This window comes from Aythya fuligula, chromosome 16 (assembly GCF_009819795.1).
Source record: "Aythya fuligula isolate bAytFul2 chromosome 16, bAytFul2.pri, whole genome shotgun sequence".
Classification (NCBI taxonomy): Eukaryota; Metazoa; Chordata; class Aves; order Anseriformes; family Anatidae; genus Aythya; species Aythya fuligula.
The window spans coordinates 3,339,114-3,400,302 of record NC_045574.1 but is presented as its reverse complement, the minus strand read 5'-3'; the positions used below and the strand labels follow the sequence as shown (position 1 = coordinate 3,400,302).

The following is a 61,189-nucleotide window of genomic DNA, read 5'->3' as shown; positions in this document are numbered from 1 at the left end:
ACCAATTAACTAGACTATGGAAAAGGCATCCCTTAACTTAAAAGCCTTTTAATTTGAAGCATTTATTTTAAGTGTACATCTATTACAGTTAAGAAGAAGCAAAGATACACCAAAAACACAAATACCCAAGAACAAAAAAGTACAGATGAGAAAGAAATTAGCTGAGGGGAGGGAGGGGACCGGCTGGGATGACCTGATGAAGAGCAGGGAGCTGCAGCTGCCAGTGGAAGAAGTCCCTGACCCCAGGGGGGGGGGACAGGACTGGAGGGCCCTCACCAGAGCTGGGCAGAGCCTGCCCCAGGGACTCAGCCCCCAGGACACCGAAGGCTCCCCAGGGGCTCCAGGCTTATGCTCAAGCTCAGCAGCTCTGAGCACCCTGCAAGCAGTTGTGACTGCAGGTCCGCAGCAGGACACGAAGGGTGAGATAAGCAAGAGGAGAGGGGCAACTGCTGGAGAGCAAGTCCTGCACTGGGGGCTGGAAGCCTTGTCCGCTCATCCGGGCCCCAGCACAGGGACCCCTCAGAGGGGGGTTTCATTCCAGGGCATGGATTAGAGACAAAATGCTACAGCTCAGGGACACCCTGGAGGGAGCTGAAGCCAAATTGTCTCATCAAATAACAGATTTAAAAAAAAATCCAGATGCATGTTTGAAAAAGAAAACCGGTTTCCTTTTAGCTGGAGCTGCAAGATTCATACCTTTTGACTTAAATGCAGTGGCTCAGGACTTCAGGCTGTATTTCATTCCTGGGAATGTGACTGTCTTGGAGCAACACAATGGTGGTGAGCAGGCAGGGTGTGCACAGGTCTGGCACTCGTGACCGCCAATAACCTGCTTTCTCCCTTTCCCAACACATCCTGCAAAGTTACTTTCAACTAGGAGTGTTTATTCCCAGTACTTAACACATTCTCATTCAAACTGATCCAGGAAAAACTGACATTTCCAATAAATATTGCACTTCAAGATTAATGTGTGTGTATTGATATTAAGGGCTGAAAGCAGACTGACATAAGACTTCCACGCGTAGCAGGTTAGCATTAAGAGCAATGGTCCTGAAAAGTACTTTAAAACCCGATTAGTTATCCAAGAAGGGACAAGCCCCAAGTTTAAAAAAATTAGTATATTTTAATGCTAGTGCTCTGTGAAAAAGCCAACCCCTGTTGCAATTCCACCACTGCTGAAATGTCTCTGTTCTCTGCACCGTTGTGAAACACCTTCGGAGAGGAAGGATCTGCAGGAAAGACAGCAGGAGCAGAGGTTCTCTCCTAACATATAGACAGCGGCTGAACAGATTTAGTACCAAATGATCCAAAAGTAGATGAGAAAGACGTGACTGGAGCTAGGGCTCTCAGGAATTAAAAGCGCACACGCGCGCACACATGCACACACACACACACACTCTAACCAACCCTAAACCCGATTCCAAACCCCAACAGAAGAGGTGCACCTGGAGGGAGTCCTCGTGGTGGCTCTGCATGTGGCTGGTGTGTCAGGGTCCCAAGCAGACTGGCTCCTTGGACCTCACATTTGGAGGGCAATTTCTGTGCTTTGTGACTTGCTAGTTGGGGTAGCCATGAAAGGGAGCCATCACTAAGTTGGCACGTACAGAGAATCCTCGTCCGTCAGCACAAAGAGCTCTGACCAGCCACATTTAACGGGGTGGGGGTGGGAGGAGGGAAGAAAAAAGATCAGTTTTTGCAGGTGATTATTTTTTATCCCAGAACAACTGGAAGATACATCCCTGAATGTGTTGCCCAGAGAGCTCTCAAAGTCTCCTCCGTTAGAGATCAGAGATGGGGACCGGGGTTTTGACAATGCAGTAACAGTCAGCGGTTCCAAGCCGCGCACGCGCACACACACTACACAGCGAATCCCTGAAAATCCACGGGCTGCGAGGTACCCTCCAAGCGCTGTCCATCAGAAGCCAGAGCGAAGAATTACTCCTCAGAAAAGTCTCTGTCAATGTCCATATACGCCTCGTCGATGTAGCTAACTATGGCACAGGGGGACGTCCGGTCCGGACTGAGCAGTATAGATACAGTCTCTTTCCAGTAGGTAAAACTAATACATGAGCTCTGCGGGAAGAGATGAAGAGACCGGTTAGCGTGCTCAGCAGGTACTGCCACCCAGCAGAAGAGACATCTCACAGGCATTCAGCAGAGAAAACTGAGAATTGCTTCCTACTCAGCTTGACTGCCCCAGCCACGCAACTTTTAGCCCCCGTTCCCACCCAGCCTGCCCTCCCGGGGCAACCCAGGGCAAACACCGCCCGCACGGGTGGGCAAGCAATGCCGTCTGGGAGCAGTGCACACACACACACACATAAGCTCAAACTCCTCCTCTGTTGTCCAAACACAAACTGGGACACTGCAGTGCTGCAGCTGAAGCCAGTGCTGGCAGCAGCTCCTGCTCCTAGGCAGGACACAAAGACAAGACAGCCTCCCTGCTCGCATCCCCCTTATGTCATTCTTTTAAGGCCAAAAAGCGTCTCCTGCAACAACCAAGTGCTGGCAGTCTCCCTCTACACCATGGATTGCCCGAAGCCTTTACACCCAGAACAACTAGCCACTTCCAAGCACCAAGCAGCAGCTGAAAACAGCAAGTACTGCACTCTGAGACGCAGCAACGGCAGACAGCTTTGCTCTCAGCATCATCCCCTGTCTGCAGCCCAGGAAGCCACAGAAGGGTCGCTGCAAACCATGGCACAAACACTGCAACCCAGGGTCCAGGCGCTGCAGGACCCAGGGCACCCCGCCACCCCGTTTTTGCTAGGTGGCTAACAGACAGATACTGCTCTGGTGGATTCTGGCTACAGTAAGAGGTTCACGTACATTTTCTAAGCAGGTGCTGTCCTTATCCTTATTGAGGTAATGCTGTTGCCAGAATCGCAGAAGACTATGGAAGTTGTTCAGGATGAAACCTGGATATTTTTCTGTGTATTCCATCTGTTGCAAAGTGCGCAGATAAAAAGGTAGCTTTTCTTTCCTTCGGGCCAGCATTAGGATAACTAAACTTGTGTTCAAACAACTGACGTTTTCCTGAAAATAAAATGACAGCAGGTCAAACAACAACAACAACCCCTGAGGTATCAGTTGTATACATGTATCAAGAAAGAAGGGACACGGGGTCTCCTCAGAGAAGCCAGGTTCCTCCCTGTTCCCAGCCCAGTTCATCCCTACACAGTACCAACAAGATAACAACTAAGTTACTGTCAGCTCTTTACCTGTGTAAGTGTCTGTACATGAATAATATTAATGAGACGGAAAAGAAAGGACATTCTCATGGACATCTGGGACATATATGACAACAGGCGGCACTCTGACAGGACTTCCGCAACTGCAGCAAGAGAAAAAAGACAATCATCAGGTACTTAACAGTTCAGACACATTGATCCAAGCAACTCAGCAGTAAGAACTGGTGCTCAGGCTGTAAGAACAAACCCGCAAGGTGACCTTTTCTCTGTTTGATACCAAAACTTGCAAAGCCCAGGCTTAAAATTTGAGTTCAAGAAGCATTTGGACAATGCTCTCAGACACATGGTCTGATTTTTTTGATGGTCCTTTGGGGACCCAGGAATTGAACTCGATAATCATTGGGTCCCTTCCAACTCAGGATATTCTATGATTCTACGAAAATGAGCATTATCACAGCCACACACCCATGTCATTTCTTATTCTTTACCTTTAGCATCAGACTGATTCTCAAATCGGTCCAGGGACAGCGTAATGCAGCGAACCAGCATGTTGGAGTCAACCAATGAACTGTTGATCTGATTCAAAAATATCTGGAACTAGAGAGAAGAAATTCATAGCGTTGCATTAAAAAAATGCAAAGTCATTGTACACAAGCACTCAGAGATAAGGCCTCATGGAACAGCATTTAGTAACATTTTCAGAACGTGTATGGCCAAGAGGTGTACTAACCAATTACCTCGTTGGCACAAGGGGAACAGACCAATGAACCTGAGCTACAGACAGGATGCAGTGAGTAGGGCAGTCAGTGTGTTCCAGGTTCTCAACACTGGAAGAATACAGTTCTTGAAGGTTACAGGAGAAACCACACCTTGAATTTTGAGCACCAACACCTAAACCACACACACCAGCAACAAAAGCAAACACCAACGCACTCAACTTCCCCTTCCCTTCAAAACGGAGAGCAAGACCTAAGGTAGGTTCTGAATGCCAAAATGCATCTGGTCATTTCCTTACCACACCAATACATATGCTTGTTATTTTTTTATTAACCCTAACAAGAGTAACAGGAGATGCACACTCCTGATCTGCCTCGTCCAGCCGAAGCCAATACTGGCAGTGAAGGCCGTCCAGAGGATCCCTACAGTAAGTACCTTAAAAACGTTAAGGAACAGAAAAACCTCCAAGACAGTCCTGGCATCACTAATATCTATTACGAAGCTCTCCCTGTCACGTCAATGAGATCAGGATTTCACACACTATTTCTTCTAAAAGAGACGAATGACAGAAGGGCTGCTGGGCTCTGTGGTTCCTCTAGCTCCCTATTTCCCTACACTTGCTTTGCACATCAGATAGTGCTGAGAAGGAATACAGCGAGGGATTCTTACCAACCCAAAATTTTAAAAAGTTATAGACCAGAAAGGAAGAAATCACAAAGTATATAGGTAGATTCTCTAGAATGTGTGAGGACAGTTAACCACAGAACAACCTGATATTAAATACACCTCTCTTGGAAATGCATCTCTGCTATGATTCTCCAAGATCTGACAGACCTGACAGCAACCAGAGAAAAATTAACGTATCATAAGCAAGAGTGTGAGACCATTCAAAACCTTCCCAACAGCTGATGTTACATACACAGAAGTGCATAAAAACAAGAAACCGTTTTGCAGAGAGCTGCCCATTCTTGATCTACATGTACAACTCAGTTTTCTAGGTAATTACATCAACTATGACATCTTAAAACACCCACGACTTCAAATAATATCAAAAGGTATACAATTTTGCATTATCAAATATTAACGAGTGTTTTAACTCATGTACATCAAATCAGCCCCCCCACCTTTCTTTTTTAAAGAAGCTCCAGTGAAACGATTTTTGGAGCCTGTTTGAATGTCTGTAACTATCAGCTTAACCCAGAACTCAGTCATTTCACAGGAATTGTTCTACCATCTTTGAGCCCTGACCTTGGACCTGCGCGATCATGTAACAGGCAACATTTTCTGAACAGCTCAGCACTTGCTGACTCAGAGCAGCTGGGAACACTTCTAAGAACATGATTGTATGCAGCAACATACGCACTTGTGAAGAGACTTTGGCAGCTCACTGCTCTGTGTTTATTGTGCACCAGGCTCAACAGATGCACCAAAAGCAGCAAAGCAATCTGAGTTTCCTAGTGCTGTATTTGGCTATAAGAGGCTGTAATCTGACCCGCTGGGGACAACTTTTACAAATATTTACCTTCTCATCTGTGTTGATGTACTTGTTGAACCTCTTGAATGCATCAATATTGAATTTCATCAGTTCTCCCAGAAGGTCAAAGTAACTCTGAAGCACATCCCGTGATTTGCACTCACTATCAACAATGCAGTAGAGAATATGCTGTCATGGGAGGAAAACATGTTATTGCCATGGTTTAGCCCAAATACAGCAGAGACTTTGATTTAATCACTATTTCAAACACTTATCTGCAGGTTTAGTTCTTAAGTAACAGAACTAAATACAACAATTCAGACGAGTCTTTTATGAAATTAACTTCCCAATGATGCAGGCTATAGGGCTGGCCACCCCATGCCTGGTTGCCACATGTAGAATTCACAAATACCTTTCGAAAATTGCCTGATAAAAACTGCATTTTAAATTTGATTTCTTTACAGATAAATCCTTCTCAATTGCTACAGAGATGTGCTACAGAAGAAGCCGGACGTGCAATTCATTACCTCCAGAAGTCCTCTCTTTAGCAGAAACATCTGGTCTGCATAGGAGGTGGTGCCTCGCAAAAAACTTTCAACTGCCCTTGCCTGCCAAAACCTAAGAAATGGAAGAAGAGATTTTAACTCTGGAGCAAGGGTAGGAATTTATCACAACTATAATTTAAACTAAATTTCCTAATCAGTTTCATTCCAACCTGAAGCTGGAGAGAGATCTGTTAATCCTGCAGAAAATCACTGACCGTATTGGGTATGAGGTCCAATGCAAACTTTGGCTACAGTGGTAGTGCAGGTGAGGGAGAATGCCAAGTGCAACAAAGCCACATTCTCTTCACAGCCTATGGTTTTCAAGCATTTTCAACTGTTGTGAGCTGTATGAAAACAAATTCACCTTCCAGTCAACTCAGAACAGCACACAGCAATGTAAAATTAACTCACCTGAAGGAGGATTCAGCTGGTTCCTTCTTCATGACCTGAAGAAGTCTGGTCAACAAACCTCTTTTCCCATCACAGACAAGACTCCTAAAGGCACATGAAGAAATGACAGTATGAGCAGGAGAGCTCTTTCTATTGCACCTTGTAGGACAATGAATCCAATCTCTTCTCCAGAGGTTGGAGTGATAAATTAACTACCAGTATTGAATATGCAACATGAATATTCATTAACTTTCGTGACTTAGCTCTACCAGTGGTAGTGTTCTGCAGGGCAGCCAGAGATGCTGACACCCTTGTTCTGTTTCCTCTCTGTACACTTAGTGTACAGGGTGAATTTTTCCCCTTATGTACTTATTCAACTTATTCCAGACAAAGGCAGGCAGGTATCTGTGCTTAGAAGGAAATGGGCCAAGTAATACGGATGCCATTTCTTACCAGTTAGGCAAATTATTATGATAATAGTTATAATCTAGAAATCTCAGAGAATTCCCTTTCAAAGTGAGGTAAGTCTGCCCTGTGTAGTCCAAGTCCCTGCTGGCAATCTAGGAGTCTTCTGACAACTGAACTCAAAGTTTTTCACTTTGTGAGGTCTGTACATCAGAGATACGTATTAATGTGCTCATTAAATCAAAATAGTCAATTGAACAGATAATCAAATATAATACTAGTGATTCCATAAGGAGTTTTAACACATTAATCTAATTAACTTACTCTAGTTATTAGCTGTTCTTAAAATACGCAGACCTGTAATGGACATTGTGTGTGCACAAACTACTTCTCAATCAAAAAACTTAAGATTTATTCATAGCAGCAAGTCATGTACTGGAGGGATCACAGCTTACTTTCCAGCTGTGTCCGCAATGCTAGTAGTGAGAAAGGCCAGACAAACAGGCAGACTGAGCACATAATAATGAAGTCCAGGTCATGAAACCAAAATCCCCGTTTCAAGCTGCTTCTGTTTTTAAAAGGCCTTACTCAGAGAACACAACACGCTTTAAATTTGCTAATGACCACATTGTACAAAAACAGCTAGACACTTCCTGCTGAAGAACGTCACTGAAATTAACGTAAGCGTGGCAGACCATGGGATCTCAAACAAAATAGGTAACACCAAACCTCCAATGTAAGTGTTTGCACAATGCTGGAAGCTGCTGACCTTAAATTTTGTATTCCTACTCACCTGTCTGTGTTGACAACTGCATCAACTTCAGGGATGTTGGCTTTATGGGAGATTGCACTCAGCTCATTAAGTTCTTGACTGTTTAAAAGGAGATATTTGTTCCTAAAGCAAGACAGTTGGGGAGTAGGGGAGAAAAACACGATGAATCCATTCAAGAGGCAGACAAGTGTGCAGCGCTATGAAAAGAAATGCCACAGCCCTATAAGGGCTGCAGGTCTTAGGCAATAAGTTTTCACCTCTCCAGCTCTCACAGCCTTTCACACTCTACTTCCTCGACCACAGCACGCTCCCAAACTAGGCCAACTAGCTGCTGTTTTGTAAGCTGTCTTTGAAATTTGCCAAACACAAGTTTCAACACCAAACTGCTTTGAGATTCCTATTCTTTGCTGATCTGTTCAGGATCTTATGGTTTGTTTTGTAAATATTTGCTTCCAGATGGTACAAGTTTCTGAAAATCTCAGCAAGTTTGCTGAATTTCAGTAGACTTAAACAGCAAACTTCTCCACAGCTTCCAACGCTTTTTCTCTGCCATATAGTGATCTTGCTGTTCATCAGTAATTAGCCTCAATTAGAAAGAAGAAACTGCAAAGGAGTACTCAGTCTTCCTGGTATTTTTATTACTTTAAGCAAACTGTTTACTCTGGAAATATTTAAAGACTTTATAAAACAGACAATCGGAATGGATATTATAATAGGGAATTTGCATAAAATAATTTATCAAATACAGATAGATTTTTTTTCCTTTATGAAAACCAATGAGTTTATCTGTGGAAAAAATGAAGTTTCCAGAGTTTAGTAGGACAGGTCTGACAATGTAGAAATGTACTCCAGAGGCTCCCATTGCCTGACTCCTTCCCCAGTTCCAGCACGTTTCCTTAACGTCCTCCTACTGGAAATTGCTCAGAGCGTAAGGGTGTACAAAGTAGAACCTATTCATCGAAATACAGCAACTACAAAGAAGATAAGTTATTAGACCAGAGAAGCGACAGGATGCCCTCTTGCTTCAAACACTATCTTCCAGATAAGTGCCCAACAAGTGCCATGTGAAGTTCCTTTTGATCTGGATCAACAGGCCTCTGTAATGAAAACACAGCCTCTCTCTCTCCATGCATGAACAGTTCTGCAAGTTTAGCTTATTCACAATTTTACTGAAGTCAGTACCAGTATATAAGCACTTACTCCCATTGTGTTCTCAGCTAACTCCACTAGACTGTGATTTCATAGAGTTTATGCAACCACTTGTTTAAAAACCTTAACTGGATTCCAGACATTCCATCTGCTCAAATGCTACAGATGAAAGCTGTTTTCCATTTAAACAAGCCTGATGTCTCTGTAGTAGTCACTTCAGTAAGAACATCATCTAGAGAGATCTTACTGGAAAACCTGGAGTGATTCCTCAGCAAACAACATCTTTAAAGAAGGATCTATGACAGGTCAGCCATCCCCTTACGTGTAAAATATGTTCAGCAGCTCCCCACTCTTATAACATTCCCTAACCAAAAAGGCTGCCACTTCCAATATGCACGTCTAAGAAATTTAATGGGATTTGTTAAATCTTACAAAAAATATTACCACCCTGGGCTGTAAACAACACCAGCTAGGCAATAAGTGAATATGCACATCCGTATTTAGTGCAATATGCCTCAAATGCAGAGGTTTGCTAAGGAACATGAAACCACCTTGCAGGGCTGAATTAGAGCAGCAGGACACTTACAGAACGCAAGATGCGATTCTGCAAGTCAAACTACAGCAACAATTCTCTGCATCAGGGGAGGTACGTCTCTTGAGTAAAGGCATTTAAAGAAACCTCCATCACCCCTCAACTACTACGGCAGAATCAAGCTTTGCAAGTATGCCTTCTGAAGGCAAACAGAGCCCTTCTTCCTATTTCCAACCTAGCTTCCAGATAATTGTTCCCCTAACATTTTCCACTGCATAATCATGCTTAATCAGGTCTTCCTCCATTGCTGGCATTTAGACAGCAATTGCATCTTTCCAGCCTCTTCAGTTAACCTCTTTCAGAGATGTGCTGTCTTTCACCCTGATCTTTCAACAGACATTTTTGGCTTGTTCTACTCTGAATTAAACCCAAATGTGTACACACAGGGAAAAAGCCTCTTGTGAGCACACTGCTCACTACCGACTCAGGGAAAAGAGAGAAACAGCATCATGAAAGCTGCCACCTTCATCCTGCAGCCACAAAGTAGTAACTCATCACATAAATGTTTCAGTTCAACTCAACATTAAGCAAAACAGGCTCGTCTCAATCATCAATGGACACATTAAACTTGCCCACTGGAGAACACAGCCACAGTCTTTTCATAGAGGAGCTGGAAGGCACATAACATCTGAACAAATGTTTAAGGACAGTACAATGTTCCATTCACAGAGCAGGCACCGTGCCTAGGAGACCTGCTGTAACTGCAACCAGACAAACAATACTGCCGAGCCACAATTTACTGGAGCTTTTCATACTCACTCATGGTGATCACTAAAGCTCTGAAGAAGCCTCAAGAACTGTATCTTTAAAGTAATGTCCTGAAAAAGAGAGAATAAAGGTCAACAAAACTGCTTTGGTATTTTTGGCCATCATTAATTACCAAGCTGACATGAAACAGCTGAATTGAAAACCTATCCAAATCAAACCCATTTGGACAGTAGAGCAAATGACTTGCATAAAAGGAGAAGGGTGCACTTTGCAGGCTTCTCAAAAATAGAACAGAAGAGGCTACTTGCAATCCTATGCATGTAACAGTTAATTTCTTCTCACCACAAAGGCAAAAAAAAAAAAAAAAAAAAAAAAAAAAAAAAAAAAAAGTCCTCACTATACTTATTGGTTTAGGGCATCTAGGTTTGAGTAACAAAACCAAAACCAACTCGACTCTTTGCAATTCATTTTCTGCTCTGTGGCTGTCCTTGCTAGACCCATCAGCTATCATTTCAATAGTTTTGGTCTTCTCCCACTTTTGCCTCCAGAGACCAAAAGATTTACCCCTTTCACAACTCCCAAACTGGGAGATTGGAAAGAGGCTGAATTGTCCTCTGCTGAATTGTTAGAATGAACCATTCTAACTTGCATTAGAAAACCCAAAAAACCTGAGTCCTACTGTACCTCACTTAACTTATACAGGCATTTAGTTACTCAGTACAATTCCTCAGAGTTACTAGGTAATAACATCAAAATCCAACACAGTACTTAAAAAGTTACTCACTGGGCTACAGTCACAATTTTGATTGTGTCCATGCAGAACAAGAGCTGATGCTGAATGCTTCCTCCAGATGAGTTTGTCAAACAAATTATTGAGGCCAGGAATCAGTCTGAACTCTGCTATCATTTTATGAACCTGGAAAAGAAGAGAAGGAAGTACTCGCTGCAGCCTTAAATACAGATATAACAGTCTGGAAAACAGATGTGCACAACTACATCATCCTCTGACAACCGAAAGAGTCAATTCTTTATCTAATAGCATGGGTGCATGGTAGCGTGCATACTGACCACGATGCATCGTTAGCTTCAATCTGTTGGTCATGGATAGGAAACACATTCTGGAAGAAAACTCTGAGCTGCTTTTTGAATTAACCACTCTGACTCTAGGACAAGCTTTGGAAATTGGGTGATCACTTGTAACGCACTGAAAATACATCCATACCCAACTTCTGTGCATCACAAAACCAAGCTGCAAACATTCTGCTGCCAGTCACCCACTGAGCACCCTCTGCCTTTCTAGTTCACACAGCTAAAGCCAAGGCAGCCCTTTGAAGACAACATAAAATACTCATACACTTTTTGTGCATGTAACCTAGGCAGGAGTCCTTAGCAAACAGAGCCTAGCAGCACAACCACAACATGTTTGAAACAGACTACAGAGCTAATAATTCTGGTGCGAACAGCTTGCACCTACAGTCCAAGCTTTGATACTTCTGAAGTAAGCACTTAGGAGGATGAGCAGTATGAGCCATAGAAAGGGGAATCCTCATCAGTTGGAGGCCTTTGACAAGCAGCATCCCTTGAGAGGCAGTGTACGTGAAAATCATGCATGACTACATAGCCCAACAAGCCATAAAAATCAAGTCCCCAGTGCAGTAAAGGTTATGTTCCTTAAAATTAAGTCACCTAAACATTAAGCTAGGCTGTCCTTGAGATGTAGCATCCTGCCTAGCAGCACTTAAGCAGACCACTCAATTTTGCTCTATTTTCCTCAAGTACCTGAATGAATTAGAAGTATTAAAGCCAGTGCTATTTTACAGTTTTTCATTCTTATTCCTGTTAGCAGCATAGCTGAAGGGCTTTTGTGTTCCTTTTGGCTGTAGCCACCACCTTTCCCATCTACCTGGAAATCACATTCCTGCTTCTGGGCATCTGTGAGTATCGCATTGGAGGAAGCACCCAGCTCCTTCCCACCTCACTCATGCCACCCTGATGGACTGTGAAGCTTGGAGTCCATGCTTGGAGTTCCAGAGCACAAACCACTCAATCCAACTGACACCTCCCAGATTTGAAACATATTCAGTTTACTTTTAGTTTTCTGAACTCTTAAGCTCTGCTGACAGACTGCTGCGTGACAAAGCTTCTGAGTCACAGTCGCTGCCTTTGGATCGTGCTCCCCCCACGACCCCAAGCTCATTACAACTACTCCATCCAGGGATGCCAACACAATCCCTGCTCCATACCCATCCTTCAAACTCCTTTGACTTTCTTTCCCCTGTTGCTGCCCAGCCTCATATAAATTATTCTATTACTTTATTGCCACTAAAGCTATTACGAGCTTCAACTGTACATGGTTTGTCTCCCTGTAACAGGAGCTAGTAAAAGAACTGATTATCTGTCACAATAGAGACATGCAAGACAGCCTAGAAAAATGTATGAGGAGAGTAATTTAGGGTGTGACCATAATGAGAAGGGAGCAAAGGCAGAGATCTGCAGTGACACACCACTTATCCCCAAGGGTGTGTTCATTCCCAACATGGCAGCAGGTAGGAGCCAAGTCACTGCGAGCAGTTTTCCATTTATGCAAGTCAGTCAAGTTCAAACCAAGGATTTAGAGTAAACATTCAGCAGCAGGTTTAGTTTAGGAAGCTGCATCATGCTTCAAGCAAAATGTCAGACCATTATATTGATTACCACAGCGGACAGAAGCAGATCTGTGACGCCCTTTAGAAACTCTGCACAAAATTATTCCAATATTAAACTATTAAGATCTTTGGCTGCACAGACTGGAAGACTGATGTTACAGATCCTATGCTTTTATTTCCTGATAGGAAATGAGAGCAGCTGAAATGCTTGTCAGTACAAGTGCTGTCGCAGACACTGCCACTACCTGCTTACTGCAGCTCAGCTCCACACGGAACAGCTCAGTTGTGATTCTTAATCTGACTTCCTCTCAAGAAGGGGAATAGATTTCCATCTGCCACACTAGTCCCTGAAAGTTTTATGCAGATAAGGAACTAGGGATATTATTATGTTCAAACAAAAGTAGTGGATTTTACAGAAGGACCTGGCTCTGGACAAAAAACATTTGGGAGTGAAATAACTTTAAATCTTGCAACAATGCAACTCCAGTCCTGAATGAATCCCGGAGAAGAAGAGAACTGCGTGCCAGTTTAAGCCTTAGACAGTTTGCATCAGGGCAGAAATGGCAAAGAATAAGGAGATTTCCTAGCAAATAAAAGAGGAGTCAACTTCCAAGTTAGCTATTTCAGCAGCATACTTGCCACCTTGTCGCAGCTGGCAGCAGTACTCGAGAACTGACTGGGGAGGTCAGGAAAGGAGCACATCCAGCTCCCTGAGCAGGCAGTGTGGGATGAGTGCAAGTTGCAAGTAGTTTCTGAGGCATCTATAAAACTGCATTCTTGTGAAATCGGGCAGGCATGAATTATCTGACTCGATACAATGGAAGAAAAAACTCCTAAGAGATCTGTGTTCTGGTTGTTGGTAGTTCCAGTTATTTCTTGAGCATGCTTGTTTTTTTTTTTTGTATTATACCCAACAGAAAGATATTTTTTTCCTCCTAAAAGGACTAACAACAGGAATAAAAGTTTCTTATGACAGCAATTGTGGTTTCTGCAAGAATTGCTAGCTTCCTCTGGTTAGTATTAAACAGAATCTATTTAATTTTAGTGCTAAGTATCCATTTGTAGGTTCACTGTGAACAGGTTAGTTATGTTGCAAAATTGTACTTCAAACGCACTTCTACTTTAAATTCAGATTAAGATATTTAAAGGACTGCCTGTAATGAGTATTTGTGAGTCCTACAGGGTGGGAGGTTGCTAGCAAAAACCAAAAAGCTCAGGATAAATGTGCTCAAGCAACAGCCCCCAAACACAGCTACTCTTGCCCAATACAACAACCCTGCAAGAACTCAAAAAAATGCGATCCTCCCAGTCTCTAGGGCATCCTAATACCCAGCTATTCCAAGCTGCTCTGCTGAGCTGAGCAGACTGCCCGCACTGGAAATCTGTCAAAACTGCACCAACAGACTGCCTCCCCTTTCCCTTCACAGTGTGCTTTTGACCTGTTTAAAACCCATCCATAGCCAAGCTGCAGTGACTGGTTCTCCAGAAGTTATGTAAGGTAGGGAACAAATTACTAATTTTTCACTTCAAAGGCAAGAAACGCAAAAGGAACAGATGAGTGGGATTGCTATGCAGTGAAAAGTTCGTACTGACAAAATTGAACTGTATCCTCTCAGCTGAGAGTTTAACAACATGCTCACTTGGCTGAGGCACAGAAATGCACTGCAAAAGTCACCAGTGCAAAAACGACCCCAGAGGACTTCCAGAAGTGAAAGAAGCCCAAGTGGAATGCCTGGTGGGGTCTGTCCAAGCAGGTCAGCAGCACGCTGCGAGGAGGAGGAAAACCCTACCAGGCAACTCCAGCAGGTATGGCCACACACTTTCTCAAAACCAGATCCAGGATCCATTCCTGGATGAGGGATTTCTGGCACTTAATGCTGCAGATTAGGGCAGCCCGCGGGTACCTTCATGTATGTACCAGATCAAGGCCTGCCATTAGCTTTTGTTGCTCTGCATCCATCTTGCACCACAGCAGCAGCAGCTCCACAGCAGCTCTCCACCCCCACGTTGTCACAAGCTGTGCTGCCCAGTGGCTCATTCTCAGCAACAAAACACTGCCTATTTGTTTGTGCATCACCGCAATGATAGGATTTGTCCAGCTTTATGCCTTGAGCTTTGCCCTTCATGTTTCTGCGTCCGTGACCTAATTAACGAGCACTTAGGTTTACAGGGACTTCAACTTTTGCATGTGTGATCATTTGCAAATGCTTACCTGATTCCTTTGTCTCCCCATGAGCAACACACAGAGAACATACAACACCTCCAGCTTATACATAATCTCGTGCATGATCTTCATGGACTGTGGAAGCTGTGTTCGTGTTGAGGTGTTGGCCAATCCACTTTCATCAGAAGACTCTGAACAAGATGGCAAAGATGTGAGCCTGAGGCAGTTTCAACAGGAAAGGGTTCGTTACAGTTATTACTTTTACACTCAGACACCACAGATGTAAGACCAGCAAGTCTACCTGAATCCTCTTCACAACTAAAAGTATTGGCATACAACAAATAACCAATTTAAATTAAATGCAAGAGAAGAGGAAAAAATATAGCTGGAACTTTAGAAGAGATAAAGTTTGATTTTTTAAAACTATGTAAGTTTTCCATCGTAAGGTAAATGGCATCACCTACATAAATAACTAGGATCACCTGATAGGAATAATAGAATACTGCATCAGAAAGGACATGGCAGGAAAGGTAATAAAAATAAGTGTGAGATTATCAGATACATTTACTATTTGCCTGCTTCCATTTTGTACCTCGATACCAGCATACTTAGGCCACAGTTAAATATTTTCATAGCCCTATTACATTGCTAAAGGGAGAAACTGGATGTAACATGCCACAACTGTAAGTGGAAAATGTGATGAAATCATGAGTGACACACAGAAATGGGGACAGTGAAATCTGCAGGTTGCAGTTCAGAATAGAGTTAGCTCTTTACACAATTCATAACTAAGCCACGAACTGCCCTGCCAGAGGATAGCGTGAATGCTTTTCAAACCCATGGGAAGGAACAGTCACCAGACAGGAACACAGAGGAACGAAACCATCAAAGGCTAAAAAGTACAGACACTACCTTTGACTCATAAATCACTAAGCCACAAGCCACTAGAGACTGAAGCAGTATTCTGGGAAAGCATGTCTAGGTTTGCTTGCTAACTGATTTTGTGGGTCAAGAGTTGCAAGAGGGCACGTTGCACCTCCACAAAATTGCCTGGTGAATTCTGTTTCAGACTACTAAGCGGTCTCTAGTTCGTACCAAGATGGCATATAAAGGTCTGAACAAGATGCTGTTGGAGCAGATACTTCATTCTTTTGTGCACTTTCAATTTTTTAGAATAGTTTCTGCAAAACTAACAAAGATGAAGAAGAAAGCTTCTAAAGAAGTAGAAAAGCAAAGATTTAGCTATCAAATTATGGGGATAATTTTCATTTCATTATTTAGTGCTTTGAATTAAATAAAACATGCATTGCAATTTTGTAATATTGAAGGGTGAAAAAAGAAACCAGGCAGTTGCTTTAAAGCTTTTTTCGAAGTTTGTGTTAACACTTCCATACACTCTCCTGGAACAAGCTTTTCTTTTTAAAGAAGTGGTCATTTCCTTGGTATGAAGTATATGGAATAAATTCCACCAGCCTAAGTTTTAGAGCAAACTCTGGTAGTCACTTACCTCAGACGTGTTCTTGTCACTCTGGGGGAAGACTAATTCTAAGGATGTAGTGTTACAAGTAAGTGTTAGAAGTAAGCGTTATCTAGGCGTGCAAAGGGCAGTTTGCCCTGGAACACTTTTTTTCCTTTTGCTAACTTCAGCTTGTGAAAATTAATCAGCACTACATGAGAACAAAACAGTCAGACCTAAGTGCTGATACGGCAGTCTTTCATGCAAGAAAAGGGGAATCAATACTGGTTGAAAGGAAAAGCAACAAATGACAAATACTGAAGAAGACAAAATATGCATTGTTAATGGTGGCTAGAGGAATGCAAGCCAGATACCTGTACTGCTCTGCTCTGCCTCTTCATTTGCCACTCTCATCAGTGCATCAAGCACAAGCGCATTGTCCAGCCAGGTATACCATTCTTCTAACTCCTGAAGGAAGCTGGAAGTACCCGTTGTTTCAGATACCTTCCGTGTTGCCAGTTTGCATAATCGCTCAATGAAGCCTGGAATATTCAGAAGCGTAGCTGAAAAAGAAAAATTATTTTATGACTCAGGCTCACCAACACAACAGTCATCAAAACCTCTCTACTGACAGGTACCAAAATACCTACATTAGAAATATAGGAAAGTACACAGGAACAAATTCCATCTAGTTAACAAGATCCAAAGATTGAAGTAGTTGGTGCACTCTCCTCTTAAGAACTGGGAGAGAGCGTACATATGCTAGGCATAATTCAATCAGCACTAACCTGGTCTACGCTGGACTTACACTGGATAAAAAAACAATTCTACCCTATTCTAACTGCTTGTTTCAGGACAATTCCCTTTTGCTGACACTGCTGTTTTCTAGCCCATAGCGAGTCAATATCAAGAAACTGATCTGGCTGAAAATTAAGCAGGCAGAAAATAAAGCAGCAGCCCTTCGAAGGGCCAGCTCCATCCTCCTTTCTGTGTGTGATGCCACCTCCTTCATTTTGCCTCCTGCAATGTTTGCCTCACAGCAAACTGAACCAGCTCACTTCCATAACTAGCTGGAAAGCTCTTAGCATTTTAAGTATTTGTTTCCCAAACTAGTTCATCATAGAGTAGAACAGGAGGGGAGCACATGACGGCAGCCCCAAGTTAGAGGGTTGTTAATTGTTGTAAACTGCACCTTTAGAAACAGCAGTTCAAGGACAGAAGTCACTGATCTGCAAGGTCTTTGGGTGGTTTAGAGGGTGCTAGTATATGCATTTTGTCCTGAAGTTTTCACAGAATGACTTAATTACAGGACCTGTTTATTATATCATAGAATAGCTTGGGTTGGAAGGGAGCTTAATGATCACCCAGTTCCAACCCCCTGCCATGGGCAGCGACACCACCCACTACATCAGGTTGCCCAGGGCCTCATTTAGCCTGGTCTTGAACACCCCCAGGGATGGGGCACCCACAACTTCTCTGGGAAAAGAAGTCAAGTTACACTGAGGTAAATACACAGCTAAGTCTTCATACTTGCACATAAAGTAGAAAAGGACAAAGAATTTAGCCACGAACACCATGTAAAAGAGCTGTGTTTCTGCCCACTAGTATCATCTTGGAAAGAATAAACTCCCGAATAAGGATTTTTAAATGGAATATGCTTTGCAGTCTTAGACACAGTCTCTGACTGTGCAAACAAAAAATGGTCAGTTAAACATTTGCTCAGCCAAGTTCAGCTCTACGGGGTCCAAGCTTATTCAGTTCAACTAATTTAAATTAAACTTTGTACCCTCACCTAGACATACTTGTGCACTGCTCTTTACAAGCAAGCTCTGGTGATCGTAAGGCAGAAGACAATACACCACCACCCCCCTTTAAAGTTTCTCAGCTTCTGCCCGCCATATTATTCTATCCATCTTTCACTTGGATGCTCTATAGCTGGCAGTGGTTATGAACAGAGATTTCTCCTTCCTGGCTAATACAGAACACTAGAAGATGGGAAAAAACAGCTCCAAAACCCCTTTTTGTGCATCTTGAAATGGTTTGACCTGGACCTATGCAAATGTCTGCTTCAGAAGCTCAAAAGATTTTCAGTATATCAAGAGCTGAAAACAGCAGATTCCACCTTTGATGGTATTTTAATATAAATGCCATGCCCAGAAGATTGAGTATGAATTTAGGACTTCTGCATCTGAGCAAGGCTTCTGCATCTGTACTTGGCAAAATAAGAAAACCTGCACTCTGCCCATGGTTAAAGTTTAGATTAGACCCACAGATTTTCAAAGGCTAGCATGGTAAGGGTATACAAGTGACTAACAAACATACTTTTGTTGATAGACAGACATCCTGCTCATGACAATGCCCGATAAAAATCAAAGAAGGAACTACTCTGACAGCAACTGTGATGGCTGTATAGATTTAGTTCAGGAACTCATATATTAAGGAGGACATGAAATTACTGAGATGCTAAAGGGAAGGCCATGGGAGCAACCAAGCAAGAGAAAACAAATCCAATTATTTTAAGCTATTCAGTTGATCAAAGATGGCTGAAATGACTGACTCAACTCATCTAACTACTATCTGGGTATGAAACTGAAAGCTAGGAAGCTTCATTAACAGAGAAGACTGTGTCCAGGAATTGCTCAAAGAAACCGAATAAAGACAAACACTCTGTAAGGCAGAACACTTACAGTATCTGCTAAAAACACACACTTACAGATCTAAGGTTGAGAAGAGGGAAATTTTACATTATTGTGACTCTGCTGCATTTCTTCACAATGTATCAGTTACCTTGATTAACTTCAGCTCGAGACGGTCCCAAGTTTTTTTTCTGCTGAGCATTTTTGGCAAGCAGCGTGTGCTTGTCATCACTTCCCGTGTCAAGTTCAGAAATTGTGACGGCGAGGATCCTGCAGAAGTTTGCAAGCTGCTGCTGATCAAAACTAGATACAAGGCTTGCAAGATTGGGTATATCATCCAGTTGTATCATTTCCTAGAAGAGGCAATACAATCTAAGTTGTGCATGATGTTCAATAGGAGAATGTACAACACAGCCTGAAAGCTTCATCTACAGCTTCTCTGTGGTGAGATCTGTGTTATTTCAATGTTAGTAAAGCAGAAGCACACAAGCAGTGGCAAACGAACTCTGAAAACAGCTGTTAATTTACAACTGGTGTCATTTATGTTTATTAATTCCAGAAGCATATATATCTATCCATTAAAGACTTTAAGGGCTCTGCATTTAAGTGAAATTTGGGGGGCTTTTTTTCTTTTTTTTTTTTTTTTTAATCATTTAACAGACCATTTACATTTAAACTTTAAATCTGAAATTTTTCTGCTTCTGTCTGTAGTTTCTTAGAAGCTTACAGATGACAACGGGCTCCTAGATTTCCCTCCCTCAGACTTGTTCATTAAAAGATACAAAAATTATTTTGAAAATTTGTTATTTACATTTAGATAAACTAAGCTTGTTTACTTCTTTAGAAGTGCAATATCCTCAAATTTACTCTGAAAAAAAAAACCAAAACAGTAACAAGCTAGCTACAAGACCCTGCCCCTCTCCACATAATGTACATTTTGCTGATACATTTTGTTGACAGTTTGCCCAGGGTTACAACTCTGAAGTTTTCTTTGCACCACATTATGGTGCTACGCTGTGATGACATCAGCAAAGTTTTCAGTACAAGTTCAAAAACTCAGCTCACGCAGAAGACCTCACTGTCTGTTCCCCCAGCCTACAGCAAACAACCTCAAGTAATCTCAGGGAGATAACAAAACCCAAGGTAAGGGAGAGAAGCACAGGAAGCTTTCTGGATGTCAGCAAGATTACTGAAATATCTGCAACGTAATCAAAAGGAAAGGACTAAAAAATGAATTTGGATGCATTCCATTTTATTTTAAATATTGGCTGTGCTTTAGTAATGAGCTACTTATCCACTCCCCCCCATCAACCTCTGCAAGCTACGCAAGAGCATTACAAATATGATACCACACACATAGCTTGGCTTCTGTCTGAACTGTGATTAAAGTTAATGATCAGTGTAAAAAGGCGTGCTTCAAACAAGCTACAAGAAGTGAGAACGCTAGCTTTGAGAATTATTTTCAGCAACCCTTCACAGAAACAGCTGCATTTTCTCCACTGGCCTGAAAAGCCATGCAAAAAAAAGAAACCAGTTAACAAACCTTTTTTACTCCCAAGATATCTTCAATGAGCGTTGCAGTTTGCAGGAATGTCTTTTTGTTTGTCATCAGTGTAAACAGGAACAGCACAAAGTCGTTTCTTTCTGCCAATCGCCTTGTGACTCCTTCCGTCTAGAAAGCAACAAGAAACACACAGACCCAGAGTCAGAGCCCACCCTGACACGTCATGCTACAGGCACACGCACAACAGTTTTAAGATGATGTATTATCAAATCCTCTGTTCCTGAAAACATTGTGTTTATAGTGACCAAATCTAACTGCAATCCTCGCTTGGAGTTAACAAGAGGCTTGCAAAAACTACAGGCTCCAGGATGAGAACCTTCACTCAAGGCAGAGTCGTTTACTTGCTTAAATCAAGAGTAAACACTGAATATCTGGAAACATGTCAGAGAGGCTTGTCTCTAGTTTCCCATACAAATTATAATCAGCTCCATTTCATAATATGCAAATGCAGTCCCCAGATTCCTCCTTAACTGTTAGCATTGCTCTCAGCTGGGCAGAGTCCAAGCAACCAGAATCACGCATCAGCCTTAATGAATTCAGTGATGAACACATCAGTCATGCTACAGCACACTAAGGCACGACTTTTGGGTTCATCACAGAGTTAAGTAATGCTAGCTTTCACGCTCTGATCTCTGCTGACAGCACGGACACTCTTTTCTGGAATTAAATGTAACAAACTACATCCTCAGTGCTTGCAAAGTTGGCTATTGTGACTGACCTATCACCACTGCTCACAGAAATAGACTAGCTTACATACTTCCTAAATATTTACAGATAAGCATAAGAACAGTTTATGTTGCACACAGAAGACCTCTGTGATCCTGAACATTTCTCATTCAAATGAATGGTAATAATGAAGTGAATCAAGTCAAGCAGCAGCTAATCCAAAAAAATGCAAACTTGTTCCTTTGCTATTACAATAATCACAGTTTGCAAAAGTTGCATTACCTCTAGTTTAAGGAACAAAATAAAATCCTATTAAGTCAAGCAAGCGGTGGTGTTCCCTCTGTTCTCCTTCCCATCTGTACACAGATACTTAGTACTCAAACTCTCCAGATAAGGTTGATGTCTTTGGAAGAGCTCCAGTCCAGTGACTATCAACTTGTTTTTTTTTCATTAAACAATGCTCCCTAGGTTACGACCTAATAAACTGTGTGATTAACTAAACAATGCTGAGGATGTTCCCTGTAAGCATAATCAGAGGCATGCCCTTCTAGCTCTCCATTACAATTCTGAAGCTATTTCAATAGCTGGCACTGATCTGCCATCAATGCACAACTGCACTGGTATTCAACATACAAAGAATCTGCAGGATCAAACTTAAAGAGTTTGCCAGCACTGTTACTGAACAAGATGAGCTGTAGCTTGGGTTAAACTGCAGGCATCCATTTAGTTTCAAATTTTAAGCTTCAATACAACAAACGCTGACATGAATTTCCTATGGGAACACAGATACACAAAGATCCAATCAAGAGAGATTAAGCGTAACAATGTGCCTAAGAAAACACAAATTATTTGAACAACAATCCAAAATGTAGGGTGGTCCCACATTTAACTAAAGGAATTCTAACGGAAAGTTTCAGAGTAATTTTAAGTTATGTTTAAAAGAGTCTGTCTGTTGTCAAATATAAAACAATCCCGTCACATGAAACCCATACCCAACAGATGCACTGGTCAAGCCAGAACACATTTTCATAGCAGTTGCACTTACACATATGCACGTGTTGTACAGTATGCTTAAACAGTCCTTGATGAGGTCATCGCTTACTGCAAAGGAGAAAACAGACATTCACTAGCCTCATCTTAACAAGTAACGTTGATCAGTGATGTCCACAGTAGCGACATGAATAGCTATAAACTGAGTGAGAATTTCAGGCTAACTACTGACTTGGATCATACCTGCAAATGTCTTGCAGATAAAAAACACAATAAATCACTCTGTATCTGCTCTGTTTGCTTACCTTCTTCCAAACCTACTGCCTAGGACTGCAGATGGAGATGTACCTGAGGGCTGGCACACTTAGTCACACATGCAAAATTACAGGGTTTGTAAACAGTGTTTTAGAGAAGGAAAGAAGTCATAAATCAACTCAAAATTTGTCAATATGGAAAAAATGCTATAAACAAATTAGTTCCAATTATTAAACATGAAAAGCAGTCAGTCTTTAGTTCACGTGTTTTTCTCCAGGCAGCATCAGGAATTGGTAGAAAAGCTTTCAATCTGATTTATTCCAGCATTTTAATATTTAAAAATCATATGGGCACAGAACAGCTGCCTCTAGCTTAACTTCAAGTTACTTCACCTTCGAAGTTCCCTGGCTGGTGGGCAGGGACCACGGCGCATACCATGACCTTTCCTTTCCTCAGGAGAGTTGTAGGGAGTCAGAAGAATCACAGACAAGAGAAATGGAAACACTAAACTGAAGCTGCTCCAGCAGGAAAGCTGACCTGAAGCTACTGCTCCCCATTAGTAAGTTCTCTTTACAACAATTTGGAAATTAGTAGTCACTGTGACTTGGTCAGGAAAACAGCATACTTTTCATATCTCACAATCTCTGTAACTCCTATTACATAAACAATGCTTTGTGGACTGTTGTTAGTAATTGTTAACAGTAGCTATAGCCACAGTAAGGTGAAGTTTCAAGTGACTACAGATTTGCTGCGTTGAGAAATGTTCTGCTGACAGCATGAATACTCCTGATTTTGCAGCAGGTTACTATCCTAATTCTCAACATAAATCAGTACTACAGAGAACAAAGAAACCAATGATTCATTTTGGAACACGAAATCTTTGGTATAGAAGGAAAAGAGCAACAGAAAAATAGAATAACTCCTGCTTCAAGAAGGGTACAAGGCAAAAATGGGAAAAAAATGAGCAGACCTATTTACTTACTTTTTTGTTTCTTCTTTTGTGTCATAAGAGTTGGTCTCATGAGAATTTCTACTAAAAGCTGAAAAACAATAGATAAAGAATTAAGGGAATAATCACTGGGACACAAATAACCAGTTAATTTGTCAGCAAAAAAATCAAACTTAGACCCATCTCTGTTGAAGTCACTAAGATGACTGATGGGAATTTTACAATCAAAAACCCAGTGGTGTCAAAATTACATTCACAAAAAATAGGTGTATTTACCCTGCAGAAAAATAACATACGTATAAAATAGGCTCCCACTGGCAAGTTTTTAAGCATGAGTCAGCAAAGAATGTATTTTCACACATATCCAGATAACATCAAGGACGACTATCGCATATTTCCCAAAATAATGAATCTTTAGCAATAATCTGCAAAGAAATACAGATTTTGAAAGGGCTCTTCCTAACTCCTGCTGGATTTCAAAATGTATTTCAACTTGAAAGAAGAAAATATATTTTTCAGTATTTGTTAGAGTAACTGTTGAATTAATAGGGAAGTAAAAATGACAGAAGCACTGATGTAGTGCTCAGATTAACAGCTTAATTTTTAGGAGGAGAATGCACACCTCAAAGCCACGTACCCGAGATAAGCACACAAAGATATCCATGAACACTTGGGATGCAGGCCACCTGCTCTTCTTCTGGGAAAGAACATCTACTGCAAGCAGTGAGTCTTTAAGAGTGGCTGCAGTAAAGATCTCTTCTATCCTGCCACAGAAGCATACCCTATCTCTTTTTCTTTGTCAGTACTATAACCCACCACGTAGTTATCATCTTATCCTTGAGCACTGGTATGCTTCGCACATACACTCCAGGGACTGGACTGCAGTGGTGTCAGACACTCCTTGGAGAGGGCTTTCTTCAGCCATCCTACTGAAACCGCAACAATATGCAGCAAGAAGTGCAAGAGGCCAAAAGGCAGAGAGAGAATAGGTAAGAGGGTGCCTTACTTACCCAGAAAACAAAACAAAACAAAACAAACAAAACACAGAAATGGAGTTATGAGATCTAATTTCTTGAAATGGGCTTGCATTCGTGTCCAAAGTCACTAAAGCTCATGTATTAATTGACATGCTCGTACTCTCAGGCAGCATTTTACAATAATTCTTATAAATGAATGATGCATAAATGTGCTTTTCTTCTTCCTTGATGTAAAGGCTGTCTGAATCTGAAAGTACCTACACCAATATGCTATCACACATTATAGTGTGATACTATGGAGTACACTGCATATCTGGTGTCTTCCTAAGTCACTGATACTTAGTGGTTTGAAATATCCCAACACAGAATCAGTACGTGGCACTCACAGAACTAGTAGATCAGACTAAATTGCCTTTCAAGTCCTAAAGTAGGACTTTCAAAAACACCTACCGCTGCCTTCTAACACTACCTTTAACCAGATTAAACCCACTTGGACCAGCTAAATCTCTCACCACAGTTCCAGGTAATTAGGAACCAGGTATCTATTGTTATAGTCAGAAAGCTGACTGTTACCCAAGAAAGCTAAAAACAACAACCAACAACCAAACAAAAAAAACAAACCACCAAATCACTCCCTCTATCACAAAAACAAATATACATACTCATTTAAATATGAAACAAGGCTTTTTTCAGTGCATTCTTATGGTAAAAGCACTTTAATGGAAAACATCGCTTTTTCTGTTTAAAAATAAAAAGTATTGTTTTTAAACATTTTCATACTATGTTCTAAATTGCTTGGGTAGCTGAAGAATGTTGTCCTCAAATGACATGACTCCAGCAATTAAGCTAGCGTTATTTTCAAAATAATATATTCTAAATAGATGTCTTGTTGAAATAAAGGCCCATTAAGCCTAACAAGAGAGAAGTAGCAAAGACTGCTAGACAAAAAAAAAAGTTAATCCGTCGCCTGAAAAACACAAATCATACATTTCTAAGGAAAAGTAAGATGCCATTGTCTGTCACAATAAAATCGAGCAAACTTGGGTATATTTGTAATGTCAAATTATAACAGATAAACAAAAAAGATAAAATGCCAAAACATCTACACATAAACCTAGCAGCCCTGCTTAAGAATTTTTCCACAGATGAAGCAGCGTGCATTGCATGGCAGCAACAAAGGGACAACCTGGCCAGGAGTGTACTAGTGTGCTTAAAAACAAAGACATTCCCTTCAGTAAGTGTCATTCTTGGTGCTCCAGTAGTGACTGTAGTATTTAACCTTACAACTAGAAATCATTTGAAACTGTTGAAGACCCTAGAGGTCTTGTCTCTCAAGTACAAGCAGGCTACCTGAAGAAAATCAAATTTACAACATAAAAACCAGCATTTTGCTTTTGATGATGTAATACATTAAAAAAAATAAATATGTATTTATTTATTTATTTTTACATTTTGAACAACTCAAATAGGCACAATTGTAATTACTAACATCAAAACAGTAAAATGTTTCTGTTGCTTGCATTTAGAAACTTCACAAGTCTCAAAGGTGTCATTTACAGATTTAGCAATGGCGTGACTACCATGCAGAAATCTCTTGGTGTCTTTGGAGGAAAAAAACAAAAACAACAACAACAAAAAAAAACAGCAACAAAAAGAAACAAAAACACAACCAACCACACTTACATCAACTCCTCCAAACAAGTCAAAGGTGTACGTGTTTGGGAAAGTGGACTCTTGAGCAGCTTTTCTATCTTCTGTAACAAATGCCATGGCTTCCATCGAGAGAAGTGGAGAAATTTCCTGTATGCAGTTTAAAAAAAAACAAAAAAACAAAAAAAGAGATGATTCATAGAGAAAACTATTCATCAGTATAAACACAACTTTCTCAGACTATTCATGTGATCTGGTGACTAATTAATTACACGCATTCCTAGCTATTATTTGCATCCAGTTCACAGGTACTATCATGCACACACTTTCAAAAGTCACAGTATATCATCATACTAGCCTTTAGAGAAAGTAACAAAAAAAAACCCACCCCATTCCAGGAGAACACAGCAGACAATACCTTCAAGATGCTTTGGCACTGGGAGAAGTCGCTGTTTGGGTGGCTATGCTCGTACAGCTTTTGCAACAGTAAGGGAATCCCATTCCACTTTGCTTGTTTATCTCTTTCCTTTAACAAGGCCTCTGTGATCTGCAACAAAAGACGAATATAATTCCCACGTGTCCAGTGCATGACACCCAGGAAAACAGCCTGCCCACAATACCGATATTGGAATATCACAGAAAATCACGTGTTGTAGACTGTACCATCAGAGAACACAGCACCTCTTCCCAAGCAGCAATCTATCCAGGACTGGCAGCAGCAGAATTTCAGATGGTCCATGTACCTCATGTGGGACGGGGCTTAAGGCAGATGTTACCACTTCAAATACTTATTTGAAGTTACTTAGTTATTAGTTAGTATGGAAACATAATCATCTCTAAATAATTCCACTAGTGTACCTCTGATTGACAGGTCACTGAAGGAGGAAACTGGGGACCCTGACACTATCACAAATGACACTGGACTGAAGTAGAGAGCACATGCTGAAGACAGAAAGCCTTCATTACTCGGTACGTTCAACCAGTAACGAGCCCTTCCTCAGCCAAGTCCGTGAAAGCGTTGCTGGTCCTAGCACTGGCCCAAAGCCTGAAGATTTACAAGCACTCCTGAGGGACGTATCAACACCCCGGTGAGACTCCTTCTGCAGTCCTGGGCTGCTTGGAACTGGAGACCAACAGCAGCACCAGAACAGCACCGCTGCTACCCCGGGAGGCAGGCTGCAGCCACGAAGAAAACCTTAGCGTTTGTTACTGCCGTTTGCAAACCTCCTCCAATTTTCTTCCTCCTTCCCAGTATTTTACCCCTACACAAACGAAGCAGCAGCACAAGACTAGTGAATATTCTGCTTAGGGCACTGAAAAATCTCCAAAGGCTGAACGCTGCAGGTTAATCCCAGGGGATGCTCTAAGGGAGGAACTCTCCATCAATCCCCCAGCCCAGTTAGCATGAAGCAGAACTTAGCCCCTCTGCTTAACGTGACCTGACTGCAGGTACTGAGACAAACCTGAAGTGAGGATTTATCCTTGTAGAGAAGGGCAGAGGGGACAACAAGAATTAAACCCAGCAAGACCTCTGGCTGGTTTTACAGAATTTTATATACCTTTCAAATAAAAATAATATTTTTTTAAAAAACGCCAATCCTCAGGCCAGCAAGACCTTACTTCAGTGCCACATGGGTGAATTTTCCCTCACTCCTAGAGCCACACTTCTCAGCTGCTCTCACTCTGGGTCAGTTAACCCGCATTGTTTCCTTCCAGCCTGCTTTAATGCTCATTGTTAATAGTTAACAGCCAGGAAATCGCCTTCCTTATTGTTTCAGCCAAGACATCCTTCTCAGCTACACCTCAGCTACCATTCCAAAGGGATGGGCCATTCAGTTCCAATTAGACAATTATATGCAAATATCCTCCTGTTTCTGACTGAGAATTTAACCCTTTTCTAGGCTTGTAAGACAGCATGCGGGAAGGCAAGGAAACTGATGCAAGCACATGAAAACCTCAGACTGACACTAGTTCCTACAGGTCCTCTCCCGTCCTAGCTTCCCAGATCCTTAGGGCTCTTTTCCTGATGAAATACTCCAATTCATACTTTAAGAATTTCAAGGTCCTTAAGCACCAGTTTTTCTTCCTACAAGGAGAGACTGAAGCAATCCGAGCAAGCCTGGCACGTAACACTCCCTCCAGTTTTAAACTTTTCTCTAATTTCTGACTTTGGAGTAAGAGTCATTCTCCAGCGATGCTGGTTGATGTGGCAGAATGCCTTCTGCGGAGGCCGCCCTTACAAGAAATGGCAGGACAAAACCAGAAAGTCGAAATGGCTTCGCTTCATTTCGCATGTGAGTAATGGGTCAGCCTCTTTGAAGTCACCAATCCCCTGCTCTCCCTGTAACACCCAGCGCGGAGAGGGCGAGGAGCTCTGCCACTACCCGGTCCCCGCCATGGGAGGAGCACACAACCCCAGGAGCTGCAGGAGGAACCGGATTAATTGCTGGGTAAAGTGCAAAGAACAAGCAGCAAAACGCCAGGGCCAGGATCCAACTATCTGGCTCCAGCTGATGTGGGAGATACCACAGGCAGCGATGACGTGAGCGGGCTGCAGCCTGAGGTTCCAGCGGTGCAGCGCGGAGTTCAGCATCCAAGTGCTCTCAGAACAGGCCAAAAGCCCTTCAGTGCTGTTTGGTGCTTAACTTTGTCCTGGGCTTCATACTGCCTTTGGTAATCACACACACACACACTTGGTGTGGGGCAGAACCTGTCTGCGTCCTCATTTCTCTACCAGCCAGGCTTCCTCTCCCCATCCTGGCCTCTGATACGCAGCCGCTTGTGCTGGGCTGCAGAAAACTTCCAGACGTCAAATTCTGAAAGACTGAAGTAAATGTTTCCTTGCTCTCATCTCCTTGTAACTGCTTTAAAAAAAAAAAAAAAATAAGCTTTTAAGCTTTTCTTTCTCTTGATTTAATGCCCGTCTTTGGTTTCGTTGCAAGCTCCAGCCTGTGGTCCTTCTGAGGCTGCCCTGGCTCGGAGTGTTTCCATTGTGGCAGGGCGGCATTTGCCAGCAGAAAGATTTTGGATTCTGCGGAGGGATTCAAATTCAATTAAACGGGATGGAGCTCTCCTTCCCTGCAACCATCTTGGTTAAGATCCGCATCTCGTGAGTTCTGTAAGAGCAGCGAGTCACCAGTTTTCATTTAGAAGCAGAGCTGGTCTCCCTCTTGCTCTCCTGTTGGGCGGACAGCAGCGAACACGCATTGAATTGGCAGCGGGGTCTTTCTGGGGCCCTCTTTTCTCTCCATTTTTTTGGTCTCACCCAAGCGGAATAAGCCCAATCCAACAGCGGTATTTCAGGACTTTTCTTCGCTCCCCGAGCAGCTGTGGAGAAAACCTCAGAGATCCTGCACACAAAGCCCATGAAGTTAGGTCCCAGCTAGAACAAAGAGGAGGCTGCAGAAACCCGGCTGGAAGCGGCATCGGGTAAAGTAAAAGGTTTCCTCGAGGCTGTGGGTAGGGGCTATGAGCTGTCAGGCCTTACCGGCAGTGGGAAGAGACGGCAAAGTATCAATTTACTGGGAAAACAGAAGAAACAACATCAAAACTTCCCTGCCACCCACGCACAGTTCACCAAACTGGTACCAACACCCGGGCAGCGCACGTTTCCCAGGAGTTTGCCGTAACTCATCCCAGCTCGGCGCCGCAGACCCCGAGCTCACCCCGAGGCGTGTGGGGCTGGCGTTTTCCAGCTCCCAGAGAGGTTTTGTTCTGGGCAGCCTCCGGGACGAGGTGGCACACACCGGCTCAAGCCTGAGCACCCAGCTGCCAAACTACCTAGAACTGCCTGCGCTGAGCTGGCTGGACACTGGAGGTTCCCCAGCGGGCGGATGCACCCCAGCCACCCCACGCTCCTCCTCCTGAAGCCAGCACGGGTGCACTGGGAGGACACGAGGGATCCGACTGCCGAGAAGATTCAAGCGGGGAGCTGAAATGGTCGGCACGTCCACCCATGCCTGCAGGTAGAGCACACAGAGCCTTTTCTTTTTCTCTTCAGCCTCTCCCACAGGGCTGCACCTCCAGGGCATTATTCCAGAGCCCGACAGCTGTAGCAGGAACACTGCAGAGTTTAACCTGATTGTTGTGCATAGTTTTTCCTCGAAGTATACAAAGAACTCAACACTGAGACTGTAGATGAGTGCACCTGTTTTAAATTTTTTACTCCTCCTGTGCTAGAAATCCTTTATCCATTAGGATTAAGGCAAATCCAGCATCCACGAGCAGTTCCTAATGGACAACAAGTAACAGACAACGCTGAGACCTTCACCAAGCCATATGCAGCTCCATGTTAAAGGTTACCAAAATCCACGCCTTCCTCTCACCCCCAGCTACAGCGCTTGCAGCTTCGTGCCAGCGCCCTCGCACACGCACAGAGCTGCACCACGTGCTCAAACTTTTGTTACCAGCCTAAGGTCTCTCCAAGCTGTGACTGCTTCCCCTTCCAGCAACAATTTTCCCTTCTGCTTGCGTTCCTCTCCTCTGATGATTTTCACTGCCCATCAAAAGCAGCCCCAGGTTTTTGCTAACCTGGCCTCTGCCACGTTTCTGAGCTGCAGTCAGGGACACATCCACACCTTCCTGCAGATGCTGAGGAGCCCACGACAGCAGCTCCAGATGCGCTGTGAGCCAGCCCCTTTGCTCTCCAGAGGGACGGTAACAGTTTTCTAATAATATCATGTCTTGATTTCACGTTTTACCCTTCAAAAACATCACTGTCTGACTCAACGCTCTGTACAGGAGAGCGTTCTAACAGTGTCTTCTGCGAGGCTGATCTCTGAGAAGGAAAAAAAAGTTCACTCAGGTGTCCAGGCATCCTCCACACTGCTACAGCATTCATTCTGGGACAGATTTTCAAGCCAAGGCACATCATTTGTCATTTTTTAAATTCTTTTTTGTTGTTGCTGTTGTCCATTATGCTAAGATCAGAAGTTCTCTACGGAAAAAAAAAGCAGAATTTCCATCCCCAGTATTCTTCCTGATCGCTTGTGAAGCACCTTCAGAAGTTCTGCAAGTTTACAAGGAAATGAGGCGTATGATTCTGGATCCCAAGGAACATGCAAGCGCGTGGCCTCTGCATGTTAACAAAAATCAAAGCCTTTCTATCCCCTTTCCATTAAACCTTTTGGGCTGCACCTTTATAAAAACAGGAAACTAGTATTTGTGCAATTAAATATTCAATTTTCCTCAGAACATTAATAACTGAGGAAGTTGTGTCTGACACACTGCCAGGAACAGGATTATTCAGGATTTCGGGGACTGCCCAGTCACCTTGGTTCTTTATTATATTTTCCTTCCCAGTCACTAAAAGCCACGCGTTTGGCTACGCCGTCTCTTTCCTCGTGTGACATTTCACAGAGAAGCCTAGAATCAAGGCAGCCCCCACCCCAATTTTCACATTAACACAGGAATACAACTGCAGGCTGCTGCAGCGATGCTGGAAGTGTTGTAAGGCAGAAGTGGTCACCCTGCAGCTGCAGGACAGTGACCGCTGCCAGGTACCTGCCGGGTCCTTTGCACCAAGCTCCAAATAAGAACAAGTAAGAGGCCCCACACTTATTTCCAAAAAGAAACCCTGTGCAGGTGGAATTAATGCAGTGAAAATCCACACAAGAACCCCCACTGCCAGCCTCCTGCCAGCTCCAAGAGCCCTCAAAGCACCGCTCAAGCTTCCCATCACCACCGCTTCTCCGGCCACCCCAAAAGCAGGGTTTGAACCCGGTAACACCGTGCCTCAGGACAAGCCCTGCTGCAGCTGCCAGCCAGGTGTAGGCGTCCCTGCAATCCCCAAGTCATGTGCCACTCGCTGGCACTGCAGGACGAGCTGGCCTACCAAGACAGAACAGGTCTGCGAATCCCAGAGAGCCGCAGTCCTGCGAGCAGAGCATCAGCACCATCCTGGGAGCAGCTCAGCAGCAGCAGTTCTTCAGAACTTCCTGGATAGGCTGCTGGCGCTTGTTCTGACCATCTTCCGCTCAGAGAAAAATAAATCAACAAGTATGTAAAATTATATTAACTTCTCGGTGATCCCTCTTTCCTTAGAGCTTCCAACGCTGCTTTTTAAAAAAATTCATTTTGAAAAAAAAAAAAAAACAAACAAAAATCTTAAGGATAGCTACAAAAACACCAAAGCAAGGAACTATCACATCTGCAGCAGTTCTCTTCCCACTAATCTTCAGTCAATCAAAACAACATTACCCAAGTCTAACACCAGCACTTTTGAACATTTCCAGCGTTAAGACAGAGCTCCTGCCCCTGTTACACAAGGAGCGTGTCCAGGCTTTCAATACCAGCTAGCTGTCCTCTCCTCAAGAGCCATAAGCCTGCTAAGACCCATACAATTAGAGCTACTAAAGTGGATTATATTCACGTGAATGTTTGCTGTTGTTGCCAGGAAAAAAACCAAAATTGATTAGAAAGCGAAGTATTTTCGTGGACTTGGAGGGGAACTACTCCATAGAACTGATACTTTATAGTGGTAGGAGTTGGAAATCTGAACGATGAGGTGGAAAATGTTTCCCTTTCACAGAGGGATCTTTCAGAGTGGTTAGGGACTACGCTGCTAAGGGAAGCATCTACTCCTAGGAACAGCACATCATGAAACGCAGCTGGAAAAATGGACTCTTTTTCCATTCTGATTGTTTCAGCTACGCCTTGGCAGTCCTGAGAGACTGTGAGACCAGCGCTGGCAACCTGCTCCTGGGGCTGCACCAGAAGCATGCTAATTTGCCAGCAAATCTCTGGCTAATCCGTCATTATACTACTTCACCACAGGGATTCACATAGCTGCACCTAAATATCTTCTGGTTTCATGTCCTATACGTGCTTTTCACAGTCACCTTGCAGCAGATAAAGTTTGTGCCCTCTTGCCACAGGGATCAAATCCTGCTTTCAGCTCGACCAGGTGAACCAAAACGTTCCTTTGCTTTCACGGAGCAGCAGCATAAACCCCACCACGTCTCTCAGCACAGCTGTGCCAGGCCAGCCAGCTCCCAAGCAGTGTTTTTCCTTATTAGAAAATGCGTGTCACTTCTGGGAAGTTGGCCCACTTCTAGTTTACCGGTATCTGAAAAGCCTCTTTCACTTGCTCTGTGCTCAGCACAAGGTTACACAATCTGATACCGGTGATTGATGCTTACATCCAGGGCAGCCGCTGATGCTAGCAATAAGGCTAAAATGGATATACGAACAGATAATGGCAACGTCCACTAAAACCTGTTTTATCCATCAGTCTTCTTAGTCCTAACGCAGACAGCCCAACCGACAAGAAAGCCGTGACTTCAGGTAGGTGAGCACAGCAGGAACACACAACAAAGACACAGATTGTAGAGGTTTAGCTGGCTTCAAAACTGCCAGACCTTCAGGTGGCTGCTGCTGTCCAAACTATTTTTGTGTCTTTCTAAGACCAGACTGACTAATGTTCCAATACAGGCCTGTCAAGAATTATCCTTACTGTGTTGAGGATAAGCCCCTACTTTCCTCACAAAATGGATTTTGAGATCACCTGAAGTTAGTACTCCGAGCTTCACTAGAAAACAATTAGCACTGTTGCCTACAGAAGCACTAATTGCCTCTCGGAGACTAGATGCTAAAACAGTGGCAACAGAGCAGGAGAACAGGACTCGGATGGCAGCGCCACGACACAGAACGGTGTTTCCCAATCTCTCTGAAGATTTTGAAGAGTTTCTCCTCCTCACAAGACGCCAGGGGTGCAGTTCACGCAGCTGGTGACTCAGAACTTCCCTACAAAGAGCAGTAGGACAGAGCTGGAAGGGCATTCTCCTGACTTGTTCTTGGAGACCCCAACACGGCAGCTTGGAAACTCAATCTGCTCTCGTGATTTTCAGGAACAAATGAGCTGAGAACCTAAAGCAAGGGCTGCACGCTGCTACTGAGGAGTCAACAGAAGGAAAACTGTTAACATCTTGATAAAAATAAAACTTCAGAAAAGAAAGTACCCCAACCTGCCTCGTACTTCTTTAAAAGTTACGTCAAAGTGTTTTATATTTAGATCTTCTACAAACAAAAAACTACTTCAAGGTAACAGTACAGAGACAATTTACAAAGTTGAAAATCGTTCAAGGAGTTGATTTTTTTTCCCCCCCCTCAGTGTCAGTGATTTAAAAATGCATTCCCACAGCACTTAAGAAGCGCTGGGAGCCCAACCTGTCCAAGCTTCTCTCAGTGCAGCACAGCGACACTGAAATTTACACAGCAAACAAACAAAGCAACAAAATCCACCCCAAACCAGGGCCTTATGAGAAGGAGGCCAGAGCGGGCAGAAGTTTCCTTGATTCCTGTGAAAGCCCTGTCGTTTGCTTCAGCAGTTATTTCAAACAATTCACAAAAGCCCCAAACTAAAACCCAGCACCACTGTGCTTCCTGAGCAAAACAAAGCCTGGAGCGAACGCAGCAGGCACACGACATTGTTTCAGGTTTATTTGGCTTAAATCGCTATGGGAGCGAGCGAGCAAGCCCATGAAGGTGGGCAAACATGGCAGTGAAGCACCACGCCGCTGCGTCTGCCTGCCCTGCAAAACACATTCCTGGAACAACCCCACAGAAAGAGATTCCCAAAAAACTAAGAGTGACAGGGTCAAATTCAAGCAGATTTGCTTTTTCTGAAGTATTTACCAACACAGTACCCGAGTGAGTGGCACAACCAGGGCAAAAAGAGCAGTTAAAAATCCCCCCCCTGCTCTTTTACCTACCTCATCTACGGGTATGGGTGCTTATTAGGGTGAGCAAGTGTTCTTGGAGAAATTGCTCAGAATCCTCGTTAATCAAGGAAAATACTCTGTTGTCTGTACTAATTAAAACTATGTAAATCCCTTTTTTAAAAAATTAAATTTCAACCCTTTTATAATACTTTAGCTCAATGAATCACCACCAAAACCTAAATTCTTTATCCCATGCTCCAGCTTCCAACTCTTCGCACCATTTCACGCATAACCTTTAAAATAAAGGCCAGCTGTTCTTCGTGAGGAGAGCCCAGCCCGGTACCCACCACCAGCTTCTCCCAAAAGCTCCTTGCGCTGGGAGCCGAGCCGATTTCACTCCTGGGCATTTCCCAACAGCATCAGCCGGGAAAGATGACCGACTTCCAAGGGACCTGGACCGGCTCCGTGGAAAACCACCAGCACCAACCCTCGGAGCCAGGCGGCCTCCGGAGCAGGATAAACCCCAGAGCAGGGCACGGCCCCGCCGCCTCACCCCGGGCGGGCAACGTGGGGCCTCCCCCACGGCCCGGGGCCGACACGGGGGGGGCGGTAGCCACGGGAGAGGCCCGGTAGCCCCGGGGGATGCCCGGTAAGCCCGGGGGGGACCCCACCAAGCCCCCCACACACCCCCCACATCGCCCCCAAACCCCCAGAGCCCCACCGGGCCCCGCACCCCGAGCTCCTCCAGGCCCCACCGGGCCTCCCCCCCCCCCCCCCCACCCCGGTACCTGCGCCCCCCTCGTGAGGCCGCGGCCGCTGAGCTGCCCGCGGCGGAGCTGCGCCAGGATGTTGGTGGTGGGCGCTGCTCGCCGGCTCCTTCCTCCTCCTCCTCCTCCTCCTCCTCCTCCTGCCCCGCCGCCGGGCCCCGGGCCGCCCCCCGCTGCCGCCGCCGCCGCCATGGCGCTGCCCCGCTCGGCCGAGACAAACAGGAAGCGCCCCCTCCCCTCCCCCCGCCCAGCCGCGCTCCGCGGCGCCCCCGCGCGGGCTGCCCGAGGGGAAGGGCGGCGCCGCGGGGGGCGCTGGGAAATGTAGTCCCGGGGCTGTGAGGGAGCCACGGCGAGCAGCAGGGGGGCTGGGCGTAAATAACGCCCGGGAAGCACAGATCTGCCCTGGGTTGTGATGTGGGGGCTGGTTGTCAGCCCTACTGCCCTACAAAGGTGGGATTCCCCATCCTGGCTGCTGTGTCTCATTCAGCACAGCACCCAGAGGGGTCAGGCTGAGGGATCCCACCTTTGTCACCACAGCAGCTCCACACCCTGCGAAGCTGTCACTGCGCTGCCATCCTACAGAGCTGGCCACAACTTACACACGTCCTGTTTTGATACGTTTCCTTCTGACAGTCTAATATCCTTACGGCATAAGCACATAGTGAACAGTCCCTGTGAATAAAGTAATATCAGAAACAGCCTGGCCACGTTGCAATAACATGTTTATTTCCATTAAATTACCCACATACTTCCCTGCTATTAGCTGAGGGGAACAATTCAGACACAGGACTGAAATCCATAGTGCAACACCCAAGGAGCTTCTTGACTCTAACACAATCTAGCACCTCAAAGAGCCCAGACCGTAAGGTTCATGGCAAAGCTGCTCTGCCCCTGGAAGAAAAGGGAAAAAGTTGGGTTCTCACATACGGCTAAGCAGGTGCAAGAAAAAGGGATGGAGAGGGACTCTGCTTATGTAGATAACGATAGGACAAGGGGGAGTGGTTTTAAACTGAAAGAGGGGAGATTTAGATTGGACGTTAGGAAGAAGTTCTTCACTCTGAGGGCGGTGAGGCCCTGGCACAGGCTGCCCAGAGAGGCTGTGGGTGCCCCATCCCTGGGGGTGTTCAGGACCAGGCTGGATGGGGCCCTGGCAAACCAGATCTAGTGGGTGGCGTCCCTGCCTATGGCAGAGGTTGGGACTAGATGATCATTGAGGTCCCATTCTATCACTCTATGAAATACCTGAGGGTTAACAAAGCAAGCAAAAACAAGCCAGAGGTCACAGCACTTTGCAAAGGCAGACATTGAAAGCATGTTCTTGACTCGCATGCAGACAGCGGCTCCTGATTATGGTCCCCAAGATCAGCTGCCCTCTTCCTTTGCTTGCTTCAGCCTCTCCTAGACTTTTGCTGCTGTCTCCTGCCCAGCAGAGCAGCCCAGACGGGGTTTTTGTGAGACAGCAAGGATTGCAGTTTAACTTGCCCTTGGTGTACAAAGAACAATAGAAAGTAAGGACACCAGGGATTAACATATTGCTTAACAGCGTTGTCTGACCAGTGGTGTGAGATCCAAGTGAGGTATTTTAAAGTTTTACAGCATCACATCTTACCTCACTAGTCACCAACGTGAGTAACCCGTGGGCCTGCTGTTGATCACACTTATTGGTAAAACGCACGATCTGCCAATGGATGACTTGCTGTTTGCATAAATTGCTGTTCACAGAAAACCGCTGAGCACTGCACTTGAAGAAATGCAAGCACAGTAATCTTTTCACTTACTACTTAACTCTCGCTGCTTCATAGCTACAAAAGGCAGCTCTCAGTCCACTTTCTTACTGCTTCCCCTACTTCCCTTCCCCCTTCCTTTCTTTCTTTATTTTTTTTTTAAACAAACATACGTTTTTGCCATTTGCCAGGAACGCATGCTAAGGTCTGACTCATTTTCCTTCTTCTCCTTGGTTAGCTCCGCTAAAATAGTCTTTCACAAGATGCTTCTCTGACCTTTCATCAATCCTGCCACATCCTCAGCCCCTCCAGATCCCAACAATTGCTTTCAAAATACCTTAAAAAATCTGGCCTTAAGCTTTGCAGGCTGCCTACAGTGGAGAAAAATAATAAGACAATTACAAGGGCAACATCAATAACAAATGCTAAATTTGGTCTCTGTGCTTTCACAGGCTCAACCAAATCCACAGTTTCCTTCCAGCTTTCAACAGCTGCCAGGAGCATGCACTGTAGGTGGGACCTTCTGAGTTCTGACCTGCCTCACTTGGAAGCCCTCCAGAACTGCCGCTACCCATCTGTGTTTCACGCACATCTCATTCTGGATTCCTGACAAAACTCCTCCACGTTCTGCTAACGTGACCAAGTGCGCACCATATTACTTGACTGGAGCTCTCCCTCCAGCTGGAATATGCCAAAACAGAGCTGTCGTCTCTTCTCACAGATGTCCTCCATCATGAGGCTCCTGGAAAGAAAGGCAGCAGGACGCCACAAGCTGCATCTTTCTTCTTTTTTTAACTGCCTTGTGATATTAATTCGGAATCCTGCTCTCACTAAGCGCAGAACCTCTCAAGCTGCACATACAGGGAATGGAATCTGACCTCTAGTGGGACAGCGAGCCACCAACCATTTCATCCTGCCATCCCTTAGGGAGGGGTTTCCAAACATCTGTCCTTCATCACCCTGCCTACAAAATAGTACAACTTGCACGTCAGCAAGGTCCGAGCATGCTGCCTGCCCTCCAGCAGCTAGGCCAAGTCAGTTTTCCAGTTAAAGAAAAGGTTTGCTAAGAGGTTTACTAAGGATCCTACAAAACCACATCAGAGAACTTTTTGTTAAAAGAAAGTTTTACTAAGATGGTAGTCACTCCAAACTGGAGCATGCCAAAATTGAGGCTGTATTATTCAAACACATCTGTCCTGTAACACTAATCAAGACCTCATTACTCACAGTAGAACAACATCTATGGACAGATTAATTCTTTCAGCTGCAGTTGTGCTGAGCAAAGATCTTACCTCCTAAGGCTATTAGCCCCTGCATCTGCCATGAAGCCTCTTAGGTGAGGGTACCGAAATTCCACTGTTACCACACATCTACTGTGCTGGTAATCTGCAGCCTACCCTCCAAGACCTTCATTTTCCTCTAGCTCAGGGTGGGGCAATGCTGAGAACCAGGACTGAGCACTGAGCGAAGCTGTTGGAGAACACCTGTATTTTGTTGTTCTACAAGCTGGGCAGTGAACAGTGAGAGATGTGAACAGCTGGAAAATAAAAATATAACCTTGTGGTTACAGTGAGGAGCCACGAGCAAAAGCTCCATCTTTGTCTAACGATGTTTTAAGGTGCTCCACTCTCAGTACCTTCCTGCAGCAGTTACATGCAGTATTTCTAGAAGGGCAGCTGTCCTACCTGCTGAAAAGAGAAGCACACAACTAGAAGGGACTGTAGAAGTTACCAATGCATCCAATACATCTTCTGTCTGTCCACAAATGGAAATGCCTCTTACTGTAGTTTACTCATAACTGCAACAGGATTTCCAACCTCGGTGTAGGAGTTCAGGTTTTATTTAACTTTATAGCACCGGTGCTGCTAGAGGCAGGAACAATAGCTCCCCAGAGCAGTAATCCTGCCCCACCAGCAAAGATCGGGCCCTGACTCAGGTACATTTCAGTATTTCACTGGCCAGATGGATTTACTTATCCTGTACCTAGCCCACTCAGATAAGAGGCTACAACACATCTCACACAGCCATGCCAGACTGACAGCATTGTAATAGACAACACAGAGGAGGAACAAAAATTGTGTTAGATGCAAAACCCAACATTCCTGGGCTGCCGGGGGTGCATTTTAAAGCCACACAAGAAACAGCTGTAATGCAGACAGCAGTAAGGCAGTATTGGCTTGCACACAGGGAGGCACAGGACTTTCCTGGTTGTTTAAGGACTAATCTATGCAAAAGCCTCTGTAAGGCCAGCAGATACCCCTTTAACAGTGGTCCATACGTTGTCTTCAAACTGCCAGCTTGGAGCTTCTCTGCGCTTGCTCCAGGCCGCTTGTGATCCAGCAGGCATGGAGAAAGACCATCATTTTTCCGCCCTTTTTTTCTTCTCTTTAAAAAAGAAAAACCTCTTCACATCACTACTAAATTTGCTCTCTCATCATTGCATGCACCTGTTGAAAGCAGACACTAACAACAGTTTCGGTTTGCCAAGTCAGCTGAATGCCAGGAGTTTTGTTGCTTTTCACCTGTTGCAGCAGTGATGGAAATGCAGCTTGGTTTCCATTACAGGAATGAGCAAAAGCAGCTCTCTCACTTCCTCTTGCGGGGAGCAGCTCCTAAACTTGTGTTCAGCTGTCTCCTGCATCGAGGGCGAGTTGCATTTCAGTTTGACTCAAGTCTCCTTCCATTTTACCCTCACAGGTGCTACACACAGCTCAGCAGGCACGCTCTGAGGCTTACTTCATTGACTGAGGTGGCTTATGCAGAGTTATGTGAGTGAGTCCCCAAAGGGAAGTTTCAAAGAGGAAGGAAATAGGGAAACTTCGCAGAAAAAGCCTATCAGGTTCTGTAAGAAGAGAGCAAGCTCTGCTGCAGGGTTAAATCAAGCCTGTGCTAGTCCATGCTCCAGCTCTGTTTGCAGAGGCATTACCTGGATGCTTACTGTTTCAGGCAGGTGGCACTGATCCGTGCTGATGCCATGTACAGAGGAACCAAGCAATTTCCTGTGTCACACGTCCCTTCCTCCCACCACGCCACCCATCGTGCTCGGCAGACATGGCAGATCTACAAATCTGAGCCTTCACCTCGTGAATCACAAGGTTTTCCTGACTAATCATGAATCTTCTCAGGCTAACCACATATTCACAAAGAGGCCAATGATAAAAGTAGAGCATATCACAGAGGAGACTTGTAGTCTCAGAATTAAAACTAGAGCTACTAATCCTGTGCTTCTTCCCTAACAACAGGGAGCCACCTCGGCTCATTTTTATGGAGCAGGGTAAGCTGTGAACTCTGCACAACTCTGTAAAATTTCAAACTCACCATGAATTAAACACAGCACCTCAGCCCTGGAGAGGCTTTCTTTCTGAACACGTGTTTGTTATTCAGACAACCAGTTGGATTGAGGCTAGCAACTCTACATCGTTAACAGCTGATGTCTGAATCACATTTTATGAACCAACAGCAGCAGAATTTAATGGGAAGCTGTTTCACTTCATACAATTCACATTGTGGGGTACGGCTTTTTCCATTATGAAACCATAAAAATATATTCCCAGAGTCTGAATCAAGTTCAATAATTTAAACTGACAATTAAAAATAGAATCAGGTGTTGTCTAGGAACACCTGTCCCAGTACTGCAAGCTTAGAGTTAAAAGACTGACTGGGGCAACTCAAGAGGGAGTGTGAGCTCTTCTTAGAGTTTCTCTTCTCTCCACCTGAAGAGGCATCTGTGGCATCTTTTGTACTTTCCCCTTCACCATGTTCAGACGCTTGTTTTAAAGTAAATTTCTTGTTTTTCTTAAGCGAATAAAATTCCCGCATCAAGTCTTCCACCTCCCACTGCTCCTCTTTCCGCTTCCTACAGCAATGCAGTGCAGCAGGGTCAATGGGATGAGCTTCGGTGTTGAAGATGTACCCTCCAGCATTCAAGACGCATTCCCCATATGGTGTGATCACCACATCAAAGTCCGAGCCATCGTTGTGAATGAAGTTGTCTGGGTCAAACAGTAGATACAAATATTTCACCGTTTCAGCCAAAAAGAAGGATTCCATACGATTATCCAGTCTGTGATCTCTCAAGTCTTTGATCTACAGGAAAAGACAACCAGTGGGTTACAGTTATATCAAATTCAAGAAATTATGAACTTTGGGGAAAGAGTAAAATCAGCTTGCAATTTACTCAAGTCAAACAACACAGTACAATATCAATTCACTCCATATTTTAAGTGATTGTATGCAAGTACATCAAGTTTTCAAGTTTTCCTGTTTTGAATTAGCATAATTTTCAGTACCCAATCACTAGACTAAGTCAGAAGAAGGATTTACCTACTTCCCAAATCACAAGGCCTTCCCAATATTTATAAGGAGTTGTTTGTTTTTTTTTTTTTTTTTTTAAAGAGAGCTTGATAGCATCTTTGAAATCTTCTATTAACAGATTTTAAAGAAATCCCTTACTGCTGATCTCTTGCGCTTGATCAGATTTTCAAGGTATAATGGGAAAGCAGAATTACACAACTGACAGGCAGAGAATCTCTGCATTTCTACAGGGCACATGAGCCTTCCTGCCAATCTGGGACACCTCGTATCTACCAAGATACATGAGTAGAGAAGATTCTGATGCTTTCTCATGTTTTAGGGCTCTGGTGTGACAGTCAAGTGTAGATTCTGGCCCACTTTTCAGGCTGTAGGAGAAGTTACTCCCAGAAACATGACCAGTAATTACCAGATCAGCTTCAGAGGAAAACAAGATTTCTTTGAAAAAAAAAAAAAGAAGCCACACTGCAGCTGAAGTGATCATTTAACTTAATGGCAAAACCATCACTCATGAGAAGCCTTTCTACCTAAAAGCTGATACTTAGCAGCCACACTTACAGTTGCAAACCCACAGTCCACCTTGCTGATTTTCTCTATCGACTCCACTGCATCTCTTCCCAGTTCTAAGAGCGTGGGATCTCGTGTGGCACGGTACAGATACATTGCACTCTCAATTAGCTCTGAAAAACACAAAAAACAGAAGATAGTTGCAAGCATATATATTATCAACCACATATATATTAACAACCTGAAGAAAAGATGCTCCTTGAATTCATTTAACAATACTATTTTAATAAAATCAGGTAAGTATCCTGGTTTGCCTTGCGTTTCCTATGGTTCAAAGAACACAAACAAGCTTTTACTGAGGATGTGTTACAAAGAAAATCACTCTAACAATGTTTCATCAACTCAGGTAAGACTGAATAATGCTCAATCCCTCCACATTCAAGAGGGGGAAGAGGAGCAACAGAGAAACTCTGAGCAACTGAGGGAATTCAGTTGTTAAAATTAGCAAACAAAGATACTTCTAGAAAGGATAACAAATATAAAACTCAAGCTCCCAAATATAATCTTTAAGCAGTGCTATAAGCTTCTCAAACAGGGTTATCTAAAACACCAAGAAAACAAGCAATAAGGAAATACTCTATGTAGGTGACATGTACACTGTGTTTTCTTTAAGATTTTTTTTGGATGCTGTTAACACTAAAGAGCATTTTTGCTGGAAGTGTCCAATGTGCATTTCATCTTAACACTCAAAGAGAGAAAGGAAATCAATTTATGCTCATTACAAAGCTTTACTGACCTAATAACCAGGTGTGATTTTTTTTTTTTTTGTCAGAAAAAAAAAAGCACAACAGGAAAAGGATAATTTCATTGCAGTCTCACAGACATAATTAATCCAATTACATATTGAACTCTACTAGTGTAACTGGAATTGGTTTATTTCAGAAACTCAGAAGAGTTTGAGTGGTCTATTCATTCTCATTTTCACTTCCTAAATTTAAAGGATACAAACAGTCACAGTAACATTTCACGTGACTTTAAAAACATCCCATTACCCGAAAATCTAACACAAACTTGCCAAATCCCACACTGTGAACACAATTCACTAACAAGAGCCCTTTATATAGTAACACTAGTGTTTGCGTCCTTTAACAGGTAACTGTGCCTTTGTGAGTGACAGAAACCAAAACATTTCGCTTTGACCATGGAAATCATTGGTAAAACACATGCAGGAACGAAGCCAAAGCAAAACTGAGGAGGAGCTTTTGGAGGGCAGTTACTGCTAACGTCTGACCTCACCATCAGAGCAAAAGCAAAACTCTATGTTCCTTTTTATTTCATTTCTCCTTACCTGGCCTGAGTGGATATCCTTCTCTCTTGTCCACTGTATAGCCCTGGGGAATGTTGTAGAACTCAGGCAGCCCACCAAACTGCTTCCAAACAGTGTAATAGTTGAGGAAGGTCCGCATGGCATTATCTACATCCCCTATTAGGCTCTGGAAGAAGGGCAACATCAAGGGGAAGAAGGAACAACATAAGAATTGATTCAATAACACTGCCATAGTCAAAGCAAGACCTGGTGAAACGTGTTGTTTGGGAAATCTGAATGGTATGATTAGTATTTAGGCATGATGATAGGTAGTACCAAAGAGGAGTTACATGCCGCTTTTCTGTTGGATCACGTTCTGTACACCTGAAATAACATGAAATCGCCTTAATTTTTAGTGTATGGAAAGCTGGGTTTCTTCAGTTTATGTTTCTTAGTCAGTCATGACATCCACTCTGCTTTAGTGGGGATAACCAAGCCCCAGACCAAACACAAGCACCAACGGGAAAGCGAACCTCTAAGTGTATTTGATGGAAAGCATTCACAAAGAGAAAGTATGTATGCTGTGGTGGTGGTAAGAGAGCTACATTTTATTTTTCCTTTAGGTTCCCATCTGGATTATGAGATCACTATCAGTAGAGCTAGCTACAAAAAAGAATGCCATGTTATGATGACTTTTTTTTTTGAATAGACTATAGATGGAGTCAACATTTACTCTTTTAGACTCAAGAATACTGCAGATTTTATCAGAGATCAGAACAAACTTTTAAAATAAAAATTACAAATTCTGTGCTAGTTTAAAGATTGACCTAAGACAGATGAACAAAATCACTCTATGCCTCCTGGTATGACAGCTCTTACCTGTAGGCCTGGCCAGTAAGCCTCCAGCGACTGAAAAACAGGCATGGACACTGTTCCTTTGTACATCTGAACCCAGAGGTACCAGTCATCAAACTTTGTGTAATTTTTGATAGCTTTGTTATACTCTATTAGAGGGGGAAAAAAAAAAAAGCATAGGTGGGTAGGTAATCCAAAAAACATATCTTTTAAGGATGAGAGAAGTCCCTGTTTCACTTGAGCCATGTCAAATGAATGTCTCACACTTTCTTCCTTCTCTGAATGTCCCACACAGTGGGAGAATAAGAAACTTTTACAGGTGTAGTCAAGGAGGCATTACTGGGACCCCTCACACAGGAAAAACTCTGCTCACCTAGGAACATGGACATCAGCTCCTTGTCCTGCAGGAGAATGGCTCCTTTAACAAGGTATTCAAAGTAGGAGTCCACTCCTGCCCCAATGCCAGCATCCTGGGCCACCCATTTGGCAGTTACCACATCAATGTGGTTACCAACCTGGAGAAAGCACGGAAAGAAGGAAAGACGGAGTTAAAATAAAGCTCATCATCTAAATGATAATAAAAAAAATCCCTTACCACCACCACACAAGAACCCCCTGACCTTTTTCAGGTGAACAGACTCAGCATAACCATATCAATGAGCATTTTCTTTAGTACAAGACATCTTTATCAGTACCACAGAAGTGTAAACCATAGAAAACAGTCACTCTGGGATTTTACGCTTCCAGTGTAAACATTGCACTGGCCAAAACAAAATGCCATTATGCTACTGTAAAAATCCACTACTTCAACACGATGCATCTGGTACCCATTCCCAAGTTACAAAAGCATAGAGAAGGATGAAGAGGTACGGATACAGAAAAGGATGCCAAGGTTGTCAGAGGCATGAGACAGCTGCCATGTTAATATTTAAATAGATCCTTCACACCTGGGACTCTTCAGCCTGGAAAGGTGCCCAGCTGATCGAGAATTCAATACACAATTGCTACTTGCCTTGCAAAGATGGAAAAAAAAAAAAAACAACAATTCACAAAACAACAAAAAATATTTTCTTTCCATTTTAAAAAAAAAAGGGGCAAAAAAATAAACAGATCCCAAAGCAATCAGAAGGAAACACTTCTTTATATAGCTCATGAATACATCTGTTCACCTCACATATGCAACACCCTAGCTCACATAAGTTCTAAAAGCAGCTAGGTGCATCAGCTGAAGGAAGACTCATTGAAAGACAGTCAACACAGAGTTGACACTTCCAGCTCTGGATACCCCCCAAACACCAAAGCTGTAGAGGCTTGAAATATCCTGGTACACTTGCTATGCTCCTATTGTCTTCCGTAGGCCACTGTAAAGCAGGCATTAGACAGACCTTTTATTTAATCTCATACAGCTGCTGCTACAAAAACTGCACTGCCCAGTACAAGGCATTTGTCTCCCAGCCACATCTGTTATGGAACAGAACAATGGCACGATGTTGGTTTGCAGAGATGTGTGTGCTGCAGGTGCTCAGGAACAATGTCAAATACACAACGTTCAGCCCAGCTATCAGAACTAGATAAACAAACACGGTGCTATCTCCTCTCTTTGTACTTTTTACACTTGGAATTGCATCCCTCAAGACTTTACAAAAAGTGGCCTGTAAGTTCAGAGTCTGTTTCCTCACTCACCAGTCCAATGTCAGAGCGATTTTTCCACAGTGCCTTCAGAGCCTTCCTGGCAACATCCTCAAACACCGGGTCACCAGTAAGGTGGCTTAAAGTGGCAAATTCCACTATAAACGTACCAATCCCAGCAGTGCAGGTAACTGGGGTCTCCCCAGGGTTTACTCCATGCAGCAAGTTCACTGTTCCGTATGGCATCCCAGTGGGAGTCTGAAAAGCTGAAACAAAGTTTTCGGTTCACACGAGAGCATTCACTGTTAGATCTGACAAGCTGTCAGGTACCAGTGCCTCGCATTCCCCGCACCTACAGTGGCAACAAATGGAGCAATTGCAGCAACTGCAAATGAGAAGTCCAGCATGATCCTGCAGGGGCCAGAGGAGGGGGTATCTCAAACTACACAGGCAATCCTGGGAAGTCACTGATATCTTCCATCTCTTCCCCCCTGTTCAGTTCAGGGGACTGCAGCCTTACTTTGTTTCCAGCACAAGCAGAGTAGTCAAATTAAACAGACAACTGCACAGGCTGGTCAACAGCATAAAAACACTGAGCTCATGATTACTCAGGGGTAGCCCAGGGCTCACAACAGACATGGAAATGGTGTCATGCTATCAGAGCAAACATCCTAGCAGCAGCCCACAGAGGGGCAGTCTTGTCTTTACAAGCGGTTGTTTCAAAGCCTTTATTTATCATGTATATAAAATATATTTCCCCCCAATGAGCAATTAGCAAATTGATGTGTTAAGCACAAACAACACTTGGCACGCACACAGACAAGTGGTGTTACGTGCTTCCACGATGCTTTCCCACGTGCTGAACTTTCTTTGAGCTCAGGAAACATGGGACTGTTGTGTGCGCATACACATCAGGCAGTGCCATCTTCCTCAGACGCACCAGTTACCTCAGGAGCTACAACACAGCAGCACAAAACAGACAAGTTCTCACCTGGCAGGAGTTTGCGAGCTGCTTCCTCTGCCATCCGCAGGAGAGGTCCAGAGCATGGCCATCCCACTTCCACTTCAATGCCAGCCTTCTTTGACAGCAGATGAGCAGAAAGGAGACCACCCACCACTGGAAGGCAAGCAAGAAGCCCATTAAAGAACATTTTGGGAGGGGAACAAAATCCAAAACCAGATTTATTTTATTGTGATGCAAGGACAACGTTCATGGAGAAGAAAAGTGAGATGGCTTATCTTTAATGGCATAATTCAATATGCCTCAGAAGAAGAGTCATTTGTTTCTTCCTGTCTGTTTGCAGTAGGTACCAGATATATTACTGCCATTACAGTATGCACTTCAGACCCTATTTGCCCTCCTACACCTGCAGACAATCAAAACAAGCTAAAAGTATACTGACCATGAACCTCTAAGAGAGAAACTGTGTTTCATTTCTTCCAGACAGCTTAATGCCATGCTTCTGTAATGTAATACAGCATTCCTTCCTAATTCCTTACGGGAAAATGCCTAGGTCAGAGTCAAGAATTTTAGTGTGACTGACAGAGGCAAGGAGTTTTAATTCTTTTCACAGCCTTGCTTGCTGTTGCATAACAAACAGGAAGAGAGAAATTACAGTGCTGCCAAAACGGTTTCAGCAGTGGCTGAAAGGAGAAACAAAAAAGCGTAACTGACAGTTGTGTTCAATGCTTGTGTTTTGGCGTTGCACGGTGCCAAGGCAGTGAGGTGCTCAATAGGGTACAAGATTAGGGTACAAGATTCCTCCCCGCTGCAGGTAAAGGTCTTTGTGATTTTTGAGAAAAAAAAAAAAAAAAAAAACCACAATTTTCATTTTACAGAGCCTAAGCAATAAATTAATAATCTCTGATTCAAAACAGCATGTAAAGAAAACAGAGTATTAGTTTTGTACCATCTCAGCAGAAAAATACATCTGTTCAAAGGCTAAAAACTTGGCACCAGAATACTGAAAACGCCACATCTGCATCCGTTTATATTGGGGCAGGAAGCAGAAAGGTGCAGGACGAAGACAAAAAGGAAGTGACACTTGTTTAGGGTTTTTCTGTGCATTTCCATGCCGTATTACACTGCACTACAATATCCCTCTGACCGCTGCCTTGCGTTACCCCTGCCTACAACCCCGAGAGTTGCACAGACAGGTAAAGCAGCACAACCACAACGCACAACCACAACGCACAACCGTGCCTCACCTCGAATGTTGGTTTCGAAGACGGACGCATTGACATCGATGTCAAAATCCACCCCTTCCTGCAGCACGGTGACGACCCTCTGGAACTCCGAAACGTTTCCCAGAATCTGCAGCGGGGCCACAAGAGAACAAGGCTCAGCGCCCAAAGCACGGAAAACAACGGTGGAGTTTAATGCTAGGGGCCAACATTAGATTCGTTTCAGGGTTTTGTGCAAGAGTTGTCTTCAGGGGACACCAGACGAGCAGCTTCACCCCATCCCGAAGGGCTGCAGGCCCTCGCACCGGAGCAAGGAGGTGTCGGGGCAGCGAGCTCCTGCCCGCCGGGGCCAGCTCCTACTCACCAGCAGCGTGTCCAGGGCATCGATCAGCGTGAGGGAGAAGCTGTGCGGGGAGAGGGCTGAGTGAGGCGAGGCCCTGTGGTGGCCCCAGCCCAGCCCAGCCCAGCCCGGCTGCCCCTACCTGCCCCAGGTGTCCTGCCCGTCGCAGGTCAGCGGCCGCAGCTCGTCGTAGGGGAAGGCGCTCTCCAGGTAGTGCTCGTAGGCATGGTAGAACATGGCACGCACCCGCTCCCTGCAGCACGGCACAGCACGGATCGGCTCGGATCGACACGGCACGGCTCAGCCTGCTCACACCCCGCTACCCCTACCCCTACCCCTACCCTCACCCCACACTCACCGGTACGCAGCCAGGTCCAGCCCCCGTGCGGCCGCAGCGGTGCCCGCCGGCGGCCCCGGGAGCCGCAGGGCGCAGAGGCAGAGCAGGGCGCCGAGGCCCCGCAGCAGCGACATGGCCGCGCCGCGCCGGGCCGGGCTGTGCAGGGCGGGCAGCGCCTGCGCCGGCAGCGCCTCAGCGGGCTCCGCCCGGCCGCGGCTCCGCACCGCCGCCCTGCGCCGCCCCGGGGCCGGAGGCTGCGTGGGCTGAGGGGAGAGCTTGTGGATACAAGCTCTATACACGAGGAGGATGTCGGGGGGATAGAGCCGGTCAAGAGGCAGGACGTTCCGGCTCAATATGAGGGGGCACTTCTGTGCTGGGAGGGTGGCAGAGCCCTGGGACAGGCTGCCCAGAGAGGTTGTGGGGTCTCCTTCTCTGGAGATATTCACACCCCGCCTGGTTGCCTTACTGCACAGTGTGCTCTATGATTCTGCTTGGCAGGACTGGGTGATCTCCAGAGGTCCCTTCCCATTCTAGGATTATGTGATTGCCGTCAGGACAGGTCACGGCTGCCCTGTGGGGAGGTGCTGCCGGTCCCTCGTTCTGCCTGGAAAGGGGGCTGGGAATGGTGCAAAAATCCTACAGAGCAGCTGTTGGTGGTCTGTCAGTCCTCCTCCTGGCAAACTGCCCCGAGCCTCTTTCTCCTCTGACTTACAACCCTGTTTTCTGGGAGTTGTGTGGGGCATTAGATGCCTCAAAATGGGGCCGTGTCACCCTTCCACCTCAGGGTGCTGCTGTGGGTCACCCAGTGCCAGTGGGATTAGCTAACACAGTTTAGGGCTGTGCTGTTGTTGCACCAACAGGTTACATACAACGTCCTTTGTCTCTTCTTTGGGGTTGCAGAGCTCTCTCTGCTCCAACGTTGTTAGGCTTTGATTCACAGCAAGTCCTTCCCTCTCTCCCTGTATCTGAGGGCTGGGGGCAGCGAGGCAGGACCCTGGCAGGGGGAAGGTGAGGAAGGTGAGAGGCGAGGCCTTAGGCTGGCAAAGGTGCAGCATGTAGAAGTCAAAGCTGTAACCAGCCTCTCACAGGAGAAGGGACACAAATAACCCAACACTTTGCCACCTCATGCTGGCATCTAGCAAGGCAGAGGGCTGTTGTTGATGTTCTTTAGCAAAAGAAAACCTCTTTATCCCGAGGCAGTGCTACGCAGCAAATGCTGGTGAGGAAGTGGGAGCCAGGGGCCTTCCTGCACCAAATTCCTTGGGGTACAGCCGTCCCCACAGGGTGGCTCCAGGGCAGAGTGGGGCTGGTTCCTCGCCCGGGGCTATCCCACTAGGTGTCAGTGCACACTCGTGTACCGCCACGCTGCCCTCGGCTCTGCCGGTTGGCTGCAACGAAAAGCCACGGAGTAATTTCGATATATTGTTCGTTTGCTGCAGCTGTAATTTAGGTTTCTAAGGCCATTTATCATAAAGCTGTCTGCTTTCTTATTCCATGGCTCAAGGCTGCTGGAGTATATCTATCTCACTGCCTTCCTGGGAGAATCAAAGTATTGGAGTTGATTTCACTAAGAGCTGTCACAATACATTATTGGAGCACATTTTATTAAAGTTCATTTTCCAGACTTAAATTTAACAGTGTTCTAGACCACTGTCATTTACCATACACTGGAACAGTAATTTCTCTATCAAAGTCAGCTATTGAATTCTAAAAGTTGACTGAAGTGTTTTTGAAACAGATACTGCATGTGAGTTGAAAGAAAAACAGGAGGACAGAGCTGTGCATGCCTCCACCAGCTTCAGAGAGAGGGCAGGGAAGGCAGGAGTGTGCTGCCACCGTGGCCACTGGGTAGGTAAATTCCATGGGTGCCACATTATGGGCACTAACTGAAGCCTGGTGATGAGTCACTGCACCCCACTAAATGTTTGGAACATGTTTTAATGGAAAAAACATATCTAGATACTAACCATAACAGATTTGAGCAGACAATCACAAAAGAGCTTTCTGTCTCTAAACCTGTGAGGGCTAGTGGGTGTCCATGACCCTAACGAGCAGAGAACGGTGCAAACGAGTCTGTCCCTGCTCCAGGGACACTGATGGGCAGTGCCTGAGAGAACCAGCTGGATCGAAACCAAGCTGGCTGTGAAAAAGCCCCGTTTAGTGCAGTGCTCATCACCTTCCTCTTCTGAGAGCACTTCTGGCTGCTGCACACCCTGGGGCAGATTTGGGAAGCAGAGGGAGCTATCTCCTTATTCGCCCTTGGTGTTCTGTCTCTTGAAACAGCTGCAGCTTCACTGCAAGCCCCACTGGAGCAAGGGGAAGGTGCTGTTACACCACAAGCTCCGCAATACAGAGGCTGAGAAAAGTGTCTGTGGGGGGCTGGGAAGGAGCAGCTCCCATTTCCAGAAACAGCGCCTTGTGCTGGGGCTGGCTGGGTTGGAGAGCCTGGGCAGCAGATGCTGCACGGCCCCTCTGCTTGGGATAAACTGGCACTGTGGCAAGCACCTGCATGTAAATAAACACAAATACAGCTGGTAGAACAGAAATTACTTGTAGGAATAGGTGGTTTCTGAAGTGGCCGTAGCATATACTAGAGGAATATTAATGTGGTATGCATATTTCCTCAGATCATGCAAGTTATGTCGGCCTTCATGCCACAAATTGGAGATGTGGGGAGTGGTGCTTTCAAATGGACATAGCACGTTAAAATATTTAGGCTGTATCAGAGATAAGTGCTTCTTCAGATGTCTCCTGCTCATCAGGCATTCAGTCTTTATGAAAAGGCCACTGGCAAAATAATACAAAGTTTGATTTGGATGTGGGGGAGAGTGTAATTATAGGGGCGTTTAACACAGGGTTTATGACATCTTCAGGATGACGACTTGTTTACTACTTGCTATTACTGTAAGTAGTGCTGTTGCCCTGCTTGCAATTTTGATGCCCATTAAGATGGAAACTATATGTAAATCAGGATCAGCCATTAATATTTATAATTCAGGGTGGAAGGTAGGAGTTTGTCTGTTATGAGAAGAAACATAAACAGGGGTTTTATGAACACTGAAAACTGTTGCTAAGGTGGTTCTCTTGAAATAATTTTCCTTTGCAACCAAACATCAATTCTTAATTTTAGTAGCACACATAGCGGGATGGAAACGATGATTGATTTTTCTCCAAGTGCTGTGGGCTGCTGCAGTTGAGATTTCACTATAAAAGACTAGACATTTCCAATTGCTTTTTATAAGTTCAGAATTGATTTTATTTGTTTAGCACCTGACTAACATAATAAAAGAGAGAAGACATACGGCCAAATAGAAGACAGAAAACTCACAGGCTGCCAGGTTTCTGTCCTTCCTCTTGGCATTGTGATATCAAGTCATGCTGCAAATTCAAAAAGAAAGATCTGGGATCTGAACTCTAGCTGTGACTGGCAAGGTGTTGCAGTGCTACGCAGCTCCACACTCCCAGGCAGGTGAACAGAGAACATCCCACCAAGACGGCATTTAGAAATGACAGCAAAAGATGAGAAAAGGTGAGCTGATGCTGCAGCACTCCACTGTGCATCTTCCCTGCCTTCAGCTCATTTTCTTTAAATCTCCCCATCCTTGCTTCTTTTTTTTGCTAACTATCTTAACTAACTTAACTGACATGTAGTTGCAGAAGCTGTTGGTGGGCAGCAAGCAGAGAATTAATGCAGTGAGGGCTCCTGTTCCAAACAGGCTCGTGCAGGAGCTGTTTGTACTGTGTTCACAAAGAACGATGGCTCCATATAGAATTGAATATCTTATGCAAGTCTGGCTTACTGTTGGGATTTTGACAAGTGAGAAAGCAAAAATAAAATGGAGTTAACATCAATGTGTCTTGGTTTTTAGTGTTGGGATTTATGGCACCTGTGTTACATGACATTGATAAAATCCAAAGCTGCCAACTTGTGCGACTGAGGTTTCATTTTCTCAATCTGAGTGCTAGGATTTTCCCATAGGGATTGTGGCTTTGATATTCTTTTACCAGGAAGATTTAGAGGTGTTGAGGTGATTGGTGTCTGTGGAATGCAGATAGGCAAAAGCAAAGGACAGACTGCATTTCCCTTCTACATCAGTTCATCATGTTCCAAAGTGATGCGACCATCAGGGAGAGGCATGGGCCTGCCTGTGGTCAGCAAAGATAGAAAAAAAAAAGTGGCCTTGAGACTATAGAAATTCAGCCTTATTCCACACATGGCTGGGAAATCCAGTTTGGTTATCAGCTCCAGTGCAGCTGGGATTTTGACCTAGAAGCTCAAAACACTTTTTTTTTTTTTTTTTTTTTTTTGTCTGGGAAAGTCACCCAGCTTTCACATTCACATGTTGAACGTGGTAAAAAAGATGGAGTTTACAGCTGGCAAGAAGCAATGAGTAAATCCTTCCGTGTCTGGAAACATGGAGAGATTGCAGAGACATTTTATTCCCTAGTTTACAACCGTGTAAAACAAATTCACTGAAACTTGTCACAGAACAAGGGGGCTCCTGCTGTTAGGTAAAGGTCAGAACAAAGGTAAGTTTGTTTTTCAAAGAAGGAGACAAGGACCACGTGCATGAGTGGGTAATGCTGCCTGAGGCTGGGGAGCCAGGGCAGGTGGATCTGGAGCTGCTGTAGGGGCTGAAGAAATGCGAATTTTGTCCTGGGGATTCCTGGGGACTGGAGCCACTTCTGTCCAGCATTCTCCTTTTCGATTTCCTGTTTTTGCTTTCAGCCTAAAATTACTTCATTGCCACGACACCGGTTATGTCACGGCTGCTCAGGTGGCAACCTGATGGCTGCCTTCTGTTGCTAGGCCTGTTTTTTGACAGGAGTGAATAGGAAGCTCCTCCCTGGTTGTATTCCCTGTGAAAATCACTTTGGTATTAAATAACTGCTAATTTTGTGATGCCCAAATTACCATGAAGACAGCACAATTTGTCTCCATAAGTGGTCATCAGCAGAGGCGACTGCCCTGTGGTGCTTGGGAGCGGGGTGGCTTGCAGGTGGACATCAGAGCAGAGGAAAGCCCTGTCCCTGCTGAGGTCTGCAGGGTTTTGTCACAGGTTTCAACGGAGCACTCTCCCACAGGGGTTTTTCTTCGTGCTGCCTGGTGAAGCTGTGGACAAGGACAGCTTTTGATGGCCAGTACCCGCCCAGAATTGGCCACTTCTACAGCAGCTTGGACAGAGGTGCCAGCCAGAAAGTGAGCTGCTCACAAAGATGTTTACATTGAAAGCTCTCTGCCACACTTGGTGGTTTATAGAGAACAGAAAGAATGAAAAGTTCACTTTAAAAACAAAACTTTCAGTTTTCAGTTGTTAGTTTGGTATTACTGGTAGAAATCGAGCATGCTTCCACTGGCAGGGCCTGGCCTCGGCTCTGCTGGTTGCCTGCAGACTCTTTCATGGAAGGATTATTTGACAACTGCTGTTCATTTTAGCTTCCTCTGAAGCACAAGAGATTGGCATGTGTAACACTGGGCTGCTGGTGCTCCAGCTGGTCCTAGTGTCTCTTTGGAGTAGCGCTTGTGCTCTTGGGTGTTGGCAGTGACCATCGGGCTCTTCATGTTCTGGCCCATGGGCGCATCACTGCTCTCGCTAGGCCCTGCTCTCTTCTCTTCTCTTTCCTTCTCCCAGGGACAGCTGCTGTGCGGAGGGACAGCCACAGCACCACAGAGAGCTCAGGCAGCCACCAGAACTGTCCAGGTGGAAATTACTTTTAAAGAAGACGGCATGCATTTGTTGTTGTTATGAGTGGTCTGATCCCTTCTGTGCCACAAGAGGCCTGTTTTCATGGCAGTTCTGCTGCTGCTGCCTGCATCCTCAGGTGTCACTGGGCTGAAGGGCTCCTGCCTCTCTTATTTGAAGATGGTATTTATTTCTACTCTGTTGATGTTTTTCCTAGAGCCTGCTAGAGAGGCTCACAGACAGGTGCTGGCTCTGCTTTCTCTTCAGACAAAATGCATTGAGGCACTTTTCCAGCTCCAGCTGCAGAGCAACTTTGAGACAGTGAGGTGGCACACTGGCAGTGAGCTTTGAAAAGACAGACTTCCCGATGGGAAGATGATGTGCTGGCAGTGTGCAGGGCCATGCAGAACCCCCTGCCATGACCTCCCAGCTCCACTGAAACAGAAGCAGGCTTCTGTTGATGTCAGCACAGCAGAAGATCTGACATCCAGAGGTGGGCTGTGGCTCTGGACAAGACTGAGCAGAAGACAGAACCACCACCTGCCTCTGAGCTTCTCAACCACAGTGAGCCCAACCATTTGTTGAGCTGGGTACGGTGAAGACACCAGCAGTGGTACAAGGGGGCATCCCAGCTTCTCCTCCATTATGGCACGGGTGTCTGAATCTCAGAGCAGGCAGAGGACGCTGTGGGCAGTTGGTGCACAGAACCTTCCCGCAGCACTTTGAGGGTGCAATGCATTTATACCTGATCAGCTGTTGCATTCGTGAAGTCCCCATTTAAGCCTGTGCTTCATCTGTTTTTCCGTGCCAAATGTATTAGCACTGTGGCTTCTGTCTTTCAAGTTTTTGGTTGTGATTTCTCAGACTTGTTGGATGAGTACCAACGAGCAAATAACGACAACAACATACCAGCCTACTGCAAAAATACACTGCAGTTTTGGGACCAGGTTTCTTTGGATTCTGCCAGCAGATCTGAATTGATTTTTGCTCATTATGAGACCTAGTTGTTGGGGCTCGTTTCCTGTCTTCCTCTTTCTTGTTTTCTCATGATGTGTCAAAACTCTGTGAAGCTTAACATTAGAAATGGCTTAGGGCTTTACTGAACCATGCTTGGATGCTCTAAAGACATTTTGGAGAACATCTTTTGTATCATTCACTCTCAAAATGTAGTGAGCTTAGTGAAATGTAGTTAAAATTCAGCTGACTAAGCTTGGCTGCTTATCTAGATTTTTATCTAACAAGCCTTTGTGGGTAGTATCATGCACCAACATATACTTTCTGTATTTGTATACATGTATTCAGGTGAAAGAGCAGTTTTCATAGCTGGAAGGGGAAAATACGACCTCTCCAAAACTCTGAAACTTCCCCCTTCTCTCCGAAATAATAATAAAAAGTCCAATGGAAAGCACTCTGAGAGGTTTCTTTTGAGGCTGAAGGAGGGATCTGCTAACCTGTAGTTGAAGAAAGCCCCAACTGCGTTCTGCAAGAGCTCCTAGTAGGCCATATTGAGCTGATGATAAATGATCCTTAGGCTTTGGGACTTTGAAATCAGGCGATGGGCTGCAAAATTAAAAAGTTTAAAAATTTTTGAGCTCATCCTCTTTGTCTCCTTGTTTCAGAATGTTGAAGGGTCAAAGACTGAAACTTGTCCAACTTTCTATTGCTACCCTCAGTGCTAGAAATAAAACATTTTCCTTACTGACAGATGATAATTTTGACTGACCCACAGGGCTGAGATTTTAGGAAACAAAGCCAGTCTCACGGGAACCATTGGTACTTGCCCAAGGCAGCAGCAATTTGGGGCACGCCACACTGCCTGGGCCTCATCCAGAATCAGGCACCGTGATGTGCGGGGCAGCACCGCCACCCCACAGGGCTTGGAGCCGGGACTTTTTGGGTGCAAGCTGGTGTCACCTACACTGTCCCATAGCCGTGTCACACCTGCCACCGCCGGAGCTGCAGCAGCGCCTTGGGGCAGCCTGGCCAGCTCATCTCACAACTGCTGTCATTGCTGCACGGCGCTGGGAAGCAAAGCGAGGCAGCGATAGAGATCAGAGGTGCTCGTGCTCCATGCAGCACCGCGGGCGGGGGGTGAGGAGTGGTTATTCTGCCCTGCAGCACCCGTGAGATATCAGACACCTTCCCGTGATGGGCTGAGGTGGAAACGTGGCTTTCTGACTTTTCTCATGAGAAGCACGACTTGCCCGCTCCAGCCATAACACGGCCAGTGGCCAGGTTGGGGCTGTGCCTCCTGCGGGTCTTCTGCCTCCTTCCAGACCCACCAGGAACCAGGGGATCCTCATCTGGTGCTCCCCAAGTCCCCTGTGAAGCCTGTGCTGTGGTGAGGGCCTCCAGTCTCTCCGTGTCAATAACAAAAAGAAGTAAAAGCTCTTTTGCTGGAGAAGTCAGCTCAAACTTGGTCATCAGCCTCCATAATGAGGGCCTCTAAGCAATGGTGATTTTGTTTCTGACTTTAACCAGATTGTCTTCTCAGACCAGAGAAACCTTTTTCAACACATATTTCAGAAAACTTAGCACATCACAGCTTTTAAAAAAAAAATCCGGTTATAAAAATCCATGCTTTCCAAAATAGAGTAATGCTTTCAAAAACCTCAAAGCAGGGTAATTAGGAAATTCCCATTTGGCTTCACCTTGCTTGGTCTTACTAAAATAGAAAGTCCTGGGTTTGCATGTTTTCTCCATTAAGAGCATGGCTGCTGTCAGGCTCCTCCAACCTCAGTGTGTGGCTGGGGCCAGCCGTGCCATGGACTGTCTCTGGATGGTGGCACTGCGGGGGCTGGTGCCATGACCCGCTTTGTTTGTAACCATCAACCACACAAATTGTCCTGCCTGACCTGGGCTTCTGAAAAGGTCAGATTATTTAGATGGGTACGTCCCCTTGGTGCAGCTGCAGAAAACATCACCAGTGATGAGGAGAGAAGGAGTGAGTGAGGAAGAATGGGGATGATTTGTTTGCAAATCATTGTTCCTTCGCATGGACTTGAGCTGAAACACGTCCATGAGCTCACTGTGGCTGCAGAGGCCATGCTGTTCATTTCCCAGAGTCCTTGCTGTTCATTTCCAAACTTTGCTGCAGTCCATGAGAAGTCTGCTCCGGCAGGGACCGGGGTGTTTAGGGACTGGTTTGGGACCACTGTCCCCTTATTACAAGGGATGATGGGGACCGATGGCCAACCTGACCGGTGCCCAGGTGGGAATTCCTCACTGGCCACTGAGGAGAAGTGTCAGAGGGTGAATTTTTATCAAAAGCCATGCAAAGACTTTTCCCTCTTCCAGTCTTTGTCCCAAGTCTCTCTGGACACGTGTCCAGCAACCATTGCACCAAGACCTTTTGTTGCACTGCCATGGCCTGACACAGGGAAGTGCAGCCGTACATCAAAGCCAGCAAATATGAAATACAAAATTGGTTTTGAAAATGACTACTGAGGAAACGAAGCTTTTGGATCCTGTATAATGGGCTGGCAACAGCTTATGAGCCGCTGTGTCTAAGGCATAGGAGTAAAAGATGCATTAAAAAAAACATAATTAACTGGTGGCCCTTTCTTTGGGCATTTTCAGCAAGGCTTTGGAGCCTGGAAAGGGGGAGTCATTTTTCTATGGGGATGTTTTGCTTTTCCTATAGAAACATGCCACACTTTGGCTGTATCACAAACCTTTGGGGAAACCACATTGTGCATACACTCAGCAGGGGGCTCGGCAATAATTCAGCAGTTAAAAGCTCCATGGCTCCTGGCATGGCATTGGCCAAGGCTGGGAGATGGGCTCCCATGGGTGCTCCTGGCCCTTTCCTGGGTACCGAGCAGGAGAGCTGGGCCACAGCAGGGAAGAAGATGTAGGAAGGGGTGGAAAAAAAATCCCAAAACTTGTGGGGAGCTGAGGCTGGAGCCGGGCAGCTGGGATGTTGTTTGGTAAGGGAGCTGGGGCTGGGGCAGGAGCGGTGCTTGCGAGGTTTGGTGGGACCTGCAGCTTCCTCGGGGGAGTTTCCTGCCCTGCTAATGACCCACATGGGTGTGATTATAATGACAAAGGAAATAGTTACTCCACTGCATTCTCTTTTTCAGAAACCCATCTCTTCACACCCTGGTGCCCGTTAGCAGAGCGGGGAGAGCTTTGCACATCCAGAGTGTGGGAGGGAGCCCAGCCTGCTGGAGTGTGGGTCGTCTGCACCATCGGTGAAGGCAAGAGCTGCAGCAGCATGGCTCGAGTCCTGCAGGTCCAACAAGGCTGCTTGGAAGTCAGCATGGGATGAAAAAATCCTGTGAGCCAAATCCTGCCTGGTGCTGAGACAGCTCCTCATACTGTGGCAAGTACCCTCAAGTCAGCCAGCTGCCTCTCAAGACCTGCTGAGCACCCAAAGTCGGTAGATTTTGGCTGTGGCCATCATTACTAAGCCCTCAGAGGGTCAGCAGTTTCAGAGAGCTGATCTAAGCCTGGCCTCTGTATCAGCTTTATGGAACATGCATCTATCTCAACCCACCGTTAGGTGTTACAATTGTTCCTTACTGATGGGAAACAAAGCGCGGCTTTGAAAAAATAATATATCCTGGTGATGTGTTTTGTTTTGCATTTCTTTGTGACAAAAGTGATTAAACTGCTAAATCACAGCTGCTTTTCTCATAAAGAAGACAAAGCATCTTTAGATCCCTACATCATTTCAAGAGTTGCAGAAAGCTCAAGGTAACTGGGAGTGATTAGATATATCTTGGTTTTATCACTGTATCTCCTACACCCACAGGCTCCTGAGCAGGGTGTATTTGCTGTCTCATGGCTTAATAGCTTCCTGTGTTACTCATAACTTAAACACTGAGGGAGAGATAAGGGATTGGGTTTGGTTTGTTTCCTTTAAGAAGAAATGAACATTAATAAATATCTCATTACCAGAAAGTATCATAGTGAAAGTACAGCGCTTTCTCCTGTTCCTGGCTCTTTAATTTTCACTGTGGTCTAACAACAACATGAAAACCCTGAAAAATGATCCCAGTCACACCCAGCTGAGTTTTCAATAACTGCAGGATCAGATAGGGCTGAGGGCCGGTCGTGGGAGATGATCAGATAGGGGCAGCACGCTGCCGCAGCCCTTGCTCAGCATGAAGCATCCTCTGGTGATGCCCATTGAAATGCTGAACGTTTGCAGCACCTCGGCCAGGAAACTTTCTGCTCTCTCACTTCAGGTGCATGCGGGACATGAGACCACCACTGGTCTGCAAGTCCAGGAGCTATCATGGGGAAGGGTGATACCAAGGTCAAGGTGAACACTTGGGGCAGGACTGATTTGATGCCTGGGTTTGGATGACAAATGCTTTGGGGCAAACCGTGTTCTCCAGCCCCTTGAGAGCAGCAGTGAATAAGCAGCGTGGTGGTGCTCATGCTTGAAAGGTCCAGGTATGGGAGTTAAGAGGTCTGAAGTAGACCCCAGCTTGAATTTAACATAGCTGCCAGGAATAGAGGGTGGAGAGGAAAGCTTGAGAAATAGGCAAATGAACAAGAAAGGGTCATAAAGCAGAGGAAGGTCCACCTTCTAAACTGCTAGAAAAGAAAAATCTGATGATTTTTAGGCCAATCTCCTAACACATGACTCCAAGTTTTTGAGCATGTGGGCTTGGCAATGCTGTGGATTATTTGTTACAAATGATTTACAAGGCCCTTCAGAGGGAAATAAATTTCACAGGGCAGTGCCTCCAGGGAAAATAATATGTATTTGGATGGGTGATCCATCATTCTGCATTAAGCCCAGAAGCTCAGCTGACATCGAAGTATACCTGATAATCTCTTATCTAAATAATTTCCCCTTGAAATCCTCCATCTGTGCAGCTTTGTGCTGTTGATGTGAGGATAAACTGTTGGGCCAGAATTTCTGTTGAGGAAGCTGGCCTAGGAGTGGCATGGTTGGGATGGAGAGCTGCTGAGTCTGCCCTAGGAGATCACCCTCCCCTGCACTGTTCTACGGGAGGCACTGGTGGTGCTGGATGACCCCAGGTAAAGGGGTTAGAGGTCAGCTCTGTGTTTTCTGGGAATCTGGGTCACTTTAATGCTTTCGAGGATGACCCACCTGGTCATATCTTGGCTCATGGTCTGCACCAGAGGAAGGCTGAGAGCCTCCTGCAGAGCCTCCTTGATCTGGCCTGGCCAACGGGGAGTTTTCCCCAAGCTTCAAGGGACAGTGGCTATCTTCACTCAGACACTTCAGCAGACTTTACATCTTTTATTTGCAGCTCTCAGTCTGGTTCATCTTTGTTAGCCAACCTGGGATGAAGTTGAGCCAAATTTTGGGCTTCCAAATCGTCCTCCAGTGGTGATGCTGCAAAACTAAGAAGGATATCCCAATATCCTCCCCAAACTTTTTTTTTTTTGTTTGTTTTGTTTTTGGTTTTTGTTTTTTTTTTTGTTTTTTGTTTGTTTGTTTTACTTCACCTTTCTGTGGTCTCTCCACCTCTGGGGGTTGCTTTGCCATGGGGCCGCTGGCCACATGTAGGTCGTCATTGCTGCGTGCTCTGCGTTGGGGCAGGACAGCCCCAGCCGTGATGAGAGCAGAGCTAGAAAAGGTGGTTGTGGCTCTGCAAGTGAGCCCTTCGGGGGTCCTGCAGCCCCATAGCACCCTCCTGTCGTGTGGCCCTACAGCTGTGCTGTGCAGCAGGGACACTAGAGGTGGGATGTGAAGCATGCAGTGTCCTCTGGCCAACCCACCTCATGGTCTGCATGCAGCCGACTGGCTCGGGAGGGCAATGTGTTGCTCGTGCTGCTGAATTCAAGAAATCAGCTGCCAATTATAGCAGCCGCCCACAGTGTCCCCAGTAATGTAGCATCTGAGAAGGTCACGAACCCCGTGAATCACCTCTGAATCCAAATGTAACTGGTAAAATAACAGGAAATATCGGCATACTGAGATGTCACCCCACTGCTGACTGTGCCGACAGCACGCACCGTGCTCGGCCCTTTGCCCTGGGAGCAGGTTTGGATGGGACCCAACGG

At 45.0% G+C, this 61,189-nt stretch overlaps 2 protein-coding genes across 2 annotated transcripts; both read right to left on the bottom strand.

Moving 5' to 3' along the window:
* Positions 1–863: 863 nt before the first annotated feature.
* Positions 864–35,472, bottom strand: TRPC4AP (transient receptor potential cation channel subfamily C member 4 associated protein; the record flags this gene model as incomplete). The annotated part of the gene is made up of 19 exons (XM_032198161.1): positions 864–2,073; positions 2,830–3,036; positions 3,222–3,334; positions 3,680–3,788; positions 5,431–5,571; positions 5,910–6,000; positions 6,339–6,422; positions 7,516–7,617; positions 9,995–10,053; positions 10,728–10,859; positions 14,801–14,943; positions 16,583–16,771; positions 18,996–19,197; positions 20,388–20,516; positions 22,120–22,175; positions 23,302–23,359; positions 25,929–26,045; positions 26,314–26,442; positions 35,344–35,472. Coding segments are annotated over 19 exons (2,328 nt in total), but the record flags the coding sequence as incomplete, so codon positions are not given.
* A 5,018-nt stretch (positions 35,473–40,490) lies between these two features.
* On the bottom strand, positions 40,491–48,649 carry LOC116495777 (ER degradation-enhancing alpha-mannosidase-like protein 2). Its single transcript, XM_032198485.1, has 11 exons — positions 48,537–48,649; positions 48,321–48,431; positions 48,203–48,242; positions 47,863–47,968; positions 46,646–46,771; positions 45,709–45,920; positions 44,399–44,540; positions 44,050–44,174; positions 43,213–43,357; positions 41,916–42,037; positions 40,491–41,132 (listed from the first exon to the last, which is right to left on the bottom strand). Exons 1-11 carry the CDS (start codon positions 48,647–48,649, stop codon positions 40,647–40,649), a joined length of 1,728 nt encoding a protein of 575 aa, XP_032054376.1. The 3' UTR covers positions 40,491–40,646.
* Between the last annotated feature and the right edge of the window lie 12,540 nt (positions 48,650–61,189).

What these genes read in the sequence shown, in the direction of transcription:
- LOC116495777 (XM_032198485.1), bottom strand. Translation starts at nt 48,649, where the DNA reads ATGTCGCTGCTGCGGGGCCTCGGCGCCCTGCTCTGCCTCTGCGCCCTG. An exon ending in CTTACTGGCCAGGCCTACAG is followed by an intron (nt 43,358 to 44,049) that starts GTAAGAGCTGTC and finishes CCCTTCTTCCAG; the next exon opens with AGCCTAATAGGGGATGTAGA. An exon ending in TGGACTGTGGGTTTGCAACT is followed by an intron (nt 41,133 to 41,915) that starts GTAAGTGTGGCT and finishes CTTTTCCTGTAG; the next exon opens with ATCAAAGACTTGAGAGATCA.